This window comes from Rhinopithecus roxellana, chromosome 4 (genome assembly GCF_007565055.1).
Source record: "Rhinopithecus roxellana isolate Shanxi Qingling chromosome 4, ASM756505v1, whole genome shotgun sequence".
Taxonomy (NCBI): Eukaryota; Metazoa; Chordata; class Mammalia; order Primates; family Cercopithecidae; genus Rhinopithecus; species Rhinopithecus roxellana.
In genome coordinates this window covers 150,712,379-150,773,326 of record NC_044552.1, presented here as the reverse complement: position 1 = coordinate 150,773,326, position 60,948 = coordinate 150,712,379, and the positions used below count along the sequence as shown (strand labels likewise).

At 48.9% G+C, this 60,948-nt stretch overlaps 1 protein-coding gene across 1 annotated transcript; it reads right to left on the bottom strand.

The window, feature by feature from the left end:
• Nucleotides 1-5,493: 5,493 nt before the first annotated feature.
• Nucleotides 5,494-31,820, bottom strand: LOC104678504 (T-complex protein 10A homolog 1-like). The gene is made up of 9 exons (XM_030929554.1): nt 31,659-31,820; nt 28,953-29,097; nt 27,433-27,648; nt 24,259-24,396; nt 22,833-22,991; nt 22,216-22,327; nt 20,598-20,702; nt 6,770-6,887; nt 5,494-5,755 (listed from the first exon to the last, which is right to left on the bottom strand). Exons 2-9 carry the CDS (start codon nt 29,094-29,096, stop codon nt 5,494-5,496), a joined length of 1,254 nt encoding a protein of 417 aa, XP_030785414.1. The 5' UTR covers nt 29,097; nt 31,659-31,820.
• Nucleotides 31,821-60,948: the final 29,128 nt, after the last annotated feature.

Below are 60,948 nucleotides of genomic sequence, written 5' to 3'. Positions count from 1 at the left end.
GACTTTCATAGCTAGAGAGGAGAAGTCAATGCCTGTCTTCAAAGCTTCAAAGGACAGGATGTCTCTTGTTAATAGCTAACGCATCTAGTGACTTAAAATTGCAGCCAATCTCACTTACCATTCCAAAAATCCTAGGGCCCTTAAGAATTATGCTTAATTGGGAGGCTGAGGTGGGTGGATCTCCAGAAGTCAGGGAGTTTGAGACCAGCCTGACCAATATGGAGAAACCCTGTCTCTACTAAAGAAAAAATACAAAAAATTAGCCAGGCATGGTGGTGGGTGCCTGTAATCTCAGCTACTTGGGAGGCTGAGGCAGGAGAATCACTTGAACCCAGGAGGTGGAAGTTGCGATGAGCCAAGATCATGCCATTGCACTCCAACCTGGGCAACAAGAGTGGAACTCTGTCTCAAAAAAAAAAAAAAAAAAAAAAAAAAAAAAAAAAAAAAAAAAAAAAAGGAATTATGCTAAATCTACTCTTCCTTTGCTCTATAAGTAGAATAAAAAAGCCAGGATGGCAGCACATCTGTTTACAGAGTGGTTTACTGAATATTTTGAGCCCATTATCGAGACCTACTGCTCAGAAAAAAAAGACTATTTTCAAAATATTACTGTTCATTGGCAGTGCACCCAAGGGCTCTGATGGAGATGTGCAAGGAGAGTAATGTTGCCTTCATGCCTGCTTACACCACATCCATTCTGCAGCCCATGGATCAAGGAGTAATTTCAGCTTTCAAGTCTTGTTACTTAAGAAATACATCTCAAAAGGCTATAACTGCCATAGATAGTGATTCCTCTGATGGATCTGGGCAAAGTCAATTAAAAACCATCTAGAAAGCATTCACCATTCTAGATGCCATTAAAAACATTCATGATTCATGGGAGGAGAAACAATATCAACATTAACAGGAGTTTAGAAGAAGTTGATTTCATTCCTCATGGATGATTTTGAGGGGTTCAAGCCTTCAGTGCAGGAAGTAACTGCAGATGAGGTGGGAATAACAAGAGGACTAGAATTAGAAGTGGGACCTAAAAATGTGGCTGAATTGCTGCAATCTCAGTATAAAATTTGAACAGATTAGGAGCGGCTTCTTATGGTTGAGCAAAGAAAGTGGTTTCTTGAGATAGAATTGACTCCTGGTGAAGATGCTGTAAACATTATTGATATGACAACAAAGGATTTAGAATATATACACTTAGTTGATGAGGCAGTAGGTAAGGTTTGAGGGGATTGACTCCAATTTTGAAAGAAGTCATACTGTGGGTAAAATGCTATCAAACAGCATCGCATGCTACAGAGAAACCTTTCATGAGAAGATTCAATCAATGCAGTCAACTTCATTGTGGTCTTATTTCAGATATTGCCACAGTCACCCCAACCTTCAGCAACCTCCACCCTGATCAGTCAGCAGCCATCAACACACAGGCAGAGTCCTCCACCAGCAAAACAATTGTAACTCACTGAGGGCTCAGATGATCATTGGCATTTTTAAAAACAATACCGTATTTTAAAATTGAGATATGTTTATGTTTTAGACATAATGCTATTGCACACTTAATAGACTACAGTATAACATAAACCAAACTTTTATAGGCACTGGGAAAATGAAATATTTGTGTGACTTGCTCTGTTGCAATATGAGCTTTATTGTGGTGGCCTGGAACCAAATCCACAGTATCCCCAAGGTCTGCCTGTAAGGTGAAGCAGCAGCCCCAGAACTAATGCAGCCTGCTGGGTGCTCTGTGTTCCCAGCAAGCAAGGACACTTCCCTAGATATCAGGGGAAGTGATACAAAGACAGAAAGTTGTGGTCATTTGAGAATCAACTCATAATAAAAAAATGAAACATGGTTAATTGAAGTAAGTTGATTACAAATTGAAAATGATATTAGAAGAAAAAGGTTTTGTACAAATACGGCTGTGATACAAAAGAATATAATAAGACACATTTAATTTTATTGCCTTGAATAAATGAGGAATGTGGTTTTATTCCTTCCATTGTCTGCTTCTAAAGTATAGATATAAACTTTGTGTATCTGCAGTTGCAGATAAGAAACCTGGGAAGCCACAAGAAAGCCAAGTAGCCAAGGAAAAAGTGGGCATTGAGCCACGAGCAAAAAATAACAGTCGATTCTGTTGGTGCCATCTGACAGCAGAGACGGCTGAGGACCCCCAAGCGTGAGTCCAGAGAGCTGCCCTGCAGCCCCACCCTGCCTTTCCAGGATGAGTCTTCTCTGGGAAGCCACTGCTCATTCGGAAGGTAAAGAATGCCAGCGTTTCCAACACCAACCCCAGCTCTGCTGACCTCTCAGAATGGCAGGACCACGCGTGACGGAACACCAGGCAGGGGAGAGTCAAATATACAAGGCGAGACGCCAGGCAGGGCCAGTGTCTCCATCAGGCACATGAGGGCCCATGATACTTTTAGGACTCCATGAAAATGTTTTAATTTCTCTTAAAAATCAGAAGGAAACAAATGAACTCTTAGGTATAAGAAAATGTTTTAATATACACGATTGATACATCCACCTTCATATAAATGCAGTAACAAAACTTACATGTTTAAATTTTTTAATGGAAAAAAGCTCCCACAAAGGCAATGACGGTCATGATGTGGCCTGATCCCAGGTTGCAAAAAACTAAAACTTCTGTGAACGGCGTTCATTAGAAACACAGGAATGTTAATGTAGCATGTCAGGTTTAACCATAAAGGTTGAGTATGATGTCCAGTGACTTGAGTTTAAAATGCCGGAGGAGGAATAACCAGTGAGTAACACAGTTCCCGCTATCACACCCACACCCATAGCAAGACGAACCACAGGATTTCTGTTTTTCTTTTTAGAGCAGGGAAACAAGTAAAAATGGCAACAAAATGCAATTATAGTAATAATTGTAGAAAAATGTAAAAAATATAGAATAATGAGAAAATGGTTAATGCTGTAGAGTAGGTTCAAATTGGAGGTCTGTAAGAAGTAGGTGATAATCTGAATTGTTTGGTTGTGTCTCTTGTATAAGGTGTTTGTTCAAAAATATCAACCATTCTAAACCTATAATTGCAGTATTAAGAAAACTTAATTAGGATCAATCTTTAAGTGCTCAAGAAAAGGCAGTTTCAAAGGTGAATTTGATAAACTGAGCATCAGACAGAGTCCTCAGTTTTGGGAGTCAGCCTCTATGTTGAAATCCCTTTCACTTTAGCACCAATAATCAGAGTTCACGAGGCAACTCTCCACGTTCTCACCTCTTTTTTTACTCCAGAGCCTCTGAGGCTCCACTCTCCACTCTAGCTGCTGGGGAGCGAAGGTGAAGGTGACTGAGCTCCATCCTCAATGTGTTGTCTAGGTGGGGACAGGCAGGTCCCTAGGTTATTGGGATACAGTGTGAGGAGGACACGAGGGGTGCAGGGTTCAATGGGCACTTGGGGGCCTTAGCCTGGGGATGGAGGAGGTTGAGCCAAGGAATGTTTGCGGAAGGAATGATGAGTCAGAGGAAGCCAGGTTAACCTAAGGGAGGGCCGTCTGCATGATGTGGGCTGTGGGGAGCAGGAGAGAAGAGGCGGGAGAGGCTGCACCTGATGGCCATGAAACTTGGGGCCCGTGCTCTGAGAGGACCTGTGCTCCTTAGGAAAACATGGAGCCCACAGGACTCCACGCGCAGAGAGAGGAGGGCTCCATCCAAGACTCCCTTCAGGAGCAGCACCTGGGTGGAATGGACGGGACGACTCTGTCCTGCTCCCTTCTCATCCATCCCCACAGCATCCCTGAGCTGTGCAGGGGATGAAATGTCACCCACTTAGGGAAAAGGAAGTGGGGGACAGCTGAGGGTTTTTTCCAAGGTGGCAGTAGACAGTGGCCCAGATGGGTGTGACTCACCCCATCTCCCAGCCCTTTATACTCTGTCATTGTTTTGTGATCATATTAATGCTACCTTTTTGAACAAGTAAACGTGCTTGTTTACAATTTGTGCATAAATGTGCCTGCAAATAGGTTAATAGAGACCCCCTCTTCAAAATTAATGTAATAAATATAATCAGATTGTACATCTAATAAGAAGCCTTCGGGTGATTGTTAAGAACTAAAAGTAAATTCTGTTTTTTTGCAAATCAGTATGAAATGTTGTTTCAATAAGCTTGTACTGATTTCCAATATTGCAGAATGTATATTCCATGAAGGGCTTCCCGCACATGGAATGTATTAATTCCATGTGCTCACTGAATTAATCTTATTTGGATGACAGATTTTGCACCTGTCACTAGTGGAGAGTGTACTGCAGATGATAGTTAATGAAAACTTCCCGTCAGGCAGGTGATCTGATGCCTGCACACGGCTTCCTGATAAAATTGCGTCTTTGTTTCTTCCCCGATCTCCCACAGATAATGAGAAGTGCATTTTTTCAGTATAGCCGTGTATCGTTTTGTTTGCTTCAGTGACAATTTTTAGTATAAGCTGATTTAAAACAATCAAAGCGATAGGCAAGTCCATTCTTTCAGCCAAACCCAAAATAGCTTTTTAATAATGGATTTGTTTTGCCGGTTATGCATGACAAATGCCTCACATTGCTTTAGCATTCATCTGAAAACAAAAGGCCTCCATCCACTGCAATCGTAGTAGACTTCCTTTTTTTCCTTCAAAGCCAGATAGCACATGGTTCTTGAGTTACTTTAAATAGCATTACCAAATATTGAGGACTACGATGATGCGTGCACAGTATTAAGGTTAAAATAATCCCTGGCACTAAAATATGGTATTGTATTTCATAAAAACATGAGTACATACTGGAAAAAATTAAATAACTATGCATCTTCTGATAAAATTTTCAAGAAATTATCTCTTTCCAAAACCATGTTTGGGGCATCCACATTTCAGTATAAAAATTAGATGAATGCCAGTCTGCTTTTGTATTTCTAGGTGGCCTGCAAAACAACAAAAGAAGTAAGTAACTGGTTATCATTTTATATTGGGATTTTAAAAATCTCGAGTTTCAGGAGGCGACATGCTCCCCGGGCAGTGACAGGCCATGACAACTGCAGTATTGGAGCCCTGACCTGACTTGGACGCCACTTGAGTATCCTTGTAGTGACTAGAATTGTCTCCCTCTTGTCCCAGTGAGGACAGGGGTGTCGGTGACCAGAGGTGAACTGGCCAGGCTGAGCTTCTGTAATGCTGGAGGAATGAGCCGTGCCTGGGGTGGGCCACACAGGGAAGAGAGGCTCAGCACTTTGTGAATCAGCTGGTCCAAGGGCAGTTGTTCTGCAGAGACCTCCTGGGTCCATCACAAGGCGGAAATGGCCCCTATGATGATCAAAGAGGGTGCAGTGTTGCTGGGGGCACTGGAAATCTTTCTTTTGTGAGCCTCCTGTTCTCTGATGGGTGCTGCTCTAACCGTGTTTCCTAAATAGAGAAGAGAATGTCCTTTTCTTTGCAATTTCTAGATAACTTGGGTAGTCCTAAAGGTTTAGTGGCTCTCCAAGATCATTTGGGGCAGTGAATATATTATTAGTTTTTGTCTGTTTTAGCAAAAAACTGCAATTGGCGTTTCCCATGTGACTCTGCGTGTTGAGGGCTCATCTGCTTCTTGTCCAGGATGATGTTTCCAGCTTCATCTTTGATCTTAACCCTCCTGGAGGCGTACTCGGTTTCCTGACAGCCGCTGCAATACACAGTCTTTACGGTGCCATCTGGGTACTCCCTCCTCTTGAACTGGGCCGTGTGGATTTCTTTCTGTCCATTGCTGAGCACAATGGTTTTGTCGCCATTCCTGAGAAGAGAAACACGTGGAAGGGCGGTGTGCACCAGGGCCAGTGCTGCCAGTGTGGAGGCCAGTGGGGGGTGGGGAGCACAGAATAATGCCCCCACCTGGGTCTGGAGCCCTCCTTCCAAAGCTCATTAGATGAGGGTGCAGAAGGCCACGGGCAGTGGCAGGAAAGGTGCACGGTGGGCTCGGCATCAGCGGAAACTTGGTGTGGGTGAGAGAGGGCAAGTGTGGAGGACCAGGAGGCAGGGCGGGAGGTCAGCCGAGGCTGCTCACCTGCAGGCTGAAGCCTGAGTTGACAGCTGGCTCTGACGGTGAGAGGGATGGTAGGGTTAACATGGGGAGTGACAGGGACACACATAGAATCATTTCAGAAAAGTGGCCCCGGAGGTGACAGGGAAGATTCTGACTGCTGTGAGGAAGCTGGGGGAGTCTATCGTAATTGCTCAGGAGAGAAATGGTGAGAGCAGGAGACTGCAGAACTCAGAGAAAGGTTGGAGGCAGGGCAGCGAGGAGACACAGCCCACAGCGCTCACTCGGTGGTCACTTGGATATCAGGAAAGAAAGGGAAGGTCTAAAACAACATCCCACTCTCTCCCTTGGGCAGCTGGGTGGATCTTTACTTTCTGCACAAACCAGCATTGAAATTGCAGCTCTGATGAGCTCCTCCTTGGTGTGCCTTAAACATTTGCTTGCACATGTTCTGCAATGGACTTGGGCTTCTAGACCATGTGGTCTGAAGTGAGTACTGAAGACTGGAGTGGTTTTTACGGTTATAATTCAAAGGCAGCTAACGTCGGTGAAGTCAATACCTAAAAGTCCATTTGAAACCCACAGTCTCTATAAAGGGATTCAAATCAAGGCCATAAGACAAAACTTCTGGAGTCAACGACATTATTTTCTATTTTTTTATACAAGCACTTAAATGTTTGCAAAAATCTAAATTAATATAAGGAAATTATTAAATACACAAACAAAAACTGGGGATGTTTCGGGTTCGCATTGTCTGACATTACTGACCTTTCCACCCTTACGATTGTCCCATCAGGAAATAAGGTCTCTTCCTGTCCATCCTTGAGATGTTTCACTGTCCCGTCGGGAAACACAATTTCTTTGGAGCCATCGGGGTAGAATTTTTCTGCAGAATGCAGGTTTTACGTGTATGTTACATTGAATCTGTTTAGAAACATGTTCTATCCAAGTAATCTATAAATATTCATGAGATTTATAGAGAGTATTTTCTAATCATCTGGCTTTATAACTAGGGTTGCCAGGTATAATTGAATTTTAGATAAATGATGAATCATAAATAATTTATTTTTATTATTATTAATTTTTTGAGACAGAGTCTCACTCTGTTGCCCAGGCTGGAGTGCAATGGCACAGTCTTGGCTCACTGCAACCTCCACCTCCCCAGTTCAAGCGATTCTCCTGCCTCAGCCTCCCGAGTAGCTGGGATTACAGGCATGCACCACCACGCCCGGCTAATTTTTGTATTTTTAGGAGAGACAGGGTTTCGCCATGTTGGCCAGATATTCTCAAACTCCTGACCTCAGGTGATCTGCCTGCCTCGGCCTCCCAGGGTGCGGGGATTACAGGAATGAACCACTACACCCGGCCAAATGATGAATAATTTTTAACATAAGTATATTTCAGATATTGCATGGAACATACTTTTATATCAAAGATTACTTGTTGTTGATCTGATATTTCAAATTCAGTGAGGGACTTGAATCTTTATTTGTTAAATCTGGCAACCCTACTTATAATAAGAGTTTAAGGACTTTAATACTATATGAAAATAAGAAGAAAAACTGTGTGAACATCTGAGAGCGCATTTACTGTGTTTCACTGTTTCAACCAGGATGTAAACAACATACACACCTGTCTTTGCAAATTCAGTAGATTTGTATTTGTAAACCAGGACACTTGTGTGTCACTCAGCTGCTTAAATATATTTGGTGGCGATCTGCTCTACTATGGGCTGAATGCTGTGCCCTCCCCAGATTCCTGTGTGGGAACCTAATCCCCAAAGCAATGGTGTTGGGAGATGAGGCCTTTGGGCAGTGATGCGGTCATGAGGGTGGAGCCCCATGCATGGGATTAGCACCTTTACTAAAGCGACCCCAGAGAGCTGTCTCGCCCCTTCCACCACGTGAGGCTGCAATGAGAAGATGCCGTCTGTGAACCAGGCAACAGCCCTCACCAGACAGTGCAGCTGCCGGCACCTTCATTATGGACTTCCAGCCCCCAACACCGTTGTTGGCAACCCAGCCAGTCTGTGGCATTTTGCTATGGCAGCCTGAACAGGATAAGGCACACTCCATAAAGAACCGATATTCAACATGCAGCATGTTTTGTACCTGCTCTGTCATTTTTTATTTGCACTTGAACATCTTGCTCTAGGCAGAATGATTTCAGTCTCATTAAAACACAAAATTTAGATTCTCCCAACTTTGCTAAGTGATCTCTGGCTGAAATTTTCTTTTCCCTCCCATATGCTGTCTGACTCCCTGAGTCCCTGTGTTTGAGGTCAAAGGTCCATTATTAACCCCACAGTCAGTGCCCTCTGCTTCTGAATGCTTTTGACTCACTATGGTAAACATTCAACTTCACATTTTCATATTGATTTGCAGTTTTCAGCTGGATAATAAATTGTACGAAAGAGCCATAATTCACCCTCTACGGTATCCTCCAGGGATGATAACAGTGATTTTCACCTTGCACTGGAGACAGAACCCTTGACGCAGAGGAACTCGCTGTGGAGCCTGCTGAAATACTGCTGCACTGTGTCTATTTCATTATAGGAACAGGAATGTGATTACAGTGCCTGCATGTGGGGTACATGCACAGCTGCTTGATGTGTTTGTGAAAAAAGAAAAGCTGCCAAATTAAACTTAATTGATGAGTTTCCATTTGTTCTGTTTTTCATTGAGATGGAGTCTCCCTCTGTCGCCCAGGCTGGAGTGCAGTGGTGTGATCTCAGCTCACTGCAGCCTCCACCTCTGAGGTTCAAGCAATTCTCCTGCCTCAGCCTCCCAAGTAGCTTGGATTATGGGCATGTGCCACCACACCTGGCTAATTTTTGTATTTTTAGTAGAGACAGGGTTTCACCATGTTGGCAAGGCTGGTCTGGAACTCCTGACCTCAAGTTATTTGCCTGCCTCTGCCTCCCAAAGTTCTGGGATTACAAGCGTGAGCCACCACACACGGCCTCCATTTGTTCTTTTAATATCCATTTGCTTCTTTTTTATTTGTATTGTCAACTGTTAGCAGTTTCTGACAGATAAGGGGCAGCACACACACACACACATGTATGTGTGTGTGTGTGTCTGTCTCTCACTGTGTGTGTGTATTTAGAGTCAAGGCCTCACGCTGTCACCCAGGCTGGAGTGCAGTGGTGTGATCATGGCTCACTGCAGCCTCAGACTCAGAGCTCAAGTGATCCTCCTGCCTCAGCCTCCCGAGTAGCTGGGACTACAAGAGCATGCCACAATGCCCAGCTAATTTTTTATTTTTTTGTAGGACCAGGGTCTTGTTATGTTTCCCAGGTGGTCTGTAACTCCTGGCCTGAAGAGACCCTCCCACTGTGGCCTCCCAAAGCACCAGGATAACTAGTATGAGCACCATGCCCAGCCCACAAAATATATTTAAGAAAAATGAATACAGTGAAGAACCTGACAACTGAGGAAATATTCTACCCCTTAAAATGATTTTTAGCACAAAATTGTAAAAGATTGTTTTCGTGTTGTGTATTAATGGAACACCCTGGAGAAACTGGGGGCTCTTCTTTGGGTCAACAGCTGAGAGCAAATGAATTCACTCACTGGCTGGTACATATCAATGCACGGTTCTTGGCTGATTTGTATGAATGTGTAAAAACCATGCACGTCACACACAATTGCACCTATAAAATGGAAGGAGTGGAAACAATGGCACTTCTGATTCACTCTGTTCTTGAAATGTCAGCCATAGGCAGAACTGTTGAATGTATGATAAATATATCCAAGAACAGTAATAGAACTTAAAATTCCTGCTGGAAAATGAACTGAGACCTTCTACATGGACCAGCTGAGAGTCAGTTTTAGGCCTTTTAAACAAAAATAAAACACAGACCTGTAAATACTTTTCTTTTGCAAAAGACTGGCGTTAATATTAATCGCTCAGCATGACCTTTGCAAACTAGCAAGTGTAATTTTTCTTTGTCGAATGTTTGCTGGAGGTCACTCAAGAGAACGGTTGCTCTAGTGCCCAATTTGCTGCTACATGCCCAGTGAGAGCCTAAATGACAGCCTGTGAAGGCAAACATTCTAACAAGACTCACAGCTGCGCTGGCTGAAATATTAGGACAAAAAGAAAAAGTGTTGGGAGCCAGGAACTTGTAGGACAGCCTAAGTCTCAGCAGCTTCAAGGATCCATCTGGACGTCCGTTGTGTCATGGAGAAGCAGATGCCCCACGGAGGCCTTGATTCTGCCATGGCAATGGGCAGATCAGACATCCCACCCACACATCCACTACAAATACTGAGGAATGCTCCAGCAAATCACAAAAACCCTGGGAAATGAACATGCAAGTTCAAGGAAGGAGCCACAAATCCCAGAGGGTGCTGGAACGCAGACCCGAACCCGACCTGCGGCTGCCCTGGTGTCCTCTGCAGTCTCCAGGAGGTTTGGCCCTTAGTCGCTCTACTGGGATAGGATGAAGGGCTTTGTCTGGGAATTGGAACTGCGTCCATGCTTAAAGAGGATGCTCTCTGAAGGTTAGAGCCCCAAGGAAAGAGGGAACTAGAAAATATCTCCCTGCTGGCAGATGGAGAGCACCAAGGAGTGTGGCTGTCTATCTCTGAGCTCTTTCCAAAGAATGTGTCACTACAGGGTGACCCTCATTTACCATCAGCAATTGCAATTCTGCTACCTGTACCTGGGACACCTTAAACTAAGAAGCTAACATGAAGTGATTCCAGGCTGGTCGTGCCCTGGAACACCTGGCAGAAACAAACACAAAGTTTTCTGGATAGTATCTGCCAGACTGGGCCCCATATGATTGCCACCAACACAAGCCACTAGCACAAATGTAAATAGGTGAGGGAACGCAACACCATGAGGAAGTACCAGCAGAGACAAGCCAGCAGCAGCCAGCACCATGCGGAGCTCTGAGATGGCAAGCATCCTGCTACCAGAAACAGATGACAAGGCAAATGTTTGTAGAATATTTTTAAAATTAAAGTAGGAAATTGAAAATAAAAAAGAGAAAAAATTCTAGGTGGATTTGAAAAAGAACAAATGAATATAGTCTTCAAAATTAAAGCTAAAAGGATGTATTAAATAGCACATAATATTCAGCTGAAGAGAAAACTTAGGAAATAGATAAATAATTTACACAGATGATAACAAGAAAATATGTGAAGACGGAAAGAGGCTAGAATGAGGTGGTGTCATGCAGCTATAATTGGAGGTGGAGGAAAGGTAAGATTGATAAAGATAATAGCTGTGAATTTCCCTGAACTTGATAGTGTTCCCAGATAAAATATAGGACACCCAGTTAAATCTGAATTTTCACATAAACTACAAATGACTTTTTGGTGTAAATATGTCCCACATACTCAATGAAACCTACTCATAACAAAAACAAAATCATTTATTGTTTACCTGAAATTCAAATTCATCTGGGCATCCTGCAGTTTTATTTGCTAAATCTGGCAACCCTAGCTTATGAAAGACACAGTGATTATATTTAAGATGCACAACAGGCTGGCTGTGGTGGCTCACACCTGTAATCCCAGCACTTTAGGAGGCTGAGGCGGGCAGATCATGAGATCAGGAGATCGAGACCATCCTGGCTAACATAGTGAAACTCCATCTCTCCAAAAAAACAAAAAATTAGGCATAGTGGCATGCACCTGTCGTCTCAGCTACTTGGGAGGCTGAGGCAGAAGAATCACTTGAACTGGGGAGGCAGAAGTTGCAGTGAGCTGAGATCACGCCGCTACACTCCAGCCTGGGTGACAGAGAGAGACTGTGTCTCAAAAAAAGAAAAGCACAACAAATCCCCAATACAATGAACAAAATTAAGTCCATAACTAGACAGATCATAATGTAGCTGGAGACAGAACAGTTCTTAAATCAGCAAGGGAAAAAATCACAGTCGAAGGAAGAAATTAGACCACCATCAGATCCTCCAGCAGGCACCGTGTGGGCCTGGAATAAAGTCCTTAACACGCTGAGAAAAATTACTGTCATTCCCTTGCTCAAGATTCTCCAATGGCTTCTCCACAACGGTCTACACAGCCTGGTCCTGGCACTTTGACCTCATCTCCTCTACCCTGCCACACCAGCCTCCTTGCTCTTCCTCAGACACACCACACTTTTCACGGCTCTTTCTCACTCTAGAATGTTCTTCCTGACATGCACACAGCTCCCTCTCTCACATCACTCATGGCTCCCTGAAATGTCACCTCTCAGTGAGGCCCTCCTCAACGGCCCCTAAGAATGCAGCCCAGCACACTCCCTCTCCGCTTTCTACCCTCTTGTTTTTCTCGGTAGCTTTTCATACAGACTGATATTTTATATAGATTTTTATTTTTACCTGATTATTTTATGCTTCCCTCCAATAAAATGTCATGAAATAAGAACGTTTCACAAATTTGCTCACTGCTGAATCCCTAGCCCTAAAACAGTGCCTGCCGCACAGTGGCCATGGAATAGCTACGGGATGAGGGGTCAGAAGGTGCATCAGGATGAACGACCATTCATGAACAAGGCAAAACAAAGGACATTTTCAGATGAGCCAAAATTGATAGGGTTGATTGCCCCCATCTCTTCATGCTCGTCAAGTAGAAGGAAATGGTGCCGAGAAGAAAAGCCCAAGATACAAGAAAGAAGAGCCCCAAATTCTGCATAAATTTAAAAAGTTTAAACACTGGCTACATAAACACCACAGTGATAATCACAACTAATACTGGAGGTGAAAACAACTTAGAGTAATAATCCTGGCAGAAGCCAACACAATGGCATGAAAGACTGGGGAGGAGAATTAGAACTAAAAGACTCTTGATTTGGTTGTAGAGGACAGTTAGGATACTGATACATTTTCAGTTCATGCAATAAAACCTCAGGTTAAAAGGAAAGTTATTTTCAGACTATATATTTTTCTTAATGTCTGTTTCTTATAAGATTGTATTTAAAGGTAAAGATTTAGAAATAGCAAAAAAAAAAAAAAAAGAATAGATGCAGATATGCCAGGCATATATTAACTAACTGAAAGAAAGCTGCTGTACCTATTAGATTTAATAGACTTAAAGCAGAAAGCATTAAAGGTATAAAAATATGTGTCACGGGTTAAGGATTTTTAAAAAGAAACAAATTCATAATAAAGAGAAAAATTACAAATAAATATTAGTAAATTCATTACCAAACTAGAATTTTTTTTTTTTTTTTTTTTTTTGAGATGGAGTCTCACTCTGCATCCAGGCCAGAGTGCAGTGGCATGATATGGGATCACTGCAGCCTCCACCTTCCGAGTTCAAACGATTGTCCAACCTCAGCCTCTTGAGTATATGGGATGACAGGTGCGCACCACTGCATCCGGCTAATTTTTGTATTTTTAGTAGAGACGGAGTTTCACCATGTTGGCCAGGCTGATCTCGAACTCCTGACCTCAGGTGATCCGCCCACCTCGGCCCTCCAAAGTACTGGGATTACAGGCGTGAGCCACCGCGCCCAGCCCAAACGGGGATATTTTTAACACAGTTCTCTCATCTAATGCAGTGGTCCCCAACCTTTTTTGGCACTAGGGACCAGTTTCGTGGAAGACAATTTTTCCATGGACTGGCATGGGTGTGGGTTGTGCGAATGTTGGATGATTCAGGTGCACTAAATTTACTGTGTACTTTATTATTATTACATTATAATGAAATAATCATACAACTCACCACAAGTAGCAGTCCTGAGCTTTTTTTTTTTTTTTTTTTTTTTGAGACGAAGTCTCGCACTGTAACCCAGGCTGGAGTGCAAAGGCATGATCTCAGCTCACTGCAACCTCTGCCTCCCAGATTCAGGCAATTCTCCTGCCTCAGCCTCCTGAGTAGCTAAGAATACAGGCACCTGCTACCATGCCCGGCTAATTTTTGTATTTTTTTTTTTTTAAGAAGAGATGGGGTTTCACTATGTTGGCCAGGCTGGTCTCAAACTCCTGACCTTGTGATCTGCCTGCCTTGGCCCCCCAAAGTGCTGGGATTACAGGCGTGAGCCGCTATGCCCGGCTGCCCTGAGCTTCTTTTCCTGCAACTAGAGGGTCTCATCTGGGGGTGAAGGGAGACAGTGATGGATCATCAGGCATTAGATTCTCACAAGGAGCACGCAACCTAGATCCCTCACGTGCACAGTTCACAGGAGGGTTCGTGTTCCTATGAGGCTCGAATGCTGCCACTGATCTGAAGGAGGCGGAGCTCAGGCCTAACAGAGCATGGGGAGTGGCTGTAAATACAGATAAAGCTTCCCTGGCTTGCCCTCCACTCACCTCCTGCTGTGCAGCCCAGTTCCCAAGAGACCCAGGGGTTACCCAGAGGATGGCATTTTAGAGTCCAGGAGAGACTTCAGGAAAGAATGTGGTGGCTTTTAGGACAATAAGCTGGCTGCACTGTGCGAATAAGTAACACCCATTTATCTCGGTTGTTGCTCGAGCCATGGAGCCAGGCCCGCCCAGAAAAGCTGAAACACAAGCCCCCGACTGAGGTCTGAGGGCGTTTACAGAGGCGTTCAGACCTGGGTGCACTTACACACCCGCACGGAAGCCGCAGGCTCACAGCTCTTGGATAAGAACCAGGAAAACATGCATGAAGCAGGGTAAGCCCAAAATTATCTGGACAGCTGCTGCTGTGGGGAACTTGCCTACAGGGCTCAAGTATCTGCTAACCTGCAAGTCTCCACACCTCTACACACACACAGGCAAAGGCGCCTACCCACGCGGGTTCCTGGTGATGTCACTCACCTGTCTGCTTGTTAGGAAACTGCACAACTTCCAAACCATCGGGATAGGTCGTACACGTCGTCTGAGCATTTGCATGATAGTAAATCTGTAAGCACCAGAAACACCTATGTTGAGAGGCAGTCTGTGTTATCATTTTGAACCTGGATTTAATCTAGTAAAGTCCTTCCTGCAGGTGGGTAAAAGCACCATCCCAGCAGGTGGGAGTGGGCTGACCTTGTCCATGGGCACCCTCCACAGCAAGGGGGCATGGGGAGAGGGCTTGTCACCCAAGCCCAGAAGTCAAGACACTGTGGCTCTAGGCTAGTGGGAGAGAGGACTGGACCAAGGGGGAGTTCCCAGTCCTTCACCTGGTGGGCTCTGAGCTGGACTTTGCTGGGCCTGGCAGCCTTGGGGGCCCACAGGAGATCCAGGTCCAGCATAGTGAATATGAGTGGGGAGACCCAAGACCCAAACCTCACAGCTCGCAGACCAGGGGTCTCTGAGCAGCTCCAAACAGCAGAAATGCTCCAGTCGTCAACTGTCCCTGGGTTATGCCTCTTGAATTGTCACGTTACTGTGAAGTTTCCCATCATTGTGACCGCCTCTGGTTTCCAATAAAGTGGGGAAAAGAAGACGGGAAGAGCTGCTTTGGAAGAGGACAGTCATCTGGGTCAAGTGAGCCTTGACCTTAAGTAGGGAAGGGGGAGTTATTAAAAAATTAAGGATCCAGAACTAGACATCAGTGAGATGTAGATGTTTGTTTGAAGTGGGACCACGGACAGGCATCCACTCTCTCCCGAGCTCTGGGACCCTGGCGGGTCGCTGCATGTCTGCCATCTATCATGGCAAGAGCATCGCTGCCCGTCAAAGAAAGGCTGAGAGAAGGCAGGAGAGAATAGGAGGGTGACTTATTTAGAAAAACCACAACACTGAAGTCGAAGGGACTATTTCTGTGCCATTATTTTAAAGACATTTTTCTCACATGGGAAATTTGTCCAAATGTCAGAAGAAAGCCACAAATGCTCAATTTTGCATCATTCCAATAATGATCAAGTCCAAGCTCTGGCTCCTCGCTGGGGTTGGGGTTCCCTTTGGAGACCAGAGAGGTTTGAAGGGAACGGAGGTGCCCTCAGGAGACCTGGGGAGGTGCACACTCGCTGGCCTGCAGTGGCCATTCCCTCTGACCACGCAAAAGGTCGGAACACGAGGATGTCCTTCCAAGGCCTGTGCCAGGCCCTTTTCTCTCCCACTGACTCATCCTCACCTCAGCAATTCTTAAATTGTCACACTCTGCCTCTCTACACCTGCACGTCTGGCTAAGAAACAGCTACTTCCTACTCCAAAGTGACAGAAACCCAGACCTCACAATGAAAGGCTGGGGCAGCCTATGAGATCAGTATCACAGATTCCTCCACTGGGCAGTGACGTAACACAGGCCACCGTCTAAAGGGGGTCATCCAAGCTCTCCTTGTTTGCATTTCCCTGCGAAAAAGGGAGCATGCGAGTTAGTTCAGGTCAGTGGAAGAGCACGTGATGGGCACACCACGCCTGTGTCCACACTCGGGACTTCTAGCATCCGCCCTCAGGAAGGGTCGAGAAGCTCAGCTGGGATAAAATCACAGAGCCACAAGTAGGCACCTCTCATTAAAGCAAGTAACACAAAAAACAGAGACACGCTCTGCAGTCTCTCAGAACTCCTGGACCCTGTGCCTCTAAATTTGTACCCAAAGCTTGGCTAACAACAGGGAAATTGATCATTCTAAAGAAGGAAATGTTTAGAATACAATTTGGTAATGTGTGGGTACTAAGAGGCTATTCTCAATGCACTACAAGCCCTGCCCTGACCTCCCTTAGCTCACCTTATTTACAATCTGTTTTGTAAATTACCCAGGTTTTCTTCAGTGAGAATCAAGTTATACCCTGGATTATCTGGACAAAAGTGTTGCCACCCTGGAGACCTTGCCTGGAAACCCTCCAGACTCCTCAACGTCTGTGTTTTCCGTCTGTGACCCCTGGACACACAGAGACATGTAGTGGGAACCAGGGGGTCACAGCGTCTTCACAGCTCCTCAGCATCAAGTGGGCCCCCAGCTACTGTCATCTGCAGCTTTTCTTCCACAAACCCCTCATCGGCTTTTACCAGTGAAGATCGTCATGGTAGTAGCAGCTGTCAGCTGCCGAGTACTTGCTGTGTGCCAAGCAATACATGCATGGCATAACTTTGGTCCTTATAATAACCTACAGGGGGCTTTCCCAGCCTCAGAACTATTGACAATTTGGGCAGGATAATTCTGTGGGGTTTGGGGGTGGGGAGCGGCTGTCCTGGGCATTGGCCATGTTTAGCAGCATCCCCAGGCCCCACTATCTAGATGCCAGTAGCAGCCCCACCACCCCCAGTTGTGACAACCAAATATGTCTCCAGACATTGCGAATGTCCTCAAGGCAGGGAGCATAATTGCCTCCAGTTGAGAACCAGACCTGGGAATATGTCCTGATTTTTTTTGGTGCAGAAATTGAGGCCTGATAAGATCAATTAAATGGCTGGTGTTGGCACAGCTGGTCTGGCAGAGCTGCGAGTGGGCCGAGCCTGTGAACCCCAAGCCCGTGCTTTCTGTTCCTCCTGCGAGGTGGCTGCCAGGCACAATGCCTCCTCCCGGCTGTAAAAACCATCTCCCTGGATCTCACCTCCAGCTTGTACCAGGGATTAGCTCCTGACTCTAACTTTGTTGCAATACTAATGATAGTTCTACAATCAGCGCACATTTACTAAGTGTTTACCATTATGTTTCTAGAGAGTTCTGCAGAAGAGACATTTTAATGGACTATGTTACTTAACTTTCATAACCATCTTTTGAGTTAGGTCCTAATTATCAACCACATTTTGCAGAGGTTTAGAAAAGCTGAAAACAATGACTGAACTCAGAGCCAGTAGGGGTGCTGGTGCACTCTTGTGTCACCACACAGATCAGAGGGTCTTGACAACAGGGTCTCACTTGCCTGAGCGCACTGAGGAAGCAGAACAGCCAGGCTAATAGACAGGCTCGCCCGACTCCACAGCCTGTGCTCTGCCCGTTCCCTCCCACCCCATCCTGAACACACAGAGGAGATGGGGTATGGATGTGCAAAGTCATTCCTAATAACTGAGTTAGTTTTGATTTCTTTTAAAAAAAGACAGGTCTTAAAAAAAAATCCATTGTACACACCACTCTCTGATCGGGTTTGATCTTCACATCGCCGTTAGAAAACCGGATGATGGTCCTCTTCTTATCTGTGCTCAGCTCCTTCTGGCTGGCATCAGGGAAGTTGGTGATGGCACAACCTTCACTCGGTGCCCGTCCTACCTTTATGGAAACAAACACTCCAAGATGAAAAATGATGTAAAGGCTGATTATTGTGGTTTCATTATTTTTTCCTCTATTCAGAATTGTTACATGATTATCGCCTACATGGCATTCTCGACACCAGCTGTGATATTTCCCCCCAAATTGCACTAACTGAATAGATCAGTTCCAAATTCCCATCCCTGAATGTGGTTATCAGTAATGAATAAGTGCTACGATCTGTCCCACAAACATCCGTCTTTCATGAGCTCGTGTCACACAGTGGCCATCAGTCTCAATCATCCATGGCTGGTGACTTGGTGAGTTCAGAATCCTGGGCCATAGGAATTGTGGTAATTACTATGTAAAAATTACTCTTGGCACTTTTTCTTTCCTTTTCATCCCATTCTTCTGATCTATACGCTCCTACGGCCCATCCCAAAGATGTATTGATTTTCATTAACTATTAGCAAATATTATATAACCTCATATGCATAATGCTGGACGAGGAATGTAGAAAGAATATCTTTGTCTTCACATTGAAAATATTACTCATGTGAAAATTAGCAAAAGAAAATACCTGAGAGAAATAGTCTCAAGATCTGGGGAGTTAAGATAAGTGCATGTGAAAATTCCAAATGGCAAAATGTGTTTCTGTTATTTATATCACACTGTCACTCTTAACCATAGCTCAGAAATATAGGCGTCAATTCAGCTGAGAAAATACAAAGGGAATAAAAGCGAATGCTTGGCTGCTTAAACTGTCTTCAACCATCCACCAAACAAACCTTGATGGTGTGCGCCACCTGCTGGCCGGGACAGCAGCCTCCTGTTCAATGGGGTTTGAACCAAGACGACTCCTTCACCTACTCCCAAACCAACTCGGTGAATGAAACAAGGATGGCCGGGTGCGGTAGCTCAAGCCTGTAATCCCAGCACTTTGGGAGGCCGAGACGGGCGGATCACGAGGTCAGGAGATCGAGACCATCCTGGCTAACAGGGTGAAACCCCGTCTCTACTAAAAAAATACAAAAAACTAGCCGGGCGAGGTGGCGGGCGCCTGTAGTCCCAGCTACTCGGGAGGCTGAGGCAGGAGAATGGCGTCAACCCGGGAGGCGGAGCCTGCAGTGAGCTGAGATCCAGCCACTTCTTCTGACCCCTTCCTGAGTCAATGCCGACCACCGCCACCTTGATGTGTCCTTCCGGAACTGAGCTCTCCTCAAGGGCTAAAATGTGGTGGCTGGAAGATACTTGAGGCTATAGTTTTGGGGATTTTTAAAGTATTTAAAAGAAACAAATTTTCCTCCTGAAAAGTGTATTGCTTTATTTACTGGAAATAAACTGGCAGTCAACAATGCTAGAAATGTCTGGCCTCCAAGTCAGCGGCCCATGGCCTGTCTGGAGGGAGCAGCATGCAGAGCTCCTGGAAATTGACTCGGGGAAACTGGACCACCGGCCGTCATCTGCCTTGAAATTTGGATGTCGTTTTTCTTCCTGTACTTCCTCCTTTTTCATCTTAGTGTCCATGGGCTGTGCTGTTTCTAGGGAAGGTGGTGGGTTTACAGGAAGATTCTGCAGAAAGAGCATAATCCTAGTCTCCCGTGGTCTCTATGAACACTGCAGTATGAGGTGGGAGAAATGCACCTCACCCTGGCATTTTGCAGCCTCTGCCTGTAAGTTGGTGGGCGCGGCTGAGCCCTGGACAGTCAGCACCAGGACTTCGGACCATGATTTGTGTTTTATTAAAGTGCTTATCTCCTACTTGTATGTTTGCTCTGGGGTCAGGGTGGCCACAGTCACAACTGCCCCATTCAACACCTTATACAAACAATACACAGAGACACCACCTGCGGTGGCTGCCACGCTTTCTAAATGCAGATCATTAGCCCTGAGGCTTCCAGGTGAACTCGTTAGCTGGATCCCCAAACAAAACAAAACCCTAAGAAAGATGTTCCTACTCGTCCCCCCACTGAAGATGTCGGAAAGGGCAGAACAGAATGTGGGCTTTTCACAGGAGAACAGAAAACAAGCGGGACCCGTGTTCTGAGACTTCCCCGCCAGGTGCCTACTTTTACATCATACGTAAGTTCACAGCCCAAATTTCCTGCCATAGAGAAAATAATTTCATTTTATGGACTTTTTTTTGTAAAATATAGCATGTTACAAGTGGACCACGAGCTAGGGCTTAGAAGTATGCTTGCTATTCTTGCCTTCGGGTCTATTAATGTCAACTGAGAACTGTAAACCAAAAAGATAAAAAATGAAATTTTGACATGGGGAACTCATAAGTCATGAAAAATATTAATCTTGTTTGACTATGTGCTAAATGCAACCAACTTAAAGCTTTAAAAAAAAGTCTCTGTTTGAAAAGCTGAACGTCAGGAAATAAAGAGACATTTGGAATCATCTTAATTTTCTGTTCTTGTTGAGAAGATGGGAAGATGCAACCGTCTCTTGACACCCGCTCCGAATCTCACTTCCCCAGGACGAAAAAGTCACCTTCTCAGGTCTCCCTGAGGGGAGCTGGGCCGGCCACCCTCGCAGAAGCCACTCAACTCACCTACCTGCAGCTCTTCAATGTTTGGGGAAGAACCGGTCAACTCGTCAGCTTGAACGTGGCTGAGAAATACACCTTCAGAACTCTCTAAGACTGATGAGCTTCCGTCTAAAATGCAAAAAGTTAAATTTAGAAGGACAGTGCATATACACTATGGAAATATCATTATCCTAATGCGATTGCTAAATCCAATTTAAGCGAACGGGTGAACAGGTTCTCTCTTGTTCATGAGATCACCATACACATGTCAGGTCAGTTCAACAACAGGCGATCCTGTAAGGAACATTACTTCTTTAATGAATACACTCAGTCAGTATTTCTTGGGCCTCACTCTCTTTCGAGTATTCTGACGGATCAGGTGATTCATGGATGGAAAGGCACTGCCTGAAGCTTCCCCCGGTCCTGCGGGAGGCAGACACAGGAGAGAAAAGTCATATTCCTGCATCATTGGCTTACGGGACCTATGAAGGGACAGGGCCGTGGTGAAGGAGCATCACAGGCTTCCAGGAGAGCCAGGGACCAGCGGCGGCTTCCCCAGGATGGCCTCACTGGCAGCTGAGATGATGCCTGGAGGTTGCAGAGGTGCCAGCAGGTGTGTGGGAGACAAGGCCTCCGGTTCTCCCCGGCACCAGCAAGTAAACTGAGGTCTTGTCCGGGGGCCTGAAGAGAAAGGGGCGGCAGGAACAAGGTGACCAGGCTGGTGCAGACCAGATGGGAAGGGCTTCCCTGCCCTGCAGAGGAGCGCAGAGGGCACTGTGAGGGCACACAGAGCCTGGGGTGGTCTGAAGCAGACAGATGGCACCAGCCTCACCTCTACGAAGCTCCCTGCAGAGGCCATGAGCAGCCTGGGGGACAGGAGGCCTGGGGAGCAGACCTGGGAGGAAAACAGTGTTGGGCTCTGCCCTGCAGGGGCACACAGGCCTGGGCCAAGGATGGAAAGGAGTCCAGGTGCCAGGCAGCCCAGGGAGAGTGGTGCCCACGGGGTTGGGCTGTGTTGTGCATAAGGACCACACCTGAGGCTTGCCCACTACAAGGCCTCTGTTTCTTTACCAAGATAGGTTCCTGCGGGGTTCTTGAAGCTGCTATGGTCATTTTCTGGCAGCAACGTGAGGAAGGAATTCTTTCCCGACTCACCCAGGGGCACTCTTGGCTCCTCCTGCTGGGACCCCCAATGCAGAAAGCACCCACAGCTGCATGGACAGAGCTGGGGCTTGGGAAAGAGGCCAGGCAGGTGCCAGATGAGAGGGCACTCCATCAGGGTGGCAGCAATGCCATGAGCAGGCAAATGGAGAAAAGGGAACAGAGCCCCTGAGGCCACCCAGGCCCAGCCTTCTGCTAGGAGTGTGCTCAGGGGAAAGCGGCCGGTAGGATTCGGAACCTCCAGCCACAGCCCCTGGACACCAGCACGTGGGCTGTGTGTGGGGTGGCAGTTGGGGGTGCCGGCAAGACTCCCAGGTGAGGACCCAACGAGGGAATCAGACAAATGGTGGCCAGAAATGAGGCAGCTCCATGAAGGACATGTCCTTGCTGTAGTAGGATGTTCTACTCACGCGTATCGACAAGAAAGCCCTGCATTTTACAGGAAGCATGGAAACAGTTAGGAGTCCCCGACCCTGCTCACCAGCTCCTCCAGCTGCTGCCGTCTGCTCCTGCAGTGTAGCGGCCTGGGAAGCCTGCACTGGTGATTTTCTGCCACTGGAGTTCTGCGGACTTCGGGAAGATGGGTGCATAACCTGGGGCAATGACAGTCAGAGGCCCCCCTTGTCACAAGGGTTTTGCAGCCGGCAATGCTTCGCGCCCAAAGGCTGGGAGCAGGAAGCCATCTTCAGCCATCCACAATTTTCAGCAAGAACTCAGGGCTCACCCAACAGCCCTGCACTCCACACTGCAAGGTAGGTCAATTCTTTTAAAGACTCTGCAGAAATATACCAACTACAGAGCTCGGGAAAGCAATTGATTTTTCAAACCCAATTCAAGTTGTTCAGTTTTTTAGCATTAAAGACATGTCTGAAGAAATTCAAGGTTTTATCTATAGAAACATATTTAGGTTAATAAATAATGTTATTTATTTATGTATTAATAAAGTTATATTAATACATAAATAAAAACGTAATTAGGTTAATACTAGGTCTATTTCGAATAACAAATTGAGTACTCTTAATAGACCTAAGTGGAAGTTTATCTGAATCTGAATTTTCCATGTGGCCAGTGTAGAGTGACCCAGGTTTCCGAAGTCACCTTTTCATCTTCAGACACCCCCCGTTTTTCTGCACCAGGAGTCAGCCTTCCAGTGGGTGTCGGATTTCCGTCTTGATGTCTCCCGGGAGGACCTTTCTCTCTATCTTCCTGTGGTGGTGTTGTCCCCAAGTTAATTCTTTCTGTCTTTAAACTCATTGGCTGAAAATAAATGTGGGAATATTTTTGCATTAGTAACCACCATATTATTTTAAAAGGTTAAGCAACACATCACACCGGCTACCACAGAATCTGGATGATTCTACCCCTGCTTCCTACAGAAGGACACAGGAGGCATCCCTGCTTGGTGTCTCTCTTTCTTCATTTTACATTTTACACTTTACATTCCATGCTCTTGAGGAATTCAGGAACTGTATGGCTGATATTGTAGAATAAAGTCAACAGTGAAATAAAGTGTTTGAAACTCAATTCAAAAATGCATAATGAAAATAATGTCCTACCTTTTCTGCTGTTTAAAAACTTATAGTTTCGAGGCGTGGATAAGCCACCCATTCAGTTATCTATTTACTCGTACATTGCCCGGCACACATGTGATTAACTCAGGTCAGTGAGGGAGTGTGAGAGGAGTCCGCATCTCACAGGAGGCTGGACCCACGCAGTCCACCCTGGGACTTTCGACGTTTTGTACTCATAGGATCTGAAAAGGCTATTTTCCTACTTGTGACAAATGCTTGGAGTAGATTTTTGATATTCCTTCAGGGAATAAAGTGCTATCTGCTCAGCAGTTGCTTTGGGAAAGACTGCGGGGGGATAAATCATCTTCAGGAGTTGGGGGGCCGTCTTCTCCATCCACATCAACCCAGTTTCAGTTGCTGGCTGAGGACTCACGAGATTTGCCTCCCGAGTGTGAGGGTGACACAAATCTGGGACGGGAAGAGATCAATGGCCAGCAGAATGTTCTAAAGAAGAGCTAATTTTAACAAGGAAAAATATGATAGAGACAAAATAGCATCCTGCACTGTGGCCCCCAAGCAAGCGGTGCAGCCCCCGTTCCGAGGGTTCCACTCTGACAAGCAGCAGGTGCAAGACCGCAGTGCAGAAGCAGGGAGTGTGGGGGGCTGTGAGCCCCAAGACACACGGGCCACGGTGTGTGGAGAGAGCACCACGCATGTGGCATCCACGGAAACAAAGCCTCGAGTCCGCTTGGCCCCAGCCAGACGTTTGCTGCTGTGAGTGCTCAGAGGGAGGCCGCTGGGAGGACTTGGAATCTGCTCTGCCGCGGAAGTGCTGTGGGTTAGGATCTTGTTTGAAAGGCACGCACCCGGGTCCTTGGAAGAACACAGGACTCCAGGGAGCACCACGCTCGCCCAGGGAGGTGAGATTGTGTGGTGAGGAGCTGACGGGGTGTGTGTGTGTGTGCGTACAGAACCCCTGCTGCTCTTTAGAGATGATAAGCACGAAGGGTCGCCTTTGGAGGAGTTAAGCTGTTAGATGACGATCTTTGTCCCAGGACAGCAGCACTCTGACTCTTGCGGCCAACGTATTTGGGCATCGTCTCCTCATCAACTGACAGAGGTGAAATGTTTCCAAAAGCAGGTTCCCATGCCTAAAAGACAAAACGCAGGGAAAATCTTCACATTTTCGAAGGGAAAATAAATTCGAATTTTAATACAATCAAAAATAATTGGAATGTCCTAGAAAATATTAGGGTACAAGGTGGGGGAACTTGGACTGGGTTTTCCCCCTAACACGTTGATAAGAACAGAAACCCTCGTCAACGTTTGCGAAGGAAACTTTGTGGAGCTCATGATTGCTTTGTGTTTCTTGTCGTGGTTCCCTGTTTCAAAATGATCACAGGCTCCCAAAGGCCACAGAATAAACAACACCCAACATATCTTCCTTTAGACTCCTGTGTCTTCAACAGGGAATGTGGTAACGGAGGAGGAAAGTGTGATGCTCCTTCTACGGTTGTCTCTACAACTTGTCTAAGATTCGAAATGCAAATTCCCAATTTTCTCTGTTACCAGCAGACTGACCTGGAATAGCATCATCCTTCAGGTGGGAGGAGGTGTGTTCAGTCTGGAATGTTTAATTTTTCCTTGCTCTCCCCTCTGAGGAGGAGGAGGGAGTGAGAAGGGGAGAGAGTTGCTATGAATGAACCCTTAACACCCGATCCAGAGTGGCTCACCCACACAGCCGTGCCCACGTTCCGTGGGTGCTCGTGCCTCAGCCTTTTAGATACTCAGTCCCTAAAACTGCAACTACACAGATACACCTACGCATATTTAAAGTGTGGAATTTATATATCCAGTCCTCTTTCTTCACATCAGGTCTGCTCTTGTGAGCATAGATCCTCTTCTCATAAACAGCCCCATGGTGGCCAGTACGATGCACAGAATCAAAAACATTTGGAAATTCACCAAACTCTAATCTCAAAATAAGAGAAAGATAAATCTGCAGGGAGTGCGAAGATAGAATGAGACTTCATTGACTCTTGGGGTTATTGTTGTGGTAACATTTCGAAGAACGTACAACGATGCAAATGGGGCAGTAGATACTATCTTTTAGGAACTGGCATACAGTATACGCAGGGAAAAAATCCCTGTGGGTCTTTTTGGGGTCTCCCCACAGAAGGCAGACAATCCCGGCCAGTATTTGTGGCAATTTCCCCCTCTCTACCTCTAATGGAGGAACAACCTGACTGGCTTCCACTCTTCCTTCCACCGAAGGACTAGGCGCTTTGCTGTGCTGATAGACTAAACCCGCTTTCTTTCTGAGGCAACAGAAGCCATCTCCATGGAGAAAAAGCTCTCCCAGAGCTCCCGAAGAGTAGGAGTAACTTCCAAGATTTCCCGTAATTTCTTGTAGAGGAATTTGTGGCTGTTCTTGCCATGCTGGGAGAACCGACCACAGAGCAGGCTCCTCTGGAATGTATTCTGTGGGTGCCTGTGTGTATGTCTGTGTGTGTGCGTGTGTGTGTGTGTGCGTGTGTTGTAATCACTGTGCTGTATCGGAACTATTCTAAGTCCTGGAAGTACCGATTTAAAAGTTCACACCATAAGTGCAGATAGGAAATGTCAGTACTTTTCTTAACCCACTGAGAAATATCTCCACTTACATTTGGAGGGTGTTGACATGGTTCCATGTGTCGTTACCTGTGTGTATAATTTTAATGATTCAAGCTGTTTAGACCCATGTGTGGGAAACAGAACCCAGACAAGGCAGTGGTAACACTGGCCACATTCACACTCTCTTAGGCTCGGTCTTTGAGCCACATGTGATCAAACTCGAAAGCTCAGTGTTCTATAAAGGCAGGCGGGTGCTGGGAGGCACTGACTACTTCAGCATGAGAATGCTGGTTCTTCCTTTGGGATAGAGCAGGGCAATGACATGGGACTGGGGCAGGAAAGTCCTGGGCTAGAGAAGGGCAGGTCCCTGGCTAGGGCTCTACCCCCGGGCCTGTGCCCATGGACCTAGGCATTTCTGCTTTCGTGCCCAAATGTTGCATTTCCCAAGACCACTCTGGCCTGCCACACTCCCATCTTGTGCCTATAAAAACCCCAAGACCCTAGCGGGCAGAGACACAAGTGGCTGGCATCAAGAGGAATACATTGGCAGATGCCAGCAAGCCATTGACTGGCTGAATGACAGCGAGATTGGTCAGGGCGGTCAGAGGAGAGCACAGCCGCTGGGCTGCCCAACTCCAGGTGAAAACCGCCTTCCCACCCCATCTCCATCCTGGCTCCCCCTTCTGCTGAGAGCTACCATCACCCAATAAAAAACCTTGCACCCATCCTCCAAGCCCACGTGTGATCTGTTTTTTTCAAGTACCCCAAGGCAAGAACCCGGGATACAGAAAGCCCTCTGTCCTAGTGATAGGGCAGAGGGTCTAATTGAGCTGATAAACATAAGCCGCCTACAGACAGCTAAACTGAAAGAATGCCCTGTAACACACGTCCACTCGGGCTTCAACTGTAAACACTCACCCCAAGACACTGCCATGGGGTCGGAGCTGCACAGCCTGCCGGTCTCTACGCTCCCCAGAGGTTTGAGCAGTGGGACACTGAGGCAGCGAGCGACACCCGCATCGCACACCCTGCGACGAGGACAAGGGAACTTTTCCCATTTCAACAGGTCTCTATCGCATTCTACACAGCTGTCCTAGCGGATGAACAGAAGGACACCAGGCCTCTGAGCTGGCTCTGGAGTCAGTCTGGGTTCGAATCCCAGCTCTGCGTTCTCCAGCCCATGGCTGTGATGGAGTTAGTAATAATATCCATTTCATAGGGTCGTTGTAGAGAGTAAGACGGTAAAGCGCCCTACCTAGCCCATGTAAAGTCCACAGTAAGGGTCTGCTGCTGTTGTCCTGAGGCATCATGAGATGTCTTAGAATTCTAGACGTGAGACACGCAGCATGGAGGCGGCTATGCTTCTGTCTGCTGGAGCGCCAGGTGAGAGGTCTGATGTATCCAGTTCTTTAATCATTACTTATGGGAAATGGAGTTGATGGAAAGATAGGGACCCCCCCACCACCTGGAGCGTGAGTGATACCACGTTACCCAGCAATAAAGCCCACATCTTTACGGGGACGCTATTTTTACATAATGCAAACGACACAAAAACACAAATGCACTTTTGGTACCAGAGTGTGTGATTCTCGCCCTGTGTGTGGGCGCGCTGCAGGTTTCTTCCTGGCTTTCCACTGCTGCCTCTGCAGACCTCTCAGCTCTTCTCGCAGCTCCAGGTTCTGCTTCCTCAAAGCATCTATATGATTCTGGAGTTTTCTGTGAACATCAGCCCACAGAGACTCCTGTCTCCCGAGCTCTTGGTGGAGTCTGGTGATCTGCTGCTGTAATGGCTGTTATTGGGAAGACAACAGCAGAAGACTTCTCAGATATCACAATGGGTGCATTTATCTGCAAAATACTCAAGCCCTCTCTGGTGTAAGACCAACGTCTTTCTGGACAAAAAGACACCCGATGAGATACACAGGACAACGGCAGTCTTTTTCCTTCTTTTCCTTTCTTTTTTTTTTTTTGAGGCAGGGTCTCACTCAGTCCCCCAGGCTGGAGTGCAGTGGTAGGATCTCGGCTCACTGACACTTCAACTTCATGAGCTCAAGTGATTCTCTTGCCTCAGCCTCCCTAATAGACGGGACTACAGGCATGCGCCGCCACACTCGGCTAATTTTTGTATTTTTAGTAGACATGGGGTTTCAACATGTGGCCCAGACTGGTCTCAAACTCCTGGGCTCAAGCGATCCACCTGCCTCGGCCTCCCGAAGTGCTGGGATTACAGGCATGAGCTACCATGCCTGGCTATAGCTTTAGTCTTATTCAGTAGTGTTTATCATGTGTTAGTCTACATTATATAACCAGATATAGATGTTCAGTGAGTTATGATTCTTTGTTAAAACACTACTACGGCAATAAGAGGCTGGCATTCTTTTTCCTTCTTCTTCTTTTTTTTTTTTTTAAGACATGGTCCTGCTCTGTCAACCATGCTGGAGTGCAGTGGCGTGATTTCAGCTTACTGCAAACTCCTGCGTCCCAGGTTCAAGCAATTCTTGTTCCTCAGCCTCCTCAGTAGCTGGGATTACAGGTGCGCAGCACCACACCTGTCTAATTTTTGTATTTTTCGTAGAGATGAGGTTTTGCCATGTTGGCCAGGCTGGTCTTGACTGGACCATAGAACCTCCAGCCTGGTTCTGAGAATAAGTGGAATCGTGAGCCCTGCATTGTGTGGCCCTGACCACAGGGACCCGTGGCACTTTCATGAGAGCAAGCACTGTCCACCAGGGTCCGGTGAGGAAGGTGGTTGCTGGGATGATGTGAGGCAGTCAACCTTCTGATTTTCATTAATGAAGTTTTTAAAGCCTGGTGCCTTCTCCCGGATTAGAGGAGAAAAGCTGGAATGTTAATTTTCTTTAACTTTTTAATTTATTTTCTTTAACTCCCCATCCTGCCTCCCATCCAGTATGAGAGAAGGTTGCAGAGGGGAAGAGAGCCACGTGCCCCTCGGAGAGGAAGTTCAGCATCCGTGTCCCGGAGTGGCTCATTCCTACAGGGGTCCGGCTAGGGAAAGTCCAATGACAGCCCTCAGGGACAGGAATCAGGGTCCTGCCTGGTGGGACTAACTCTGTCCCCACAGAGGTCAGCTCACCGTCATCTCCCCGGCATTGCCATCCTCCCTGGGGACCTCGGCTGCCGCAGCTGTCTTCTCCATGGCAGTCCCAGCTCCCGGGCATGGGTCTTCTGGGTGGGTGCCCTCCGTGGGCTCCCCGGCCTCGAGCTGACCTTCCAGCATCCTGGTTGGGAAGGGAAGAGCTACGGCGACATCTGAATGCAGCCCCCCTTACCCACTCAGTGTGGGCTGAAGGCCCCAGCCTCAACCTAAGGGCAAGCAGGAACAACAGCTGCTCTTCTCCCCTGGGGTCCTGTGCACATTCCCAAGCCCGAAGCTGACCAGGTGGAAGGACACCACGGATGGAGGGACTGAGCCGTCCACACCTGGCTCTCCACCATCCTCCATGGAAAACACTTCAGTTCCTAGAAGATCAGCCTGACACCTAACACACTCTCACCATCCACAGACGGAGGGACTGAGCCGTCCACACCTGGCTCTCCACCATCCTCCATGGAAAACACTTCAGTTCCTAGAAGATCAGCCTGACACCTAACACACTCTCACCATCCACAGACGGAGGGACTGAGCCGTCCACACCTGGCTCTCCACCATCCTCCGTGGAAAACACTTCAGTTCCTAGAAGATCAGCCTGACACCTAACACACTCTCACCATCCACAGACGGAGGGACTGAGCCGTCCACACCTGGCTCTCCACCATCCTCCGTGGAAAACACTTCAGTTCCTAGAAGATCAGCCTGACACCTAACACACTCTCACCATCCACAGACGGAGGGACTGAGCCGTCCACACCTGGCTCTCCACCATCCTCCATGGAAAACACTTCAGTTCCTAGAAGATCAGCCTGACACCTAACACACTCTCACCATCCACAGACGGAGGGACTGAGCCGTCCACACCTGGCTCTCCACCATCCTCCGTGGAAAACACTTCAGTTCCTAGAAGATCAGCCTGACACCTAACACACTCTCACCATCCACAGACGGAGGGACTGAGCCGTCCACACCTGGCTCTCCACCATCCTCCGTGGAAAACACTTCAGTTCCTAGAAGATCAGCCTGACACCTAACACACTCTCACCATCCACAGACGGAGGGACTGAGCCGTCCACACCTGGCTCTCCATCATCCTCCATGGAAAACACTTCAGTTCCTAGAAGATCAGCCTGACACCTAACACACTCTCACCATCCACAGACGGAGGGACTGAGCCGTCCACACCTGGCTCTCCACCATCCTCCATGGAAAACACTTCAGTTCCTAGAAGATCAGCCTGACACCTAACACACTCTCACCATCCACAGACGGAGGGACTGAGCCGTCCACACCTGGCTCTCCACCATCCTCCGTGGAAAACACTTCAGTTCCTAGAAGATCAGCCTGACACCTAACACACTCTCACCATCCACAGACGGAGGGACTGAGCCGTCCACACCTGGCTCTCCACCATCCTCCGTGGAAAACACTTCAGTTCCTAGAAGATCAGCCTGACACCTAACACACTCTCACCATCCACAGACGGAGGGACTGAGCCGTCCACACCTGGCTCTCCACCATCCTCCGTGGAAAACACTTCAGTTCCTAGAAGATCAGCCTGACACCTAACACACTCTCACCATCCACAGACGGAGGGACTGAGCCGTCCACACCTGGCTCTCCACCATCCTCCATGGAAAACACTTCAGTTCCTAGAAGATCAGCCTGACACCTAACACACTCTCACCATCCACAGACAGAGGGACTGAGCCGTCCACACCTGGCTCTCCACCATCCTCCATGGAAAACACTTCAGTTCCTAGAAGATCAGCCTGACACCTAACACACTCTCACCATCCACAGACGGAGGGACTGAGCCGTCCACACCTGGCTCTCCACCATCCTCCGTGGAAAATGCTTTAGATCTTAGATCAGCCTGACACCTAATGCACTCTGGTCATCCAGAGAAGGATGTGAGTGGGGTGTGAGCGGGTGTGAGTGGAATGTGAATGGGTGTGAGCAGATGTGAGTGGAATGGTCGCGAGTGTGAGCGGGATGTGAGTGGATGGTCACGTGCGACCCTGAGGAAATTCTCAGTCCTTTAACCGGCACCACTGGATCAGCACCCACTGGAGGGCACAGGCAGACCCACCACTGTGTTGAGTCTGAGTCTTGAACTATCAGATGTCTTTTGTGAATTCATGGTGAAGATGCGGAAAGGAAACTCCTTTTTATAGGTACAGCATTTATGCCAGTTCTAGGAAGCTCACAGCAATCAGAAAACTAAAACAAAAGAGAAAACGCAAAGCTTCCTGCAAGCCTGCAGGGTCCTCTCTGAAAGCTGCTCCCACCCCTGCCGCACCCTCTCGGTTTTAGGAAGCGAGTGGCCCCCGACGAAACCCCTGCTGTTTATTCATAAACTTCTCACTGTATACAAACCTGAGAATGAACAGTTTAACCACAGTGATCGCAGAAATGCTGTTTAAAAGAGAGTCTCCTGATGGAAGCGAATCGAAGGTCAAGAGCAAGACCTGCCAGTAAGCGGATCCCTGGCCGTTCCCTCCCCGCGGGGATTGGGACAGTGTCTGCGGAAGTGGGCGGGGGTCCCCGGTCCTCACAGCCCTGAGAAAGCTCCTTCTTTCCCGCTCCTCCGAGGGGATACCCCAGTGTCCTCGGCCCCAAACTCGTGACCCCCTCATCCGGGGAAGACCCTTCCCTCAGCCCCAACACCAGACCTCGTCACCTCACCTGATCCCCGCCAGTCACTTCTGCCAGGACCGGATCATCTGGGCCGTGTCTCCACAGCTGTCCCCAAGTCCTCCCGCCTCATCTCCAGAGACCAGGGAGCAGCAGACGGTTCCAACGGACTTTCTGTCTTAAAGGGGCGTGAGCGTCTCACTCAGTGTCACCACTGGACCAGCTCAGATAATAATTAAACATCCCAAACCTGCAATTCGAACAAAGAAGCTCGTCAGTGGAGTCCATCCGTCCACAAAGGACATTGGAGAGAGTCAAACTGCTCCTTCTCGGCCGGGCGCGGTGGCTCAAGCCTGTAATCCCAGCACTTTGGGAGGCCGAGACGGGCGGATCATGAGGTCAGGAGATCGAGACCATCCTGGCTAATACGGTGAAACCCCGTCTCTACTAAAAAAATACAAAAAACTAGCCGGGCGACGAGGCGGGCGCCTGTAGTCCCAGCTGCTCGGGAGGCTGAGACAGGAGAATGGCGTGAACCCGGGAGGCGGAGCTTGCAGTGAGCTGAGAGCCGGCCACTGCACTCCAGCCTGGGCGGCAGAGCAAGACTCCGTCTCAAAAAAAAAAAAAAAACAAAACAAACTGCTCCTTCTCATTGGCAAAAACCATGTGTTTAATATCAGGTCTTCAATATGCAACGTGTAGTAAGAACTCATTTCTCTGAGCATATTCTCTAAGAAATGTAAACTTTCTTTGGATGTCAAATTATTTACTAGAAAAAAATTTTTATGAAGCAAAAATACTATATGTGAGTTTGAATAGGAGACAGGATTCAAATTTTCATCATTTCACAAAATGCATCTCCATCTGAATTGTCGTGTGATTTTTGTGATAGAGAAGAAAGTGAGGAGCAAGCGAGAGTCCACGTTCCTGTTAAGCCCTGGCCGTCCTTCTCATCTGCGTGCTGCCTGTGGAAAACACACCTGGGGCTCCCCTGAGCCTGCTCGTGCTGCGTGTCACCTGAATAGTTCTGCAAGCGACTGGCATGCAATAGGCAGTAAACACCGACGTCGTGAATGAACGAAGAAACTACCACAAAGAGGAAACAGAGGCGCTTTTGTCCCTGCGCGTCATTCTGACTGTGGGAGTGTGTGTCCTGAGCTGTGTGAGCGGTTGTGTGTGGGTCTCTGAGGTGTGTGAGGGGTTGTGTATCCTGAGGTGTATGAGGATTGTGTGTGTGTCCTGAGGTGTATGAGGGGTTGTGTGTCCTGAGGTGTGTGAGGGTTGTGTGTGTGTGTCCTGAGGTGTGTGAGGGTTGTGTGTGTGTGTCCTGAGGTGTGTGAGGGTTGTGTGTGTGTGTCCTGAGGTGTGTGAGTGCTGTGTTCTTTTCTGTGCTCCTCTCAGGCGCCTCATGGTTTTTGTTCATGGAGAGAGACGTGGCCGGCCCCCCTCCCCTCTCCGTGGGGCAGGCAGCCTCCACCCCCATCTTCATGGTATCTCCATGCTCCAGAGACTCCGTCATCCCTGGTGTCTCTACCCTGGCCTCATAGCACCCTGAGAAGTTTGACTCAGCTGGAAGTTGTAACGTCCTCGAGTTTCTGGAAGGTTTTCTCAGTCATCTCTACAGGTTGGGGAATGAGGCCCAGTATCTCATGTTCATTTCCACAGGGTTTTACTTGTTATCCCGAGGATGTGTGAGCTCAGACCTGTCCATCTCGCCATCAAAGCAGGTCCACCCGCATGTTTTCATCATCAGCCATCATCGACGTGTTTCAGGCTTCGCGGCTTCCGTCCTGAGCCTCAGCCGGGGTGGCTCCTGGGGCAGGTCCCCCTATTCCTCTCTCTGCTGCGGGTCTCTGTGTACTGCTCTTCCCCGCCTGGCCAGGCCATTTTCTTCACTGAGTCTTCCCCAGATTCTAGTCCTGCAGTAAACACGTGCGGCCACGGGTCAGGGCGGAGCCTCCTGGGCCTTTGGACTGCGGGGCCCTTCCCTTCTCTCTGATAAGGCCCGGTTTTCTGTTCAGCCTCGTGGTGCCTTGCGTTTCAGGCACGGTCTTCCAGGGGCCTTCTGGTCTGAACATTCTGCAGAGGAAACCACGGCACATCTTTCACTCATCTTTTAAAATCAGAAGCCAGTTCCACAGTCGGCTGCTTGGAGTAGCAGCAGACACACTTTTTAAAGTAGCTTAGCTGTTGAAATTTCTGGTTCGAAAGACTAATTTTATACTGGTGCAGACCCTGAAAAAAGAAATCACCTTTTGTAAATACCATCACTGCAAACGGGCAATGTGACCGGGGAACTAGTGAGATGCCATTGAGATTGGAACCCACTCTGCTGGAGGTAGCTGAGCGAATTTGAGGATGACTAAGTGTGGGAATACTAAGCCAGGGGAAGGGTGCGTGTCATCCAAGGAATGACATGAGCTCACACTGTGCCTCAAGTGACACAGATCACAGTAGATTCCAGCGAAATACTTGCAGCTATGTTGAGTTCCTCAAACTACCACAAAACTCTTATGGTAAAACTTGTGAGAGGAGAGGATAAGAGAGGATGAGCCCTGTGATCGAATCCAAATATGAATTGTAAAATATGCCTTAATACTATCACCAGTAGCTATAGTGTACAATGACAGAACAAAAAGAGAAAGATTTTCTACATTTTCTAGTTGTTCCCTCAGTGGTGCATTTTAGCACTCTCAAAACTCCACATTTCTTTTGGATTTTATGAGCTGAGTCTGAATGTTATAAGCGACACACTCCCCTTTCTTTCTTGCAAGACAGGGTTTCGCTCCGTTGCTCAGTCTGGAGTGCAGTGGTGCTATCTCAGCTCACTGCAACCTTGACCTCTTAGGCTCAAGCAATCCCCCCATCTCAGCCTCCCTAGTAGCTAGAACTACAGGTTCACACCACCACACCCAGCTAATTTTTAAATTTTTTGTCGACACAGGTCTCGCTCTGTTGCACTGGCTGGTCTCAAACTTCTGGGCTCAAGCAGTCCACCTGCCTCAGCCTCTTAAGTGCTGGGATTACACACTCTTTAAGCATGTTCTCTGTACAATATTTTGTAGAGGTTGAGAATAAGGAAAGACATTGCCCCTTTAAGCAAACTGGTAAGGCAACATACAAAAACTACTCAATCCACAATAGTGAGAACTTCCATTAATTACATTCTAAGGTTTTTTGTTTAAAATGAATTGGGGGAGTACATTATGCCCTTCAGGGTAATGAACAGAGAAAAATGTCCAATGATTGCTAGCCATCCCGATAATGTATTTACTCTATGTTGTGTTGTTTTGTTTTTGCAGTAGGACCCAAGTGATTAGAAAGGATATCACATAGTCAGTGACCGGCTGAGACTGCGTGTGGACAGGGGAAGAAGCTAACTTACACCAAAAGGGACCTGGGGCCAGGAGACATTTCTTGATAAGCCCCTCAGCCAGGTAACATCAACCCATGGCTTCCAACACCAATCTGAAGAGGCCACAGAGGAGAGAGAATCCTGAGAAGGTTTTTCATATCTGAAAGTTCTTGTATTACAAGAAGTGGAAAGTTTCTTGATATGTGTGTGAAGGCCAAGATTGAGACAGTGGTGCTGAGGGCGGGATGATACCACATTGAGGCTGGGAGTTTTACTTCTTTTAAATCTTTCTGTAGGTTTACCTCTGTGGAGCCCTACCACTTCTAAACCATAGTTACAAGGCCAATAAATACATAGAACAACGTTCCTACTGCTCGTGGGCCTCATGCTCTTCCTAATAGCTCTATTGGAACCCTTGATTGTTCATGACCTTGTGTCCATATCATGCTATCTGATTATTCATCATTTTTCCTGAGTCCCCTTGATATGAAATGTGGATAAAACCATGTCTGAAGAAACATGTTATAGGAAAGAAACTCCAATCCCCGACCTTGGAATCTGAGGATTTGTATAATTTGGCCTTTACACAAAAGAATTATGTAATCTGGGGCAAGTCCCTTACCACTGTATCTGAACCCAATTTTATTGCCCCTCTTAAGTCTAAACTCTCAGCTATGAGTACTAATTTTTGGCATGATGGTGAGGTGAAACCACAGAGGCCCATGGCACGTCATTGCAGAATATCCATTAGACTTTCGCAAGTGAGCAGTCATGGATTTCGGGATCTGACTGTCATCATGGGAAACCTCAGGATCTGACTGTTCGTAATCATGGGAGATGTCAGGATCTGACTGCTCGTCATTACGGGAAACGTCAGGTACAGCTTAACAATTAGCTACGGGGTTCATCTTACAGATACCTCTAATTACTGCTTTAGCTAAAAAAAAAAAAAAAAAAAAAAAAAAAAAAACCATGAAAGACACAGGTTTACTGCATCATATGAACCCATAGTAAATATTTTGTGACCTGATACTTATGCAGTCAGAGCTCTGTTAGCCAAAACTGAATAATTGCCAGAAAAATGAACACTAACATTCATAATATTGTTCTGTAAATACTACAAAATCATGGGACTTTTGAGTCATCAGTGAAGGTAAAAACTTAACGCAACATGTTTCTATTCTGTTCCTTGTTATTTTATAATTCATTAACTGTAAACTAATCGACAATCTCCAGCGCCTAGCACTGTGCAGGCCATTGCAAGACTTAAAGACGAGTATGGCATGTGGTCCCGGGTGCCTGAGCAGTCAGGGCATAGTGAGAGAGATGAAGAGACTGCACTAGGACAATTAGCATCTAGATATTAGTAGCATGGTGCTGAGCAGAGTATTTCACACAAGAGGGGACACCTTTCCAGGTCTTGAGCTGAGGCAGCTTTCTGTAGGATCAGAGAGAGAGAAGGGATATTTCCAAAGGAAGGTGGTCAACCAAAGCCCAGGAGGAAGCAGTGGGTGCCTCCTCACCTGTGTTTCTGCACCTGTGCTTCCTCACCTGTGCCTCCTCACCTGTGCCTCCTCACCTGACTTCATCTCCTGCGCCTCCTCACCTGCACTCCTCACCTGCATCGACCTGCACCTCCTCACCTGCATCTCCTCACCTGTGCCTCCTCACCTGTGACTCCTCACCTGCACCTCTTCACCTGCACCTCCTCACCTGTGCCTCACCTGTGCCTCCTCACCTGCACCTCTTCACCTGCACCTCCTCACCTGCATCTCCTCACCTGACTTTCTCATCTGTGTCTCCTCACCTGCACCTCCTTACCTGCATCTCCTCACCTGTGCCTCCTCACCTGTGCCTCCTCACCTGCACCTCTTCACCTGCACCTCCTCACCTGCATCTCCTCACCTGACTTTCTCATCTGTGTCTCCTCACCTGCACCTCCTCACCTGACTTCATCACCTGTGCCTTCACACCTGCGCCTCCTCACCTGACTTCCTCACCTGAGCCTCCTCACCTGCGTCTCCTCACCTGACTTCCTCACCTGCACCTTCTGACTTGTGCTTCCTCACCTAAGCCTCCTTACCTGACTTTGTCGCTACACCTCCACACCTGACTTCCTCACTTGTACCTCTTCACCTGCGTCTCCTCACCTGACTTCCTCACCTGCGCCTCCTCACTGCGCCTCCTCACCTGTGTCTCCTCACCTGACTTCCTCACCTGCACCTCCTCACCTGCATCTCCTCACCCGTCTTCCTCACCTGTGCCACCTCACCTGTGCCTCCTCACCTGTGCCTCCTCATCTGTCTTCCTCACCTGTGCCTCCTCACCTGCGCTTCCTTACCTGTGCTTCCTCACCTGTGAGGAGCTGTGCAAAGACTATTTGGATGGGAGAGGAGCTTTTCTTTAGGATATAAACCTGGAGGTATAGTGTGGGTTGGATGATGGTCCTTTCAAAATTCAGACCCTCAACCTTGGACTTGACATGATCATCAGTAGGAATGTTTTTAAGTTTAGCATGATGAAATTTGTAGATTATAAAAGATGATTCTGGCAGAAGCATATAAATAAATTGAAAGAGGAAGAGAGAGAAGCCAAGCCCAGTTGGGAAGCCATTTAGTAACCCAGTCATGAGGGAAGAAGATTTAAGCTACCAAGTTTACATATTTAGTCCATAAAATGTGTGACAGGCAGAATAATGGCCCCCACATCCTAATCCCTGGAACTTGGAAATATGTCAGCTTACAAAGGGGACTGTGAGGTGATGAAGTCAAGGATCTCGAGATGGAGAGGTTATCCTGGATGATCTGGGCACGCTCAATGTCATCACTAGGGATCTTTACATGAGGGAGGCCAGAGGGTCAGAGTCAGAAGACGATGTGACAATGAAGGCAGGGAGGCCAGGCGCAGTGGCTTATGCTTGTCATCCCAGCACTCTGGGGCCGAGGTGGGGGGATCACTTGAGGCCAGGAGTTTAAGACTAGCCTGGCCAACATGGTGAAACCCTGTCTTTACTAAAAATGCAAAAATTAGCCTGGTGTGGTGGTGCACTCCTATAGTCCCAGCTACTCAGGAGGCTGGAGTGGGAGGATCACTTGAGCCCAGGAGTCAGGGGCTGCAGTGAGCTGAGATTGTGGCACTGGACTCCAGCCTAGGTGAGTGAGTGAGACCCTGTCTCAACAAAGAAATAAGGAAGGAAGGAAGGAAGGAAGGAAGGAAGGAAGGAAGGAAGGAAGGAAGGAAAAGAGATAAAAAGAAGAAAAAGAAAGAAAGAAAGAAAGAAAGAAAGAAAGAAAGAAAGAAAGAAAGAAAGAAAGAAAGAAAGAAAAAGAAAGAAAGAAAGAAAGAAGAAGGAAAAAAGGAAGGAAGGAAGAATGGGAAAGAAAGAAGAAAAGAGAAAGAGAAAGAAAGAAAGGAAAAAAGAAGGACAGAAAAGAAAGAAAAAGAAAGAAAGAAAGAAAGAAAAAGAGAAAGAGAGAGAGAGAAAGAAAGAGAGGGTGCAGAGAGGTTTGAAGAGGCTCCACTCCTGCCTGAAGAGAGGAAGGGACCAGGAGCCGAGGAGCCCTCAGCCCCAGAAAGGGCAAGAAAGCAGAGCCCACTTCCAGCCTCTGGAACGAACGAGCCTGCCAAGGCCTGGTCTGTAGCTCCATGAGACTCAGCCAGGATTCTGACACACAGAACTATACGAGAACACATGATCGTTGTTTTAAACCACTAAGTTTTGGTAATTTGTTACAGAAGAAACTCTTTTTGAATGTACATTTCTAGGCCTTACCCACATAAATTCTGATTCAATAGTTCTGGGCTGAGAATGTGAATTTTTAACAAGTGCTCAAGTTACTCTGACGAGGTGCCAAGAGTGACACTTCAGGAAAATGTGACAGACAGTAAGCAACAGAAATATGAAGAAAGAGCCACCACTACCAACTCTGTGCGGACAGAAATGGAGGTTCCGGAGATCGATGAGGCTCTGATGATGAAGGAGCACCTGGGCCAGGATGGGTCTCACATTTCCAGCCAGAGAGGAAGGAGGAGGCTGAGTGGCTGCACAGAGGAGAGGGCCGCAGAGGGGAGAGTCTCCTCTTGGTCGCACTGGGTCTGCAGCATGGCTGACCAGGTGCCCTAATGCAGGAGGCATCGGAAACTGTGGGCTCAAAGCTAAGCTACAAGCGGGATACTGAAGATAGAGTCAGAGCTCATTGCACAAGTTTGATAGTCGAGGGGAAGAAGTTAGATCAGGTTATTGGAGTTACAAGGAGAGAGGGACAAGACAAGGATTCCAGTACTGGAGAATGTCTAGTTTACTGTAGCCAAGATGCTGTATTTTAGGGCAAAAATTAAAATGCTCTCTTGACTCCCCCACCCCATGGAAGATCTCAGGTGAGGTCCTCTGTGAGCACCAGCTCCTCTTCTCCTCTCCTTTCCTCTGTCATAGTGAAGCTCTCTATTGTGGGAGTTGGCCGTATTAGGGGCAGACCCTCCTCCCCCAGACGTCACTCTCTGCCATCTGAGTATCAACTCAGAGTCTCCTTCTCCCTGAGCCTCCCAAACTGTGGGGACTTACGTGCGAGTGTCATTTCAGTTCTTGTATGACTGTAGATAGTGAAAATGAATATTTGATTGATAAAATCTGATTGTCTTTAAAAATTGTCCTGACCTCCAAGCCCTGGGGCTCCTCCTGACCCCTGTGGGAACCCACCACTTAACCATGCACGGGCCTGACTCATCAAGTGTCACAGCTTGGGGAAGAAACGCCAGCCGTGAGCCAGAGAAACAGAAATGAGGGCCTGTCCCAAAAATGCAGGATCCAAGGGCCTCGAGCTGGATGGAAATCAGGCAACACCTCTCGGAACCCAGGCTCACAGGAAGTCAGTTTCAATTAGAATTTAAAACATCCCTCTTCATGCCACAACTCTTCAGGCCACTGACAAGGTGACAGGACCACACTTTGTACAGGATACAAACATATTCCCCACTGGTGGACAAAGTGACCCCATAGCCCGTCTACACCAAGGAGCTGCACCTGTGCCCTGAGTCGCTGCATGCAATTTTCTATTGTTGAAAAATCTACTTTAAGTTGTTCTTCAGCAAATTCTTCCAAAGTACTGTTTTCTTTCCTCAATTCCTGGCCTAGCAAGTGTAGAAAGAAAACAAAAGGAATGTAAAATGTTCTTGATTGACTTTACTTTTAATTATTTAAAAGCAAACAGAGAAAATTAAAATCAAACACGTACAAAAAATTCTTCTAGAACCTTGCACACAATTCCAGTTCTCGAAATCATTCATAAAGCAAAGCAAATGAAATAAACAAAGGCGTGGCTGAACGGATATGCATTGTACTGTGCTTATGGTACTAAATTGCTCACTGCATCTCTCGCCCCATGGCCTCCAGGCTCATCTATCTGCCAGAAGCCTGTTCCTGAGCCGATTAGGGTTCTGGGCCAGGGGTCTCGAGGAGTGAGGCCCAAGCTCAGGAGGACAAAAAGCAACCACCCGGAAAGTGGCAAAATCTGTAAAAAATAAAATCTGAGTGGTCTCAGGAGCAAACGCTGTGTCCAGAGCCTCATGTCAGGAGGCCCAACCCGGCCTCCTGGCTGAGACTTCCCACCCCGACACCCTGAGACTGTCCCAGCCCGGGCTGCTGTCAGTTTGCACTGTTATCGCCTGGCATCTGCTCAGCAAGCTTTCGAAATGAAGTTCCTGTTTTAGATGACGGAAAAGTCACAGGAGTAACCCAGTTCCTGCATTCCCTACGCTCTCAGCTTCCCTGCTAACAGCTTATTTGTATAAAACACTAGTGGCTGTTGAGCTCATATTTACACACTGATATTAACTGAAGTCCACACTGGATTCGGATTTCCTTGGTTTTTGCCCAATGTCCTTTTTCTGTCCCAGGGTGCTGTCCAAGCTCGCACACAACGCCTGGTGACACGTCTTCTTGGGCTCCTCTTGGCCATGACCATTTCTAGGATGTTCCCGGTTTCTGATGACCTTGGCTGTTTGGAGGAGGGTTTTGTCTGATGTTTTTTCTCAAGATCAGAGTGGGGCTGTGGGTTTCGGGGAAGAGGACCCCAGAAATGAGCTCTATTCCCGTCACATGCAGTCAAAGGCAGTGCTGTCTATGCGACTTGTCACTGGCCATGCTGACCTTGTCCACCAGGTGGAGGTCATGCCTGCCAAGCTTCCCCTCCGCACTCTGCTCTCTTTAAAAGGAAGTCACACGCACCATGCACACAGGAGCATGACTGAGCGGGGCTAATTCTCCACCTCCCAGGGGGTGTGCCCCATAATCGTCGATGGACACCAGTTCCAGGGCCTGCACCAGGGAAGAGCTCAGTCCCCGGGGGCCCTGTGACCTGCCCCTCAGTAGATGTTTCATGGTAACCCAGGTCTTCACTGTATCTGTGTCTGGGGCAAAGCTCTATCCACCCGTCCTCACTGCCCGAGCAGCTACGCCCTGTCTGAGCCTGGGCAGCTGCCCAACAGACCTGAGGCTGGCTGGACAGTCTCCTGTGAGCACTCAGGGCCTTGGTCTTATGCTGCTGAGGCCTGGATCCAAGGGGCTGCGTAGGGCTGGCTGAAGGCAAACAACCCTCCCAGCACGGCTGTCTTCCACATTGGCGTGCAGTCTACTTCATTTATGTCTCAGAAAAACGACACAGATATTATTTATTATTACACTCACTTTAGAGATGAAAGCTATGACTGTAAGAGGGCAAGCCGTGTCACGGGGCTGTGCAGCTTGGGAGTGGAGCAGGAGGGATTGAAATCCAGGCACTTTCAATCCCAAAGTCTGCACCCCTCACCCTTGAGCTCAGGGTATGCCTTGACCACGGCCCCACATGAGGCCTGGGGACCGGGACTCCCTTCCTTTGGCCTGATGGGCTTCTCAGAATTCTAAAGTCCCTGGTGAGGCTGCCGTCCCTGTCCACCCGGTTCCCACTGGCACCTGGTTCAGTTCTCTAGGTGTGAAGGATCAGCCCTGCCCTGCACAGGTGTGTAGTGGCCTCCCATTGTGGGAACTGCTAGATTCGCAACAGAAACTGAAAATGCCAATACGGTCGTTTACATTTTACTTTCTTAGTAGTCTCCTCTACTACAAAAGAGTGGTTTGTACGTCTTTGTTTTAGAACTGTGCTCACATGGGCCCAGGCTGTGTTAAGAGGTAGCCAGCAAGTTTGGCTGTGCCAGCCTTTATCTAGCCTGGGGAAACAACGCCCCAGCTGACACAGGTCTCTGGATTTTAAGAGTATTCAGCAATGCTTATGGAAAACCTCAAGGCATCCTACATTGCACCCTTCCTACATATGCATTGGGAGTATCTATGGCCCTATTGTTCACTGGCCTCAAGAACTGTGTTATTGAGGGAAGCCGATTACACTTCCTAGTGTGCCTTCTCATTTGCACAAGGATGTGCAGTAAAGGGTTGACTCAGCAGGCTTGGGGTGTCCAAACCCTGCACATTCAAAGAAAGGCCTGGCCCTGTCCTTCTTCCCAGAGGATACCCTTTGAGCCTTTGGATTATCTTGCTTGATAAGAGTGTCTTTGCTTACAAGCAGCCTCCAGCCATGGCCAGGAGTTCATGGAGTTCCTGTTAACAGTGATTTATGTGGAGCCTAGAGCCACACTACGTCAGTTTGACCTATGGTAGAGCTGGACTGGGTGACTAGGATTAGTCAGTGGGATGATTCAGGCCTATGTGACTCCCTCCCAGGAGAAGCCCTGGATCCCAAGGCTCGGAGGCTCCCTGGCAGGTGGTGCTGTGTGCACACTGGCACAGTCATTGCTGTGAGAATTAAGTGCATCGGTGGCTCCCTAGGACAGGATAGCGGGCAACTCACAGCTGGTCTCTCCTAGACTCTGTCCCAAGCACATTTTCCCTTGCAGATTTTAATCTGTGTCCTTTTGCTGTAATAAATGGTAAGGTTCTGTGAATCTTTCTAGTGAATCATTAACCCTGAGGGTTGTTGGAGGAGTCAGATACAAAGGGAATAAGGACACCTGCCCTGACTGCCTCAGAGGGGCCGGGGGTAAAGGACACCTGACCCTCAGAGGAGGCGTGGGGAGCTGAGATCCAGCCATCACAGTGGGACCATACAAGTCTGGGGGTTCTTATGACGCAGAATTCTAGTGAGGCAAACAGAACTTTCAGACTAAATAAAGGAGGGGTGTCCTTCACTTCCAGGGTCTTGTGGTCTGCCAAAAGCTACGTACCCTCTCCATGGGAGATGCAGGGGCAGGGTCTCCCATCCACAGCAGGCACACAGACGCCCAAAGGCCCTGGGTGCAGAGCTCTGAGTTAGGAACGGGTTCGCCGCTGGGAAAGCCCCATACTGCCTTGGTGTTCTCAGGGTCCCTGACACCATTTAGGGTGGGGACGTGGGAAGCTGGGTTCATGGTCAGACCTGAAGACAAGTAGCTGACCTGGGAGTTGTTCCAGGACTCACACCTAGGCCCTTCTCCAGGGGGCTTTGCCAAAACCTGCCCCACGTCCTATAGACATGACTTTTGTGAACACACACACATATCCTCTTCATATGCACACGTGTTTATGTAAAATAAATATATGTTTATATGCCAAGGTGACTTAAAAATTATAAAGTGCTGTACAAATATGTTATTTAAGGTGTGATGAGGATAAGGTTTGGATTCCATGCTGTTTGTAACGATGTCAGTTGGAGTTCTTCCTGGGATAAAGGAGGGCAGGCGGTCAGCACTGTTCCTGTTTTGTGAATCATGGACCTTCGTTCAAGCAGTCCTTACTGGACACCCGTGTCCCCATCCTTGCTAATACACCGACCAGCCACACACACCACACCACGGAGTCCCTGTGTCGCACCAGCCCTGCAGACACCTGTTTCGTGGCACTGAGTGTCTTTCACGAGTGTGAACCCATCTGATGTTAGTGCCCAGTAGGGAAAATGCCCATGGGAAGTGGGGTGTTGGGGGAGCCCGAGCCTGTGGCCTGGACGGTCTGTGCAGTGAGTTGCTGCCAGTCTGTGATATGCTGATGCAATTCATAGCTGCTCAGCACAACTCTGTCCAGATTCCGTTTATTATCCTACTAAATAATTATGTTCATGGTCTTCATCTTTTCATGGCAATGCTGATGTCTTTCTATTAAAATCTGAAGAATGCTCTCTCCACGGGGCAGACTTTACAGGCTAACTGGTGAGAAATCGAAGAGGAATAGGCAATCACATAAGTGCCTTTGGAAGACCACAATCCAGGTACATAATCACTCAATTATAACTCGGTGGGAAGGGAATCGGGGAGGTTTGAGGAGGTGAGAGGCGGTACTCTGGTTCAGAAACCTGTGCTCAGGCCTGGGTCCCTCTCATTGGCCGGGAGTCTTGCAGAAGACACGGCCTCTCTCTGAGCTCAGTTCCTGTATCGGCAGGGACCACGATCCATCAGCCAGTTGATAGGAGTGGATAGGGGACCCATGCGACAGCCTGCAGGACACTCTAGAATGCTGCGTATTTCTCTGCATTTCATGTGTATGACAAGCCATGTGGGGCTGTTATTTCCATCAAGCACTAGATGAAATCCCTTCTGCCCGATTCTATCTGGTTGCTGCCCTCTGAGAAACACAAGAACAACCTGCAGCACCATCTCCTTCCGTTCTGGGGCATTGACACAATTAAGGAATCTACTTTTGTGCTTTTACACATCGAACGGAGGGGTAAGGTCAGGCATCAACTGTCACCGGGGCCAGTGGAGAGGAGGGAGGGACGCCCACATCCAATGAGTCCTGTATCACGGTGTTGGATTTCTTGTTTTTGACACTAAACTTGTTCATATTCAATAACTTGAGCACGAATAAAGGCAGCTCACAGCAATAACGCCTGATGGGCACGGGCCCTGTGCTCTGCTCCAAACACTGCTCCTGTCACCCCTCCGAGACGTAGGTCCCGCATTTTACAAACATGAATTCCGAAGGCCACGAATAACTGATCTTGCCCAGCTCAACTGGGCTCTAACCCTGTGCCTGGGGTCGGGATGTGGGTTGTGTTTGGAGCCTGTTCCAGATGCAGATTTGTCTGCTCCACACGGGGTGCTCTGATGCACTCTGTGTAGCCTGGAGCTCAGAAACCTGTGCCGGACCCAGTGCCTGCAGATGCTGCACGTGGGGAGCTATTTTCCAGGGGTCAGGAGACATGCTCCAGAGGCTCCAGAGACACAGACGGCCCCGCTCCATACACAGCACCACCTGGGAGCTGATCGGAGATGCGCTCAGGCAGACTCCAGCCTGGGGGAACATTGAAGTCCAGCAGCGCCAGGCTGTGGCTGTTTTTCAGGCAGTTACCTGATTCCTATGATCCAGGAAGTCGGGAAGAAAAGAAAATTTCGCCTACTGCATCATGTTTCCCACAGCATGCAAAAATCTGACTTGAGAGACAGGATTTCCTGCCGTCAGCAAGCAGAAAGTTATAGGATTGACGCCTTTTCCTTCGCTAATGAGTCAGGGTGGGACTGCACTAAAATCAGGTACAAAAACACACACGAGTTTTCAAAAGAAGAGTCTGGAAAAAAGCAGCCCTCATGCCTTCCTCCAAATTGCTGCTGTAAAGTGTTTAGTGAGCATCACTTCCCGACCTTTAGCTAATGAAATACGTGTTGGGGGTGATTGGCAGGAGGTGGCAGGAAGCTGTGTTTACCCAGTGTGACCAGGCGGGGCTGTGCTTTATGAAAAGTGGCGCACGTGGCGGGCTCAGGAAGGCTGCAGCCAGCAGCCAGAGGACTCTGCACACATGGAGCCACAGTCGGCTGCCCTCACTGCAGCACTTACTCACTTCCCCTCCAACATGCTGGCTCTGCCTGGAGTCCACCTCCGGTCCCCAGAGTCTGTGCTCTCTGTCCCAGGGACATGCCAGGGCTCTCTGTTCCGAGAGACACCCCTGCCTGTGGGGGACTCCTCACCACAGCCTCGCTGCAGACTTTCCCTCATGTGAGCATTTCTCTTGGGAACTTCCCGGTCCTCAGTTTTGCTGCATCCTCGTGGGAGAGAGAGGGAGATTCACGGACCCATCAGGGATGGAGACGGGAAGAGGGAAGCGAGGCTTAGTTGAGTATGGGTTTCCTTCTCGAGAAGGAGGAACCAGAGGTGCATTTATCAATTCTAAGTCACTGGCATTCTGGCACCATCGGTGAGGGCTGGCCTGGGAGCGCGGTGAGAAGGTGAGGAGACATTATTAACTTTGCAGCCAGATTACCCCTAATTGTTTAAGCTTTTTATTGACTTCTGTGTGTAGGGGCCAGCCCTACAGGGCCAGTTGGTTTTCTCCCCATGTGCGGAGATGAGAGATCATAGAAATAAAGACACAAGACAAAGAGATAAAAGAAAAGACAGCTGGGCCCGGGGGACCACTACCACCAAGGCGTGGAGACCGGTAGTGGCCCTGAATGCCTGGCTGTGCTGTTATTTGTTGGATACAAAGCAAAAGGGCAGGGTAAAGAGTGTGAGTCATCTCCAGTGATTGATAAGGTCACGTGAGTCACATGTCCACTGGACAGGGGGCTGTCTTCCTTGTTAGGTAGCTGAGGCGGAAAGAGAGAGGACAGCTTATGTCATTATTTCTTCTATGCTCTTTTCAGAAAGATCAAAGACTTTAATACTTTCACTAATTCTGCTACTGCTATCTAGAAGGCAAAGCCAGTTGTACAGGGTGGCAACATGAAAGTGAAACAGGAGTGTGACCGCTGAAGCACAGCATCACAGAGAGATGGTTAGGCCTCTGGAGAACTGCGGGTGGGCCTGACTGATGTCAGGGCCTCCACAAGAGGTGGTGGAGCAGAGTCTTCTCTGAACTCCCCCGGGGAAAGGGAGACTCCCTTTCCCCATCTGCTAAGTAGCGGTGCTTTTCCTTGGCACTGACGCTACCGCTAGACCATGGTCTGCTTGGTAACGGGCGTCTTCCCAAACGCTGGCGTTACCGCTAGACTAAGGAGCCCTCTAGTGGCCCTGTCCCGGCATAACAGAGGGCTCGCACTCTGATGTTCTGGTCACTTCTCACTGTGTCCTTTCAGCTCCTGTCTCTGTATGGCCTGGTTTTTCCTAGGTTATGATTGTAGAGCAAGGATTATTGTAATATTGGAATAAAGAGTAATTGCTACAAACTAATGATTAATGATATTCATATATAACGATATCTATGATCTATATCTAGTATAATTCTTATCTTATATATTTTGTTACACTGGAACAGCTTGTGCCCTCGGTCTCTTGCCTCGGCACCTGGGTGACTTGCCGCCCACATCTGTGCTCTTTCATTTTACTGCGCATGGTGGAGTGGCTCACACACCTCCCCTCTCCATGTCCTCCCTCTGCTAGGGGGCCTGCAATTACAAGCGTGGGGAGTGTAACCCCCAACTCCTAATGTTTGGCCAATGGACTATGATGGCCTGAGAGGAGAGGGCCAGAAACGAGCCAGCACGAGCAGGTCAACCTTTCCTGTTGTTGAGCACACCACCAGGAGCCAGGAGGTCACACCCCAGACAGCTGCTGTTCCTTCCAGGTGGGTCTGGGCAAGACATGGAGAAACCTGAGTCCAGCCTGGGTTCTGGGGCCACTAACCCACAGCCTGAGGGCACACTCTCCTGTCAACCCACTGAGCCAGGTGAGAAAGAGAAGGGCCAATTGTCACCAGCCGCTGTGAGTCTGAGGTTGTGTGTTATGTGTGAGCCTGACGTTGTGTGTTATGCAGCAAACAAGTGACTAAGGCTTGTGGTAATGCATTGACTTTGAACAAAATTCAAAAGGTGCAAAAAGAATTACAGTGACAAATCTCCGCAACTGTGACCCTCAGCCTCCCAGCTCGACTGTCCCACTATTATTGCAATACTGGGAAGACATAATAACAATCCTTAATTGTTTTAGGTGTATATAATTAGAAAGAAAGATATTTTTAAAATAATGAGACTAGTGCCATCCCTACAAAGGACTGCAAAATAGTATGGTAAGAAATCCATAGTGGCTCAAAATTCAGTATGTAACTATCTGAAAATTCCCCCATCCCATATGTGGCCAGTCTTTCTATTTTCAGAAAGGAAAAGGAAGGAAGAAGGCAGTAGGGAGGGAGAGAGGGAAAAGAAGAGAAGCAATTATAGAATGAGACAGATGGGGACTCCGCTTTGCACCTGTTGGAGAAATGCATGGACATTGCTGCTTCAGATGAGGATTCCAGATCCTGCTTTTATGTGATAACCAAAGCCTCTGTCTAGTTAAATGCTAAGCAGTTCACCTCTGTTGGATAAATGGACCCCTGTGCTCAATTTGTACTTGATAATTCAATGCAGTCGATTGCTCCTTTCTCCCCAGCAGAGGTGCTCGGGAGGGTGACGCATGTGAGCTGCTGGGGACACAGCAGAAGGCAGCCTTCCCGGCTCTGCTGCCTTTAACACTCATGGTCGCTTTCCAGTTTCTGTCCCTGTGACTGATGCTTCCAGGCTGCCCCCCACTCCCCGAGATGCACACTGACTTCTCTCTTTGTGCCTCACGTTTTTATAGATCTGAGAATCATTTCTGAAATCGCAGCCTGGAGGATTTGTCCCTAGTTGGTCCCGCCTGTCTAGCTACAGAAAGACACTATGGAATGACTAAAATAAAATCTCCAGGCTGGAAGGAAAAGGTGGAATGAGCAGTGGTTATACGGCGCTTCCAAACTTGTGAACAGTTCCAGGTAGAGCAGAGGGAGGGAGGGGCGTCATCCCAGGATGGTCAATGCTGCTGGGCTGTCCCCTGGCACCCCAAGCATCGCCTTATCAAAACCAGGCAAAGCAACGATGCACACACCGAGAAGACCACACAGAAAAGCAGCACAGTTCAGGATGGATGGAGGGCTCTCCTGGGGGACATCCGCAGGCTCCATAGGTCTTGGTCATGCTGGTCCATCTCTCGGGTTGGGCATGGAGCTCATGGTGCTCATCCTTGTCTTAGTCCCTTAGTGTTGCTGTAAAGGAACACCTGAGGCTGCAGGGAAACTTATAAAGAAAAGAGGTTTTTTTGGCTGCTGTGTCTACGGCTGCACCAGGCTCATGGTGCCAGTATCAGCTTCTGGGGAGGCCTCAGGGAGCTTCCACTCACGGTGGAAGAGGAGGGGGAGTTGGCGTGTGCAGATCACGTGGTGAGAGAGGAAACAAGAGACAGGGAGGAGGTGCCAGGCTCTTCTTAACAATCAGTTCTCACGGGAACTAATAAAGTGTGAACTCATTCATCACTACAAGGACAGGCACCAAGCCGCTCAGGGGATCTGCCCCGGTGACCCAAACACCTTCTATCGGGCCCCGCCTCCGACACTAGGGTTCAAATGTCAACATGAGATTTGGAGGGAAAACCACCAAAACTGTGTCCCAAACCACGTCCCAAGCACAGCAGTCCTCCCACCAAACCACCAAAACTGTGTCCCAAACCACGTCCCAAGCACAGCAGTCCTCCCACCAAAACACCAAAACTGTGTCGCAAACCACGTCCCAAGCACAGCAGTCCTCCCACCAAAACACCAAAACTGTGTCGCAAACCACGTCCCAAGCACAGCAGCCCTCCCACCTAAACACCAAAACTGTGTCCCAAACCACGTCCCAAGCACAGCAGCCCTCCCACCAAAACACCAAAACTGTGTCCCAAACCACGTCCCAAGCACAGCAGTCCTCCCACCAAACCACCAAAACTGTGTCGCAAACCACGTCCCAAGCACAGCAGTCCTCCCACCAAACCACCAAAACTGTGTCCCAAACCACGTCCCAAGCACAGCAGTCCTCCCAGCAAACCACCAAAACTGTGTCCCAAACCACGTCCCAAGCACAGCAGCCCTCCCACCAAAACACCAAAACTGTGTCCCAAACCACGTCCCAAGCACAGCAGCCCTCCCACCAAACCACCAAAACTGTGTCGCAAACCACGTCCCAAGCACAGCAGCCCTCCCACCAAACCACCAAAACTGTGTCGCAAACCACGTCCCAAGCACAGCAGCCCTCCCACCAAACCACCAAAACTGTGTCCCAAACCACGTCCCAAGCACAGCAGCCCTCCCACCAAACCACCAAAACTGTGTCACAAACCACGTCCCAAGCACAGCAGCCCTCCCACCAAACCACCAAAACTGTGTCCCAAACCACGTCCCAAGCACAGCAGCCCTCCCACCAAACACCAAAACTGTGTCCCAAACCACGTCCCAAGCACAGCAGTCCCTCCCACCAAAACACCAAAACTGTGTCGCAAACCACGTCCCAAGCACAGCAGTCCTCCCACCAACCACCAAAACTGTGTCCCAAACCACGTCCCAAGCACAGCAGTCCCTCCCACCAAACCACCAAAACTGTCCACCACGTCCCAAGCACAGCAGTCCTCCCAACACCAAACTTGTCCCAACCACGTCCAAGCACAGCAGCCCTCCCACCAAAACACCAAAACTGTGTCCCAACCACGTCCCAAGCACAGCAGCCCTCCCACCAAACCACCAAAACTGTGTCGCAAACCACGTCCCAAGCCAGCAGCCCTCCCACCAAACCACCAAAACTGTGTCGCAAACCACGTCCCAAGCACAGCAGCCCTCCCACCAAACCACCAAAACTGTGTCCCAAACCACGTCCCAAGCACAGCAGCCCTCCCACCAAACCACCAAAACTGTGTCACAAACCACGTCCCAAGCACAGCAGCCCTCCCACCAAACCACCAAAACTGTGTCCCAAACCACGTCCCAAGCACAGCAGCCCTCCCACCAAAACACCAAAACTGTGTCGCAAACCACGTCCCAAGCACAGCAGCCCTCCCACCAAAACACCAAAACTGTGTCCCAAACCACGTCCCAAGCACAGCAGCCCTCCCACCAAAACACCAAAACTGTGTCGCAAACCACGTCCCAAGCACAGCAGCCCTCCCACCTAAACACCAAAACTGTGTCGCAAACCACGTCCCAAACACAGCAGCCCTCCCACCTAAACACCAAAACTGTGTCCCAAACCACGTCCCAAGCACAGCAGCCCTCCCACCAAAACACCAAAACTGTGTCCCAAACCACGTCCCAAGCACAGCAGCCCTCCCACCAAAACACCAAAACTGTGTCGCAAACCACGTCCCAAGCACAGCAGCCCTCCCACCAAAACACCAAAACTGTGTCCCAAACCACGTCCCAAGCACAGCAGCCCTCCCACCAAAACACCAAAACTGTGTCCCAAACCACGTCCCAAGCACAGCAGCCCTCCCACCAAAACACCAAAACTGTGTCCCAAACCACGTCCCAAGCACAGCAGCCCTCCCACCAAACCACCAAAACTGTGTCCCAAACCACGTCCCAAGCACAGCAGCCCTCCCACCAAACCACCAAAACTGTGTCCCGAACCACGTCCCAAGCACAGCAGCCCTCCCACCAAACCACCAAAACTGTGTCCCGAACCACGTCCCAAGCACAGCAGCCCTCCCACCAAACCACCAAAACTGTGTCCCGAACCACGTCCCAAGCACAGCAGCCCTCCCACCAAACCACCAAAACTGTGTCCCGAACCACGTCCCAAGCACAGCAGTCCTCCCACCAAACCACCAAAACTGTGTCCCGAACCACGTCCCAAGCACAGCAGTCCTCCCACCAAACCACCAAAACTGTGTCCCGAACCACGTCCCAAGCACAGCAGTCCTCCCACCAAACCACCAAAGCTGTGTCCCGAACCACGTCCCAAGCACAGCAGTCCTCCCACCAAACCACCAAAGCTGTGTCCCGAACCACGTCCCAAGCACAGCAGTCCTCCCACCAAACCACCAAAGCTGTGTCCCGAACCACGTCCCAAGCACAGCAGTCCTCCCACCAAACCACCAAAACTGTGTCACGAACCACGTCCCAAGCACAGCAGTCCTCCCACCAAAACACTAAAACTGTGTCACGAACCACGTTCCAAGCACAGCAATCTTCCCACTATTCTTTCAGTGTCTCATGCAGACGCCATCCCACGTCGGGCTACGTTTCCCCAAGGGCATCTTGTACATTCACCTGCTCCATGCTGGCTCACAGAGCATTCCTGTCCCCGCTGGTCCCTGCAGGTCTTTTCTCGTGGTGACTGGAGAAAGCTCTCTACAGAAACGCCCATCCTCCATGCCTTCACCCACGTGAGAGCATCCTCTGCTCCCTAGACCACACCAGGACAGTTCCATGCGGCCCTCAAGAGCTCACAGCCCAGCCCCCTCCCCGGGGAGCTCTCCACACTTGGGACTGGTCATTTCCAGGACATGGTCTGCCTTTCTCAGCTTCGTGTGAAGCACCTTTGGTTCAGCCTCACTGGTGAGGGCAGAGGCTGCCTCCCGTCCCCTCCTTGTGCACTGGCAGGTGTCAGCAGGGCTGCGATTGGACCCCTTTAGACCAAGGCACAACCTGGCTCCTCTGTTCTCAATAGGATCAGAAATGTCACGCAGGTCATATCGGGAGTGGTTCTCTTCTTCCCTTTTGTGGAGGATTAGAGTGGTATTCACATCTAGGCACGTCTATGTCTGGAATCTGTGACGGACTGAATGTGTCTCCCTCCCAAATTCAAGGGCTAACCCTCGCACCCCAGAACATGATTGTATTTGGAGACGGAGGCTTTAAGGAGGTGATTCAGGTCAGTGAGGTCATACGTGTCCCCTAATCCATCATGACTGGTCATTATTAGAGGAGAGGAGGACACTGACACATGGGACGACGGCCACAGGAGGACACAGAGGAAGATGGCTGTCTACACAGCAAGGAGAGAGTCCACAGGGGACACCAGCCCTGCCAATACCTTGACCCTGGACTTCCAGCCTCCAGGACTGAGAGAGAACAGCGAACAGCTTCAGAGATCTCAGCCACTCAGCCACTGTCCTTTGTGATGACAGCCCTAGAGACTCATCAGCCCCAACTAAAATTTACTGCTGCCTCATGTAAGGAGCCCTGAGCTAGGTGTTCCGGCTCCTTAACTGGCTAAGCCAAAGGCTTCTGGAAGGTAACTTTGTCACAAAGCAGCCAGGCAGGGGAGCGGTGGGGAAGGAGGAGCTCTTTTTCCCACTCTCCAGGCCCGTGGGCTGCTGTGGGCTCCACAGAGAACAAGCTTGAGATTTACTCTCAAGCCACTGCATCTTCAAACAACAAAGCGAGCTTCCCATTCGGCTGCGCGGCGAGCAGGAGACCCTGAATGTAGCTGTGGAAAGCAGAAGCATCCAGGCTTCAGGGCACTGGCGAGACAGCCGGAACATCGCCGCCTGGCCCAGAGCGGAGGTGAGGCAGGAGAAGGGCCCACCCGCGCCATGATTTGTGAATGTGGTGCTAACGCGCCCAGAGTACTTCCAGGATCGAGGCGGGAAACCAGAGGGTTATCTTTAAACCCAAGCACAAGGGAGGAAAGCCAGGGTCTGATCCGTGATTGCCCAGCAATCTGAAGAAGGGTTCTGCTCATAGAGGCAGAGGGAGCACCGTGTGGGCCTCAGAAAAGGGAGATGTAAGAGCTGAGGCTGACTGCGTGCATGGAGCAGTGATCTGAGAGGTGGCTGCGGAGTGGCTTTGGCAGAGTGTCTGAGAGCAGGGACATGCCCCCCGCAGGCTTCATCACAGCCTGGATGCAACAGTTGCAGAAAGCTCTGGGCACCTGCATTCCCATCCTGTAGCTCCAGATGGCCTTGTATTTAGAGTTCGATTTCCCAAGAATCCTGACACCAGGAATGGGTGCCCTTGGTGAGGGAAACCCACATCCCATCATAGCCCTTTGTTACCACCTTGTAATTAAACATCACCATTCTAGTTCATGCATTCATTGATTATACATTTACATAAAGCGAGTCATTTGTCCAGAGCCTGAACATCTGCAACCTGCTCCGCCTGCGATGTCCCAGAGACTCTGTAGCAATGAGCAGCTCCAAGTTTAGAGCCTGGAGGCTGCTGAGTTCTCCCAGGACAGCAAAGACCTTAAGGATCACACCGGACCTTGCTGACATTGCAAAGGAGATGAGTAGGTGATAAGGGACTTTTAAAAAGGTCTTTCATTTTGACCTTGTTTAAAAATCCAAAAGCATAAGCTACAGACTCTTAGGAGACATCTGAGAGAAAAGTGGGAGGTCCCCACATATACCCCTCTTGGCCCAGCAGCCCAACATTCACAGCCCACCTGGACAGCAAGGCTGGAAAACAGATGGTGATGCCAGACCAGTGGGAGAGCGGAGAGAGGACCTTCCATCCCAGGGCACAGCATGAGTGGGACCGTGGCTCATCCCACCAAAGGGGCAGATGGCAGTGGGTAGAAGGACAGCGCTGGGTGGGAGGACAGTGCTGGGCAGGAAGCTGGCGCTGGGTGGGAGGACAGCTATCTTGTCAGCCCTACTTGCACTCTGCATGGCCACATAAACCCATCCCAATACCTGTGACAATGTCCTGATGTGTGACGTGTGAGTACAGGTGACTGGAAAGTGAAGCTAAGAACCTGGTTTCTGAAATGTAGGGCACTTTTATTTTCTGCTTGCAAAGATGATCACAAACCTAAATGGCATCCAGCCCAGCTCCTTGCAGCCATCACTCCCTGAACCTGAAATGCCACCAGAGCAGCCTTCCCCTGCATCTGGAGTGCGGCAGTTGGCGGGGCTCAGGGGACTGTGCTCTTTTTTTCTTAAAGACAAACTCATTTATTATGAAGAAAATAATTCAAAACCATTCCCACTTTTGACATTGATGGGACATTTTATCTTAAAGCTATTATAAGTGACCTATATAAAATTTTACTTTTTTTTTAAAGAGACTGGGGTCTTACTATGTTGCCTCAGCCTCCCGAGTAACTAGGCTTACAGGTGTAAACCACCACACCCAGGGGGGAGTTTTACATGTTCCTTGCACTCCATGCACTCCATGCCTCTCTGTATACATCATATATATATGTGTGTGTGTGTATATATATATGTACATATATTTTTTAATAGCTGCAAAAGCAGTTGGTTAAAGTTTCAGGGTTTTGGTAAACCTATAGTTTACTAAAAACAGCCATTATTAAAAGTTAAATTACATAAACTTGCAAATTGAATAAATTATTTCAAAACAAAGTTAAATACTCAAAGCTCATCACTTCCTAGCAATCTTACTAGACTTTGCACCTGTTTACATGCTGAGGGTATCACACCTGTGGTGTCTGGAGTGGCAAAGCTACCCGAAACATCTCCTCCCAGCTGCATTCAGTGAACCATCTCAGCAGCCTACAGTCAGCCACGTGGGAGGATGGACACCTCCAGAGTTGGCAACAGCTGCAAGTGAAGGCCTTGGTTGATTATTCTGTTGATTGCGTAGATTTAAGAAAGTGATGGAGAAAATGTTAACAATGGGGTGTGTCCCGTGTGGGTGGTGTCCAGAGCCGAAACTGAAAGAGGTCTCAGTTTTGTATGTAACATATACAAGGGTGAAAATAGTTTACATCACAAATCAGATTAAGGACACTAAATTTATAGGGAAAAGAGTTAACAGGTAGGGATGTGATTAGATGAGTCAAATCATGTTTCAACAAAAATCAGTGAAAACATTCAGTGAGCATCAATTGGTTATGTGGAGTTCATGACAGAGAGTGCAGCATATTTTGTTATTTGTAAGCTTTATGCTACATATCCTTGATATCAGTAATATTTGTAACAAACTTACATCTGTATGTATATGCGTGTATATTTTGGGAAAGCTGTTGTTAAACATTTAAGAGTGCATCACTATCTACATAAATACATACACTGAAAACGCATAGTAACTCCAGCTGCTCCAATCCCAAACACGGACATCCATGAAAATGTCCTACCAGAAGGGGAGGGAGCTGCATCAACTGCGCTGATGACCCTGGGCCGACTGTCCTAAGACCTTTTAAGTCTGTGATCCGGAAGGGCCCTGGAGATCCTGAGGCAGCAGGTAAGGCCTGAGGCCTGGAACCCCGAGCACGAGGCTCTGCAGCGGATGCTGCTACTATGAAGCTGGGGAGACACTGGTGTCTGTAGAGACCTGTTGCACCTGCCCACGTGGCCCGTAGCAGCCACTCATTCACTCATGGTGCCTGCTGCGTTGAGCCTGGCTGTCACCTGGCTGATAACATTCATTCATTCATCAGGTATTTCCTATGGGCCTGCCTTGTGCCAGGCATGGGCTAGATTGGTTCTGGGGTAAAAATGGTCCTTTGCCCAAGCTACTGATGGAATCACAGGGATGATGGGGAAAATCAGTGAGTAAACAGGCTGACGACAGAAGGCAGAGACTCGGGGCAGAGCCCGACCATTCTGTTGGTGTGGAGAGAGGGTGGAAGCCTTGTCCAGGGAGGTGGAGAGGCCACAGCAGGAGAAGTGTGCCCAGGCTGAGACCAGAAGGTTGAGAGGGACCAGAAGGAGGAAGAGCCAGGCTGGGACAGGGTGAGGTTGTGGCTGGCGTAAGTGGCTGCCAGTGGCTCAGTTCATCCGTAGAGAGCAGCAGGGAGATGGTGAAAGGAGACTGGGAAAGGAGACTGGGAATGGAGACTGGGGATGGGGTTATAAGACCTCGCCTTACAACCCTGTCTCAGGGTGTGGCCTTGGTCCACGGGGAACAGGAGGTCAGGAGCGGTGTCAGGCAGGAGGGCAGTGAGCGTAGGTTCCTTGTGAACTATGAGCAGAGAGGGGCTGAAAGGCGGGCCTGGTCCGTGTTAAGGGGTGCAAAGGGGAGAGCGTTTTCCCCTAGGCTCAGGGGGTGTCATCAGGGACGGGGCAGGGCCCTGAGAGCTGTGCTGCTTCGTGATGCCACTGCGGCCGGTGCTGTGTTTCAGGGGCACAATGCTGCAGGTGAAATTGACGCAGGTCCAGGCTTCAGACCTGTTCTCTGGGACTGCAGTGGTACAATCACAGCTCACTGCAGCCTTGACCTCCAGGTTCAAGAGATCCTCCTGCCTCAGCCTCCCAAGTAGCTTGGGACTACAGGCACGTGTCACCACACCTGACTATTTTCTTTTAATTTTTTTATTTGTTTGTAGGAAGAAGGTCTCGTCGTGTTTCCCAGGCTGGTCTCCAACTCCTGGGCTCACTTCAGCCTCCTACAGTGCTGGGATTACAGGTGTAAGCCACTGTGCCTGGCTTACTTTGGGTAACTTTGAGTCACCTGAAGAGTCAGCCTCAGCCCGGGAGGGTTCTTCCTTCGCCAGGGTGCTGTGTTTGCACAGGAGCACAGAACCACTGCCCCACCAGGGCTTTTCCGTGGAACTGAGTGCCCCCACACAAGCTTTGTCTCTGGATGCACACGAGGACATTTTGCAGCACAGTGTGGAGTCGATTAAGTCAATACAGCTTTCCGGAGGGAAAAAGAAAATTTCGGACATGTAGAAACTAAGTCTTTGCCCACAATCAAATTTCCATTCAAATTATGAAAAAGAAGCGACTGAATGAGAATGTGATGACCTTTCCCTTCCCCCATGGATCTTCCTCCCTCTGGCTCCCTCTGCTCCTGACGCAAGCACTGCACCAAGGCAACTGCTCTGGGCGCCGGGGCTGACTCCTACACTCGGGCGCTGACCTCAAGGCCCGGCTGACTCCTGCGCTCGGGCGCTGACCTCACGGCCGGGTTGACTCCTGCGCTCGGGCCCTGGGCTCAAGACTGGTTCTGAAGAACTCCGGTTCTGCGCATGCCCCACGTTAAAACAGGCACATCTTCAGGTGTGGGATTTCCCAAGCCAAAAGCATTTTCGTAGAATTGTATTTCAATATTTACATTCTCTTTAAAGGAAGTCCAACTAAAAATCAAAAATAAATAAAAATGTTAAAAATAAATAACCCACGAGAGAAGTGGGGTCTACTTGAATGCAATGCAAGATAAAGTGGACATCTGGATGCCCCTCCTCCAGGGCTCCGCATGCTCCCCGGGGCTCAGGTTCTGGGGTGAAGAAGCTCCTCATGGCGGCGGGGAGGGAGGGGGTCCCCAGGTTCTTGGTCAGGGCAGGTGCAGGCCTGCGGGACACCAGGTGAAAGAGGCAGAGCTGGCCGCCATGTGTGGAGTGACTTATTCTGATTCAAACTCCTCTCTTTTCTTCCTCTTCCTTTTTGGTGAACTCATCCCTCTGAGACCTCAGATAGCCATGCGCCAGGCTCTGGGTGGGGGTAGTGCAGGGCGGGCAGGAGAAGCATTCTGCTCTTTTCTGTAGTAAGGTAAATATCGTGGCTGTCCTCTGTTCTGCCTCCTCCCTGCTGTCTGGTTTCGTTAGTGCAGGTCGAGAGCACAGGTCAGTGCCCTGGAGGCTCAAGGGTGTTCAGGATGACCTTAGCAGAGGTCTCCATGCCATGAAGGGAACCCAGCCTTGCTACCTGCTCCAATCTCGGTGTTTGGCACCCCAAGGGCACACATAAACCATTGTGGTGTGAGCCGTGCTGGAGCAGCAGACAGAGGGGCATTGTTGGGGGTTGGCGACCCCCGGGCTGCAGAAGCCGTTCTGGGGGGTGGGGGAGTCCCTGCTGGCTTGTGTGTTTTCTTCCTCAGCATCTGCCCCTCAGAAGCAATACAGGACTTTCCCCAATGTCACCTCTGCTGAGTCCATGCCGGGGAATGGCTGAGAAACAACTTCCTGCCAGAATCCTGTCAATCTAAGTCTCTACAAAGTTCTAGGAACCAAGAAATTATAAACTAAAAGCTCTTAATGAGAAGCTCTCTGTGGGCAATGATCTGGGCTCTGCAGGGAGCTCCAGCAGCAGCCAGAGGGAAATAAATGTGGACACGAACAACCTGAGGCTGCTCTGCTGAAGGCTGGAGTATGGGGACTGCCCTAAACCCTCACTCACGGTGCAGGGAACTTCCTACAAAGTCTCAGTTCACCTGCAGCCTTCGAACCAGGAGGGGCTCCATGAAAGAGCAGGCACGTGGACTGGCTGGAGGAGTCGAGAGAACTGATGCCATGAATGAATCCAGATGAGCAGCCACCACCATCCTGAAACACCCTCGGCCCATTTGGAAAGGGTGGGCCACTTCTGTGTGGGTTGGGAAGGGTGCCTGGGGCCTGGGTTGCCCTATGTTGAGCCAGCTTCTGCCCAGGAGGTGCTGGCACTTGGCTATAAGATGGGACATGGTCTGCTGGTGAGGGATGGTCCCTGCGCTGCCACCACAGCCTTGACACGTCTCCACCTGGAGACAAACAGCAGCTTAGGCCTGGGGGGACCTCTGCAGCCAAGAGCTCTGGGTGCACTGTCTCACTTCTTGAGCCAGGGACCCATGTCCAACATGAGTGGAATTTAAAAAAAACTAAAGCTCTTTATGGGAAACTTTGAGTTTCTAACACAAAATAAATAGTCCTGTCGGATGCTGTGAGGCAGGTGCCGTTGTTATCTCCATTTTATTAATAAGAAAGTCAAGGCCTGCAGAGATGTGGCATCTTACCCCGTGCAGCTACTAACCCAGAGGCGGGTTTTGAATCCATGTGTGGATGCACCCAGAGGGCGCCGTCTCAGTGAACCTTGAAGACGGCAGGGCATCCTCACCGACTTAGCACAGGGCTAGTGGAGACCATGCGGTTCCCACCATCATTTGCAGCGGCTGTCACAGAACCCCAAGGCCTTGCCCCGGCCTCTGGATGTGCTGCATCCTGGGCCCAGGCTCATGTGACTGTCCCAGAAGCTGCAGGCTTTGCTGCCTAAGCTTCACTTCTAGTGGGTTTGCAAAAGCATATTTTCCAGTCTGTCATGTCCTTGCAGATTCTAGGGTGTGGGATGCAAATGAGGGTTGTGTTCCATGCTCTCCTGCCTGCTCTACAATATGGTGACTCCTGTGTGTGCCCTCGGCTGGCCCTGTCACCAGGCGGGCTCTGCTTGTATGTTATCAGTGCTGCGTCTTCACCTCTGAGGCCTCCGTGATGCACTCCATCGAGGATCCTGTCCTGAACCTTAATGGTTCTCACAATTGCCTCGGCAAAGGCCCCACTACGGGATGACTGCAGGGCCGTTTATGTGCAAAGCATCTCCCGCAGCAGCAGAGGCATTCCCCAGACGGCAGGAGGGAACAGCCAGCCCTCACTTGGTGGAGTGGCAAGGCCTGCTCCAGGACACTGACACTGTTGTGGAATTTCACCCTTTCTGTAGACTTTCATTATTCTTCCTGGGCTAGCTTAACCTCCTGCTCAAGGGTTTTGATCTGTTCTACCCACACCTGTGAAAACAGCCTCCCAAGCCAAGTATTCCCAAAGGATCATCCTAATAGATTCCAGGGACCTGGTGGCTCCTCTTCCAATGCCCCAAACTCTTATGGGGGTCACCTTTCTCCTGCTCTGTCTCGAGGATGCTCAGGGTCTGGTCTCAACCCTGTCATCATTATTAATCCCTGTGACCCCTCATTCCAAGGAGGCCAGGCAGAACAGCAACAGGAGCAGGTGCTCAGGGACAGCAGGTGCTCAGGGACAACAGGTGCTCAGGGGGCGGCAGGTGTCGGGAGCGGCAGGTATCAGGGGATGGCAGGTGTCAGGGGGTGGCAGGTGTCAGGGAGTGGCAGGTACTCAGGAGGCGACAGGTGTCAGGGGGTGGCAGGTACTCAGGAGGCGACAGGTGTCAGGGGGTGGCAGGTACTCAGGGGGCAGCAGATGCTCAGGGACAGCAGGCCTGGGTCTAGACCAGCTCCAGCTTGTGTCCTGAGACACCTCACTCAGTCCCATGGGGCTCCATTTCCTCTTCTCCTGGTGGTTGTTGTGAGTGTCAGATAAGACCTTAGCTCCGAGATAGGTCATGGACACATTTTGGCTGCTGTTATTAGGCCCTTGGACTCAGGTGCCATGGACTCTGATGCCAACAGCACTAACTCTGAGGAACAAGAGCCTTCTTTCCATCCACCACACCACAGCCCTCCCTTACTGAGATATAAGTGAAGACACGTCCCCTCCGGAAACATTTGCCTACACTCCCAGTTGGTCTTGAATCTTGCAGCACAAATGTCGTTTCACGTCCATAGACTGGAGAAGCCCTCTCGGGCATGGAACCAACACCCCACCCAGTGGAGACAGTCACATGGAAAGAGTAAAACGCACCCCCTGGTGTGAAGGGTGCAG

Coding starts and splice junctions, on each gene's coding strand:
- LOC104678504 (XM_030929554.1), bottom strand. CDS start 29,096: ATGCTGGAAGGTCAGCTCGAGGCCGGGGAGCCCACGGAGGGCACCCAC. Junction 22,992..24,258: donor ACAGCTTAACTCCTCCAAAG/GCGACCCTTCGT, acceptor ATTTATTTTCAG/CCAATGAGTTTAAAGACAGA. Junction 20,703..22,215: donor GGCAGCAGCTGGAGGAGCTG/GTGAGCAGGGTC, acceptor TTTGCATTTTAG/ACGGAAGCTCATCAGTCTTA.